This window comes from Phalaenopsis equestris, unplaced genomic scaffold (assembly GCF_001263595.1).
Source record: "Phalaenopsis equestris unplaced genomic scaffold, ASM126359v1 Scaffold000949, whole genome shotgun sequence".
Lineage (NCBI taxonomy): Eukaryota > Viridiplantae > Streptophyta > Magnoliopsida > Asparagales > Orchidaceae > Phalaenopsis > Phalaenopsis equestris.
In genome coordinates this window covers 606509-678597 of record NW_018165388.1, presented here as the reverse complement: position 1 = coordinate 678597, position 72089 = coordinate 606509, and the positions used below count along the sequence as shown (strand labels likewise).

The 72089-nt window shown below is 32.9% G+C and overlaps 1 protein-coding gene across 1 annotated transcript; it reads left to right on the top strand.

Annotated features, from left to right (window-relative positions):
• The first annotated feature begins 19913 nt into the window (after positions 1-19913).
• LOC110032471 (ras-related protein RABC1) lies at positions 19914-62942 on the top strand. Its single transcript, XM_020736116.1, has 7 exons — positions 19914-20110; positions 20192-20348; positions 33446-33514; positions 54245-54310; positions 61221-61342; positions 61597-61725; positions 62562-62942. The coding sequence occupies exons 2-7, from the start codon at positions 20210-20212 to the stop codon at positions 62667-62669; spliced, it is 633 nt and encodes a 210-aa protein (XP_020591775.1). The 5' UTR covers positions 19914-20110; positions 20192-20209; the 3' UTR covers positions 62670-62942.
• The last annotated feature ends 9147 nt before the right edge of the window (positions 62943-72089 follow it).

The window sequence follows — 72089 nt, the reverse complement described above, 5'->3', positions numbered from 1 at the left end:
TATCTTTTATATTTATTTCGTATTTCGGCCCATATCATCTCTGGGATGTGTTAAGTGTGATTTTATTCTCTTCTGAGAAGTCAAACACTCCTTTACTTAGGTCAATTGAGTTTAATTTGGGTTAAGTTGGCTTGAACAAAAATTGATTCAATTTAGTTTGGGTTACCCCAATCTAGGTCAGGTTGACCTAAGTTCATTTTAAGTTGGTTGGGTTAACCTGAGTTTGGTCGGGCTAACCCAGGGTTGCTTTAAGCTGGTTTGGGTTGACTTAGGTTTAAATTAAGTTAATTTGGGTTAGGTCAAGTTGACCCAAGTTTAGTTAAAGTTGATTTGGGTTAACCCGAGTTAAGTTAGGTTGCCCCAGGTTGAGGTTAAAGTTGGTTTAGATTAACCTTAGTTAGATTAGGTTAACATAGGTTTGGTTAAAGCTGATTTAGGTTAACCCGAGTTAAGTCAAGTTGACCAAGGTTTGATTTAGGTTAACCCAGGTTAGCTCAGGTTATCCCAAGTTTAGTTAATGTTGATTTGGGTTAACTTGAGTTAAGCGAGATTGACTGAAGATGAGTTTAAAGTTATTTTAGGTTAACTCGAGTTAGGTCAGGTTAACCCGAGTTAGGTTAGGTTAACCCAGGTTGAGTTTAAAGTTGGTTTGAGTTAACCTTAGTTAGGTTGTTTGACCCAGGTTGAGTTTAAGTTGATTTGGGTTGACCCAAGATTAGTTAAAGTTGGTTTGGGTTAACCCGAGTTAGGTCGGGTTAACCAAAGTTGAGTTTAAAGTTGGTTTAGTTTAAGTCGAGTTAGGTCTGCTTGGCCCTAGTTGAGTTTAAAGTTGGTTTGGGTTAACCCGAGTAGATCGTTTTAACCTAGGTTGAGTTTAAGTTGATTTGGGTTGACCCGAGTTTTGTCGAGTTGAACCATGTTTAGTTTAAAGTTGGTTTGAGTTAACACGAGTTTGGTCAGGTTGCCCCCAAGTTTAACTTAAGTTGATTTGAGTTGACTCGAGTTTGGTCGGGTTGGTGCAGGTTTAGTTAAAGCTGGTTTAGGTGAACCCGAGTTAGCTATGTTGACTCAGGTTCAGTTTAAGTCAATTTAGGTTGACCCGAGTTTAGTCGGGTTGACCCAGGTTTAGTTAAAGGTTATTTGTGTTAACCTAAGTTAGGTCAGGTTTACTGAGGATTTTTAAGTTGGTTTAAATCAAGGTTGGATTAGACTTGAGTTAGGGTTTAGCTAAATCAAGTTCGAGTTAGGTGACAACAACTTTATATATGCTTAAAAATGTAAGTATTCAATACTGCTGTTAAAAGATTTAATTCCTCAGCAACTACACCAAAAACTTAATAGCAGTTATAGATTTGATAAAGATGGATGTATAAAATATTCAATAATTTTAAAGTCACACTTCTCAACGCAAGTATACGTATCGTTCAAGTAATATAGGGCTCTAATGGAGTCCTAAATATTGATCTCACTTAGAACTACGAACTATAATTTTAGAAAAAGCAATACTCAATCACAACAATGGAATTCAATTTGCTTATCTGTCACTAATAGGCAATTGAAATAAATATGTATTTTTTAATAACTCTTAAATAAATAATTATATTACTGAGGTTTTTAATGTGATATTCAATATATAAGAAAATATTCAATATATAAGAAAACATCCTTCTCCTTGTCAAGAAATTATTGAATGGATAAAGTGAATCAGTTCAATTTATATTGTGTCAAATAGAAGCATACCTATTTTTTACCCTTTGGTCCAGACATAAAGAACATTGACTAATCCTATGCTTGTTTACTAAATCTACGGCTAGGCTGGAAGGATACCAGCTCTCACTTCGGAGCGCCCACGTTCCCCTCGCCTTCTAAATCTTCAATTCTACGCTCGATAATTTTATTTCCCTATTTATTTGCACAACTTCCAAGGGCTTTAACCTCCCTTAATTTTGGATGTAATCTTCACTTTATTTGTAAAACTCAACATATTTTAACAAATCAATTGGTCAAATTGAAAGTAAATTAATATTGAAGTGAAAAGATCATCACAATTTCTTAAACATTTTCATGGCTCCAGCAATTCAAATCACCATTTCACAAATCTCAAGACAAGGAGAAAGACAGAGAAAACTACTCAGATCTCACGAGGAAAACACAACAAAACTCGGAATTCATATATAAAATCAAAGTCATACAAACTACAACAATAAATAAACTTATCTCTAATTTCTCCTTATCAAAGTTCCTCTGAATCTCTTCCTTTCTTTACAACACACAGAATTCCTCTTCAAAGTGGCAAGGAGGAAGAAATCTCTCACTTTCCCTCCACTCTTACAATCTCTCGAAGAATTCCTCATAATTAGACACTCTAGTAAACTCTCTACACACTAATGGAACATTTCTAACCTCCAGGACTTCTCCAATTTTTTGCCAAAATCTTCTTTTAAAGTTGTGGATGAGCTTTCCCAAGAGTTGCCTAAGCACCCCTCCAAAATTTGTCCTCATCCAATGCCTAGTTGGGCATAACCGCCGAGCGCGCCGTCGGCAGCCTCGAGGGCCCCGTCGACATGCCTTCTAAGTGAATTAATTCTGGAGTCCCGAGAAAATCTCATCGTTGGCGCCGTTGGGCTTGCCGTCGGCGCCCTAGTTCAAATCTTCACTTTTTTGTCCTTTTCGCTCCAAATTCACTCCTTTTTGTATCTTTTTGCTCTAATGACCCTAATTCATCATTCCTACAACAAAACATCAAAAATACCTTTCCTTAAAGTGCAATATCATCAAAAACAGTATAAAATAGGTATGAAAATCTCAACATATTTTCCTTTGGTCATTAAGCTTGAGGTAGGTTGTAGTTTTAGGGTTTAACTAACTCAAGCCTAAGTTTGATTGTACTTCAGTGAAGTTTTCCTGAGGTTTAGGTTTTGAATTAGGTTAGGTTAGGTCTAAATTGGTTTAGACCTAAGCTGAACCTAAGGTTTGGCTAAGTTAGGTCTAGGTTAGGCTAGACGTGAACAAAGTTTTGGTTTAATTAGGTCTAAGTTAGATTGGGCCTAAAACATGTTTGAGTTACATTAAGTCAAGTCCAGGTTGGGTTAAAACTAACTCAAGTCTTAATTAAATTAGGTCTATGTTGTGTTAGACCTAAGATAGGCTTAAAGTTTAAATTAAATTAGGTCAAGTCAAGGTTGGGTTAGACCTAACCCAAGTGAAAAGTTAAAATTCAGATTAAGCTAGGTCCAGGGTCATGTTTAGGGTTTGAGTTGATTCGAACTACATTGAAGTTTGTTTGGACCTAGGTTGAAATTGAGATTTTAGTTAAGTTAGGTATAATTTAGGTTAGACCAAGATTGAGTTTAGGTTTGGGCTAGATCGAAGTCAGGTTTAAAAGTGGATTTTTGGTTGGGTCCAAGTTAGGTTGGACCCAAATTAAATTTCATTAGGTTAGGTTTAATTTAGGTTATAACTAAGTTGAACTTAAAGTCAGTTAGGTTGAGCTAGGTTTAAGTTGGGTCACACCTAAGTTGAATTTAAATTTGAATTAAATTAGGTTTGGTCTAATTTAGGTTAAACCTAAATTGAATTCAAAGTTAGTTCATGAAAGAGATTCCATAATGATCAACCTCTTGACGTCTTCATTAAGAAGTGATCCTAGGGTTTACAAAGTTAATTTTTATGATTAAACTAGGTTTTTGAGACAGCTTGGGCTAAAATGCAAAATTTACATTTTTACAATATTACCCCAAATGTTCTATTTTTGTTTTTAAAGTTTCAGAAGTGAATATTGTCATTTTCATAGCTAGGATTACCACCCTAAATTTCGATTTCAATTTCCATTTTTATTTATACTTTGTTGTCTTTTATTTTGTTTTTTTTATAATTGCTTTTCAAAATATATATAATTTTGATATAAAATTAGCCATCTTGATGTTAGAGAGGCCTCTAAAGTTGGAAAAATCTCAGAATACCCCTAATGATAGAGAGAATAATCCCTGAAAATTCCATAGTTTTGTGTTCTATATTTAATTTTTTTATAATTAAAATTATAGATGTAGTATTTAATTAATTAAAAATTAAATATAAAATTAATTATTTTCATTTTTATTTTTTTATTTTCTTCTCTGTTCACTAAGTTCAAAGATATTTTTATTTTATTTTTACATTTTTTATCTAGGGAGATATAATTTTTAAGGTTTTATTAAATTTTGTGGTTTTAATTAATTCAAAAATTCAACAATCTTTTACTTAAACACACGACACCACGTCATTCCTCGTACCCTCTGAACTCCCACGCGGTGCTTCGTCATTGGACATGCTTTTCATGCAAGCAGCTGAGGTTGCTTTGATATGGTGTGTTCTCCTTCATGGTTTCATCATTCGGGTTGATCTCCGCCATTCGTTCCAAATACATGGAAATGGACAACATCCATTCATCATCCTTGAGAGATAGAAGACTGAGAACTATTTGTGATCCAACCCTAAGATCTCACCCTACACTCCACAAAACTGCATGTGGTTTGTTTCTATAGCTTCATCTGGGTGAGACGAACCTATTTATATGGTTAAGTGGACATGCATTTTTTGTTTTCTTCATAAAAGACCAAACTCATACTTAATTTAGGGATTTGAATCTATACCTTGCCCCAAGAAATAAGGCCCCGATTGGGCTTGAAAGAGAGGATGTTTTGATGTCACGGAGCTCCCTCTTGCCTCAATTTGATCCAAAATTGGTCCTAGCTATGAGCTAAACCAAATGGTGGCTCGGGTTGGTGTTGGAGTGGGTTGGATGACTTGGGAAGCTTTGATTTTGATTGAGGGAGAGGTTTTGTGAGCTTGTGAAACTTATAGGAGGGTTATTTTGGAGTATTGATAATGTTGGTGTCGAGGCTGTAAAATCCCCTGGACTTTAGTGATGAAATTTGAGTTATTGGGGTGGTTGAGGGGCTTGAAATTAATATGAATGGTCCACTCTGGTTTGTGGGAGTGTCTTTGTTGTTGATAAATCAGGGTTTAGGTGGTTGGCTAGGATGTTCAATTTGTTGAGGTACTTCTCGGGTTAGGGCTATATATAGTCATGAGAGGCCATGAGAGAGGCCATGGTTGGCTTGAGGGAGCTCTGGTGGTTCTCCAGAGAATGTGCAGAGGATTTCCAGAAGCTTTTGGTAAGGAATGGAAGCTTTCTGCATTTTTGATGCTTTGACCATGGAGGCTCCAATGTCGAGGAAGGTGTTGTATCAAAGGTGTGAGGGGATTGTGGGAGCTTTTGGTGTGATGGATAGGCTCAGCAATGGTCAAGTTTGACCCACCCATGAAGTAATTTGGGTGGGATGCACCTAGGTTCCATGTGGTGGCGTTTTGGTTAAATGTACAAAGTTGTCTTTTGGTGTTTGGGATTAGGTTAAATAAATTTATTTTAATTTTTTTTTGTGTCATCCATGTGTCATGGTGCATCATTAGGTTTATGCCATGACTAACCCACGAATAATGGGACATGGGCTTCCCCATGAGGTCTTGGGCTTTTAGGCTTAAGGTTTAACCTAAATGTGTTTAGGTTTAGCCTAGAAGTTTAGGTTTGATGGACCCTCACAATTGGCCTAATTAAATAATTAGGTCAATTATGAAGGTTGCCTCCCTAATGTAAATTTGACCCCTAAGTGGTTTTAGGTCTTAATCACCTTGAACCAAATTAGGCTTTGTTGAGATGACCTCAATTGTTCAATAATTGACTTAAGTTGTTTTTGGTGGTGACCCTTGACGATTTCAATTTCTTAGGGCTAAATTGATTTTTTTTGGGTTCATGTCAATTTTAAGGTTAATTTGGTGTTGAGAAAGCTTTAGGTGAGACCAAGGATTGATTTTGGTGAATCATTCCACTACCCTTGGATTTTGGGGTGCTGGGAATTTTAAGGCCTTTTAGGTTAAGGTTGTAAGAACCTTTCATTAGCCTTGCCTTCTATCAGGCGGCCTTTCCCTAGGCCAATGAGAATCTCAAGGATATTCAATGGGTCCTTAACCTCTCACCAAATTGAGACACATGATCAACCCAATTCCATAAAACCCATTTAACAATATCATCATGGCATTTTTCAAGACCAATTTGAGCCTTCAATTGGCTTAGATCCAAGCTCAAACCTAGCCCAAATCTAATTTCAAACCCAAACCCAACTTTAATCCTAAAGCTAAAATTTGATTCAATCCTTTGGATTAATCAAAAGCTTATCTACCATAGCCTTGTCTTAAGCATTGAGATGCTAATCACATCACCTAGCCAACCTTAGTTGGTGCTATGGACCAATGGTCCCATAAAATGTGCAAACTCCTTCCTAAATTTTGCTAACTCCCTTTTCTATGTAATGAGTTGGCTTAACCTCAAAGCTAATCACCATTAAACCTCCCTTGACCTCCTTGAGCCAGCAAGCCACCACCCCTGGTCTGGCCGGCCGCCTTAGTGGCCAAAAAACATAAAATCGAGAAGACCTCCCATGGATTAAACTCAAAATTTAACCCATCCCATGTGGCAATCCCTAATTGATCAATTGTGTCATTCTCCCCTCCACCTAAGTATACTTGCACCGGTCAATTGCAACCCAGAGCCTCCCCCTTGGCCGAGCTTATAAATTGGTCCCATTCATGGCCAAAAGAGGAGATCATCAAAATCCTAGGGGAAACTTTATCCAATTGCTTCTAGAGCCTCTCCCAGCAATCCTAAACTCAATCCAACTATATTCAGCCTCTCATTCCCACCACCAGAGCCCAATTTCACCACTAAAATCCCTAGTACTTAATGGTTATACCACCAAGTCCATCAAAACTCAAAATTTACTTGCTCTTAAGCTTCATCAGAGCTTAAGAACACTTCCTCAATCAAAATTCACCCATCCCAAGCACTCTATCCTAGACCTAGACCAAACCCAAACCACACTCCAACCAAGATCATACATAGGCTTCATCTCAGCTCAAGCTGAAACTTCGAGGAGGTTCATGAGGTCAAAACGATCATCTCCAACCAACCCAATCGAAGCCTCACCTCTTGGGAAGAGCTATATCTCAAAATCCCTAATTTTGTGCTCGGTTTAGACCTTTATGAAGAAATTTTGTATTTCATGTGTATCTAACCCTAAAGATAAGTTTGTCTCACCTAAATGAATGTGTAAGAACAACCCCCATGCGATTTGGTTGAGTATTGAATGAGATATTAGGGTTAGAACACTGATGATTCTCGATTTAGGGTGATTGGGGGCGCTGAACAGATTCCGTCCATTTAGGTGTGTATCGATTGAACAGCGAAGACGGAGTTGGACAAGTGGATGATATGCAAACCATGGGCCGAGTCAGCAGTTTGCGTGGAAAGGTAACCCAATCCGAATTCGGAGATGTCGAGGATGATGCAGTGCTGATGTGGATAAGTAGAAAAATACTGTATTTTTTATTTAAAATTAATTAAAAAACTTTATAAATTCATATCTTAGTGCAGAAAAATCCTAAAAAAAATAAAAAAAATCCTTGTGCTCAATGAACAAAGGACAAAAATATGAGCCAAAAATCAAAAATTGTCTTTATATCTATTTTTAAAATTAATTATATATACCAGAGAGTAATTAAATCATAAATAAATAAATAATTATCTAGATTAAATGAAATTTTGAGGGCTGGATCTTGGTGAGCTTAGAAGAGTTCTCTGATTTTCTTAAAGTCATAAAACACCTCTATGACCAAAAGCCCTAATTTTTAAGATATTTGACATTATTTTAATTAAAAAAATTCTAAAAAATAAAATAAAGGTTTGAAAAATATAAAACTAGCTTAGATAAATATACTGTGGTCAGAGAACTTTAGAAAAAATGCAAGTCAGATTTAAAATTTCAATGCAATTTTCTTATTTAAAATTAATAAAAATTAATAAAAATTGGGAAAATATAAAATAATTCAAATAATCACCAAAACTTGCCAAATTATAGGTAATCATATTAGGAGGCCTCTATAAAAATTTGAAAGTTAGAAAAATAAATTTTAATATAAAAATCTTTTTTCTAAGTAAATAATAACTTTGTCTTAAAATAATTATAATAAATAAAAGAAAAATTAAAAAATTATGAAAATGAGTTTGGAGTGTTCCTTGGGACCAAAGGAACTTAAGAAAAATAAAATTAAATTTAAAATAAAAAGTTAAATTTTTAAGCATTTTTCTAATTCAAATAATTAAAATATCAAAAAATCACAAAAATATGAAAATACTTCAAAATGTCATGATTCTCATTTTAATTACAGAGAACCACTAAACAATGCTTGTCTGAATTTTTAAAATATAAAACGATGTTTTTTAACATTTAAATATATTTTTCTCTATTTTTGAATAAAATATTTATAAAAAATAAAATAAATTAAAAAATATATGAAAATTATTTCTCTATGAGACTTGTGAAAAAAAAACTGAACTTTTGAAATAAAAATATATTTTCTATTTATTTACCCATTAAAATCAATTAAAAATTGTAAAAATTTAAATATAATTAAAAAATTCACAAAAAGCATTTCAAATGGTCCTCTAACCTAGATAAACCTCTAACAATTTTCCTAAGGACAGAAGGTATATCTTAATTAGTTAAATTAATTATCATTGAAAATTCTTTATTTTGAACTAAAATAATAATTAAAATTAAATAAATATCAGAAAATTATAAATTCTCCTCTGATGTTTTAATTAACCCATTAGTAGGATAACAACAAAGTTTCAAAGTTATTTGAGTTAAATTGAGAGAATTATGAAGTGGAAAGTCAAAGGGCAAAATGATAATTATGAAAATTTGAAGTTTAATTAAGATTTAGGTCAAATCAGAGGGTAAACCGGTGATATTGATCATAATTAACTCTCTTACGTGATTGAAACATAAAGGGTAGAAACCAATTCATGTTATTTTATATGAAAAGGGTAAAAATGTAATTTTCTAAATTATTGTGGTTTGGAAGTGAATTAAGTTGGATGATCCTAATGTGAAGAGCTTCAACTAGGAAGATGACAACCTACTAATTTGAAGCCCCAAACCAATCATTAGGTGAAAACAATCTTGTAATAAAAATTAATGTCATTTCATTTAATCCTTTTCCAAAATTACAAATCTACCCTTAAGGTATTTAAGAGCTTAGTAGTAAACTAGGCTTGATTTACAATCATTTAATGAGGCTTATAAAAGAAAAAATAGACAATTATAAATATCTTTAAAACACTACAAGCTCAATTTCAATTGAAGAGGGTGAGAATTCCCTAATAATTTAATTTGCCCTTAAGGTTGTCCACCTGTATAATTCTCAAATGAAACATCAAATGAATGTTTAGTTACCCTACTCATGGGATAATTAAAATATTAAAGTTCGCTGGCATAAGTTAAAATACCACAACTAAATCCTAATTTAAACAGGGATGATTAATTTAATAAAATAATAAGTCCAAATTAGCTTGAAATGATGATTAAGAGGATTTAAAAGATATTAGGATCATGCCCCCGAACACTTTTGCAATCTTTTAGATATTTTGAAGGACATTTGGATCTATTATGTTTTGTTGAAGAAAACTATCCTCAAAATCTTAGGGACCCACCAAGATATAACTCGGGACCCATTAATTCACATTTCCAATAAAATACCCTACATTACTTATCCTACATTTATAACCCAATGCTCAAAGATTTGAGTCTTGGATAAGGTATTCAAATGCTTACGAGTAATTGAAAATATTTGTTAATGTCACATATGGATCATTGAACTTGTGTAAGTCAGAGGTCTAGATGGTGAGGGCAATAACGACATTGCTTATGTGCGCTAAGTGATACACCTAAAATATATAGTGTTTTTAGACGCATTTTTATACCTATTTTTGAGATATTGCACTTTAATGGAAGGTATTTGTGTGTTTTTCTTTCAGGTACAGGTAAAAAGGTTGAAAAATGCTAAAAAGAGTGAAAAATAATCAAATTTGGAGCAAAAATGTGAATTTTTCTGCAAAAGTGTTTTGGCGCCTAAGCGCCAGATCCAGCGCTTAAGCTCCGGTGAAACAGAGAAGGCCGCGTCTAAGCACCAGAGGCCCCGCGCTTAAGCACCAAATGCAGTTATTTGACGGTTTTCTTCATTTGACTGAATTTTAAAGAGACATTTGAGGCACCTATTGGCTAAAGAGGGTTGTTATGACCACTAGGTACAAAAATATTTTTAAAAGATTTGTGAAAGGAGGCATCCCTTGGAGAATACATCGAATTTGGAAGACATATTTTGAAGAATTTCCAAGGCACCTCTTGGGAAATTTATAAAAGAAGGAAGTTGAGACATTTGAAGTGGGTGTTTGAAAGTTCTGAAAAGAGTTTGAAGAGGAGTCTTGAGGAGTTTTGAGAGATAGTTTTGGAGAGATTTTCAGGCACCACACAAATTTACTTTATCCTTTTTGTTTTTAGTTTATTTTGAGAGTGTTGTGAAAGAGAAGAGATTCAAAGGAACTTCAAGAGTTTGATGGAGGATTAAAGATAAGTTTTTATCCTTTGTTTTTAAACTACTTTTGGTTTTAATTGAGACTTCTTGTTTGTTTGACAATAATTTCTACTTTTAAACTAAAGTGTGATTTTGTTTTCTACATGGATTCCGAGTAGTTTTATTTATCTTTCTCTTTAAAATGATAAGTAATTAATGTGTTGGATAGAAGTTGTGGAGAATATTAATCTTTAATGTTGGAAGAAGTTGTGATGATTTAATTTCATATCAAGTGATTTTATTTTACATAAACTTAAGTTGTCTTATTTAGTTGTTATTGTTTTGTCAAAATATCAAAAATACCAAAAAAAAGTTTTAAATTTTAATACTGTGAAAATATCTATAGTTTAAGTAACTTTCTTTTTAGAATAGAAAGTTTGTTGTTCAATAGTGCATATTGCATAATTTCTCTGTGGGTTCGATATTCAGGTCTTAATCAAAAAGTCTTATATTACTTGAAAATGATACGTATACTTGCTTAGTATCCCAATATATAAATTAAAGAGTTAAATTCTTATTTTCTTCAAGATCAAGTTTTTGGTTCTGTTACAAAGTAAGGAAATATAAGTGAAAATTATAATTAAAGTAATTGTTATACTATTGCATATAAACAACCAGGATCACTAAGCAATGGATATGAAGTGGAATTCAAAGAATAGTATCTCCTACCTCAAGGATCCTCAATAAGTTACTATTCACCAGCTTTGGCAAGAGTTGCTCCTGACACTCGCAGGCTACCCGTAGTCTTAGCTTGATTAAAGTAATTAGCATGAGGACTATGCTATTTTACAAGAAAAATATCTATAATATAAGAAAACAAAAATTCCTTTTTATCACATGATTACTTTTGCTTGACAAAGTAAATTCTACATGCATGAAAAATTAAAAAATTTTGATGAAAACTTATAAAGGTCCACGTGTTAATTACTTGGATCAAGGTTAGGAATTGCCCCTACTTAGATTGCTAAATTGGTGGATTTTATCCTAAGTTGAAATAATGAAGCACACAACTTGGCTCTCTGCCCCCACCTTTAATAAATTCTTACACTCAATCCCGGTCCTTCATATGTGACGTCAGATTTTTCCTTATCTACTACTATTTTCTATGACTAGTTTGAATTTCCTTATATTGAATTTTCTTTCAATTTAATTAAATTTCATAAAATTATACTATGTTTACGATACTAACCATGCGGGAGCAACATGAGCACCAGACACACATATATAGTTTATCTATTGCAATTTTATTACTTTATCTTACTGTCACTTTACTTTACAACACATTCTTTACTATTAATACCTGCAAAACAAAAATACACTTTCAAAACAAATTAATACACCTTTAAATCCTTTTGAACACACTTAATCTACTCCTTTAAAATTTACAAGAATCTTTCGAATGAGGTAACCTACAGTTGCTAAGGAGAATTCTCTGGTCTAAATGAGCTTTAAAGCTCATTTAGACAAAGTAAATTCAAAAGAAAGTAGTGATTTCGGGACGACTGAGCTGTGGGATCTTGACCGGTGTCTCTTAACTTAAATTAAAATCCACCAAAACACACTAATAATAAAATTTAATGTTAAGAAAATAAACCTTAAACCTTAGACCTACTGCTGCAGTAAGGAGCTTGGAGCACACTTTGTGAGCAGCACGATGAGGACACAATGTCATAAGAACAACTTTGAGAGAGCAAACTAAGTCAACTTCAGTTAAAGCTTTCCTAATTTGTTCAACAAGCTATAGGATTTCAAGGTTGTCTACCTAGTGAGACATAAGTTCTCACCTAATCTTTTGGCTTTTACACAACTATATGGTGCAATATAAGCCCTAACTCTTTTATGATTTTGAGACCGTCATTTGGTGTGAAATAAATCATTCTATCTTCCAGGCTTTGCATGCTCATGATATCATGCAAATGTAAGTCTTAAATAATAAAATATGTAGGATTGAAACATTAAAGTAACATCATCTTCAAAATTGAAGCTAAATAGTAGGATAGTTTGGGAAGGCATTAAGGTTCTCCTCGAGATTGGTGACATCCCCTACTTTTTCTTTCATTCAGATTCCTAAAATAATTGCTCCTATTTGATTCACTCCCATTTTATTTTCCTTATGTCCAATCTTGAAACTAAACTTTAAAATCCTGAAGACAAATACCTCTGATCATTATTAAGAGTTTTCTTAAGTAACTTCGGTCGCTTAGGATGTAATTAACTATAAGGATTTGCCTCTATAGGAAACTAAGGAACCCATGTAATAAAAAACCTATTTAATCCCTATATTAGATAAGGGAATTTGTCGATCAACATTTAAATGGTTCACATACCAAATAGATGTCTTTAATTCTTTAGTTTATGTAATCGAGCTCCGTCAACAAGAAATGTGTTTATTCCTCGGGAAAAGTGCATTGCTTGTGGTGTGGCGCTTGGTTATTTAAACTATTAAATATGTGAGGTCTTTTGGTCTCATTTTTCAAAAACCAAAATTTTATTTAAAAAAAAAACTATATGTGTAGTAAAATTAAATTACATTCAACCTACAGATGCCTCCACGAGCAGTGTGAGTTTCTATATCACGAGCAACAAACATGTATCAGTGTGATAAGGATCCAAGGTTTCTAACATGTGTCATATGTTTCATAAACTCGCATTGTAGATCTGTTATGTTAAAAGTATAAAAATGAATATTTTTACTATTTATGTATTATCCACCCTACTTTTAAAATTATATATGTTAGGCCATATGTCAGGCTACCTTTTTAAAATATCACTCTCTTCTATGACGTGCTTTAGTTTTCTTGGATCTTTAGCATGGGGCCGCGTGGTGACCTTGTCAAAATCATAGGGCAGTTGAAAACTTTATCCAGTGCACTTAGGTACTAAGTAATACACTAAAATAATATACTATTTTAAGTAAACATTTTATGCTTATTTTTTGTGATATTGCACTTTAAAAAAGAATATTTTCATGTTTTTGTTATAGATATATCATTTTTAGGTATTTGGACCAAAAATAACAAAAATGATGAAATTTGGAGCTAAAACAGTGAATTTTGGAATTCTGGCGCACCATGCGCCAGATTGGTCTAGCGCATGATGCGCCGTTTGACAGAGGCTTTGCACATGATGCACTAGAGATAAGTTTTTGCGGATTAAGGTGATTCGAGATAAATTTTGCGCAAATTTTCAAAGTGACACTTGTTCTACACACCTATTGGAGTAATTCAATGCATCTAGACACTTTGGAAAGTTCTTTTATGAATGGATATGTCTCATAGATCAAATGACACATCTTTTGAATTCAAAAGAGTTGAATTTTTTAGGGAATTTTGGAGGGAATTTTGAATCCTTTTGAAGAGAAGCAACCTAAAATAAAAGAGGAAGATTTTAAGGAGTTGAAGAAAGGGGGGACGAAAAGGACAAGAAAGGGGGTGGCGTGAAAGGCAAGGAGAAGAAGAGGAGATTTTCTTCTAGAGTTGTAAGAGGAGAGGGAATGTGAGAGATTTTTTCTTCATTAGACTTCTAAGAGAGAATTGAGTGTGCTTGTAAAGAGAGAAATGCTTTGAGAGAACTTATAGGGATTTGCTTGGGAAGGATTGCGAGATAAATTGTGTATTTTATTTCTTCTATTTTATAAACTTATTTTTATACATGAAATCCATGTTCTGTTGTATCTTTCTAATAAATTCTGAGTAGGCTTCTTTATCCTTCTCCTTACTTTGAGATATGGTTTTGTGAAGAATTGATTTTGTTTTCTATGGTTTTAAATGTCAATAATTTTTGATGATTTGATTGATTAATTTTTGATGATTTGAACTTCGATCTTCATTTACTTTTCGATCTGACCAATTGAAATGCTAAAACATGTTGAGAAACATATGTTCTGAAAAGAGCTATGATTTCTACAATAAGGGGAAAATCACATTTGATTACATGGGAGAGTATGTCATCCATGGAATTGAGTGCAAATAAATATGGAAATATACTTTTTTGAATGTAGAATTGGAGATTTTAATGTGACATATTAAAATCCCCAATTTGGTCCAGTTGATTGGAAACTAATGTGAGATTGTTAGCCCTTAGGGGAGGGAGTAGTGGGAGCTCTAGAGTGGTAGCCGGTATCCTCCTAGCCTAACCACGAAATTAGGAACCAAACTCTGAATTAGTCAATGTTCTACACTAAATATATATAATGTTCTAAAATATATAGAGAATTTAAAGATTAATCCTATTTGGCACAAAACAGTTTATATATATTTTTTTAAATGATTTTAATTTCTTCACAATCCATATACTCATTGTAAAGGAGAATGACGTTTTCTTAAATTTTAATCTTTCATCAACAAAAACTTTGTTTAGTTTTCGTAATTTTACTTTTGAAAGTTTAGTTTTTAGTTAGTTAACTCTGTCTTTCAATTGCATTTTATATAGCATTCACCTTAGTAGTTAATATTCAAACTTCGCACTTTACTTTTATTTTTGTATTTTTAAATTATAAAATAATGTTATGAATTTACTTATAGGTTTTTCCAACTTCCGTGTAGGATTGATATGTAGGACTCCATTAGAGCCCTTTATTACTTGAGCGATACGTATACTTGCATTATTTTTAAAGGGAATTTGATTTGATTTTAAAAAGGATTTGATAGTTTAAAAAGTGTTTTAAAGATAAACTATTTTCATAAAAAGGCATTTTTGTTGGGATTATATTGCATATTTATTGTTATATCTATCGTGTTTATTTTGTAATATTGAAAGTTATTTGCAAAATTTACACACTAAATCTACCCGCATCACTAGGTTAGGACACTTTTCGTTAGATGGGGTGTTAGGCTAGGATCTAGGGTGCTAGATAGTCTTTTTTGATACTCAACTATTATTACTTGCTGGATTAGTTGCTCTAGCCAGACAACTTTCTTGCTTTGTGATTTTAGTGTTCTTGCATGCTCAAAATGTATGATGGCGTGTTAAGGCACTTTTCTGCAGAAAGTCGTGTCTGTATATTCACACACAGGTATCGGTATGGGGGAGCATGTAATGATTTCTCACCCTTTTACTTGCAGGTTCTACTTATCTCCCCAACTTATAAGGCATGACTCGTTATACGTTGCATGTGTTGGCTTTCTCGCTAACATTTATTTTCATGCAGGTTGAGTTTTTCTCTCTTTTTTATGTACTTTTTAGAGTCTAGGAGAGTCATATAGCAAAAATAAGATATGGGCATGAGTTTTAAGGTGTTTGGAGGGGACCAGGACCTGATGCTTATGTCCCATATCTTAATTTTACATTTGATAATGATGTATAGAATTAGGACCTCACATGTATATGCGGAGTCTAACCACATTTTTCTTTCTTGAGATATGTTGTCGTCATAGTGACACTTGGTCATTTATTATTTCATCTGACTTGTTTCCTACCTTATTACATGCCTGCATGTGTGGATATTTTCTTGTTTATTTATGTGGTTTGTCTGGGAATCATGATGTAATATAGACACTTTAAGACATAAAATCCTAATATTTTTTCAAGATAAATGAATTTTTAGGACTAAAATATTCATGGCTTTAAAATTTGCACTTTTATTTTTCTACTTTGCCTTCGAGCCATATTTTAAATGAATTGCATGCATGGACATAACCCAATTCATATTAATAGGAACTCCACAATACTTAAGGATTGCTTCAAATAATTACATTCATATTTATATGTCCCGAGGAGGTGCCCCCGTGCTTCTCCAACCCTACTAGCCTAGCATACCTTTTTATTTATAGGTGGTTGTCTAGTGCGCCTAGGGTGTTAGAAGATCCCCCAAACAAGGCAGGGTGTAAGCTTTTTGTTCGGAGTTGTTTTCAGCTTTGTAGTTGAACCTCCATCTCTCTTCTTTCTTGAGACATCCTTGCGACTTCGATGGGTATAAGTCCCACCTCTTGGAGCTCCAGCTGATAGTCATAGGATAGAATTTCTTTCATTTAATTTTTGGGCTACCGAGATCCCCTTGGGTGATGAAATTCACGGATTGTTGATCAAGGATCTCAGGACGTGTTGGGTCGACTAGTTGACTACCTTCACGACCGGGTAGACTTAGGGTCCTAGTAGTTGTGTATGATAGATCCATGGTACCATAAACCAGTGAACTCTACCTTTTAATATCACTTTGCCTTCCTCTTTTTGAGTCCCTTTGAGCTCTGTCGCTCCTTGACTTCGTCGATATCATCTTGATGACCCGATGTTGAAGAGCTGCAGCCCGTTTGGGATATAATGATTTATCATTTGCACTTATGGCCCGGGCCTGCTTTGATGTGTAGAGATATCCCCGTCAAGATGATTATGGTATTCATGGGCTCCGTATGCTGATGAGCTGCTACCCACTCGGGATATGAGAGACTCACTCTCCGCCTGATGGCTTAGCGTGAGCTTTGAAGCATCGGGACTTTCCTACACCAAATAACCTTCCTTTGGTGATCTATTGCCCCAAGTCAAAGGTAATATAAGCGAAATCTCTTTTATCGAGAGTATTCTGGAGTATCCCCCAAGATGTAATTAACAGTAGCAATACGTTCCTTTGGGAGTGCTATTGACCCCATAACAAGTACATACACATGACTCTCTGATTATGGGTAGTCTGCGTAGATACTTCTTTCGCAGATATTGGTCTAAGGTACCTCCACTCAGTCATGTTTAGGAGGACATTCTTGACCTTTCCTTGTGAGGTTTATTGCACATAGACTCTCCATTTTTTGTTTTTTCTTTTATTTGTCATTTTGTCGTATGCCTCTTTTCTATTATATTCATCTGCTCTTCGAATTACTGATTTGATTTGGGAGGGAGATTTATTTGAATGGGAAAGTATATGATTATCGATAAGCTGACGACTCCTTTTAAAATAAAAAAAGAGAAAAATGAATGGAAACATGTAGTAAAAGAGATGAGACAGGCTATAGCGATGTTGGTGTGCAAATGAATTCAACATTTAGTGAAATGATGAACTCTCGATGAGTATAATATTTTTCGAGGTTATTCCAATGACAATCTTTGATCTTCAACTTGCCACTTAAAAATGTTTAAAGTTTATTTGATTTTATTAGGTGTTTACATATAAGGTTCCAAAAGAGCATACCATATAATGTTAAGAGCAATTGGAATAATTTTTAATATAATATGTTGAGTTATTTTGCTAATGTTAATTGCATAAGATGTTCATACTTAGTTTTATCCAATAACCTTTATTGTTGTTAAATAATAAAATAAAGATTAATAGATGTATTTTAAGATTTGATTGAAAAAATCAATAGATTTGGTTGATTTTTTTTTATGAGCATAGCAATATTGTTAAAGCTTTATTTTGTAGTATTTTCAAAAGTAAATCCACTTGTCACCCTGTAATAAATATCATTATAAATTTCAAACTTCATAACTATCATAAGTAATTTCACTTGCTTCAAAAACACATAAAAGTGTTGAATATTAGTGGCACATTGGCAAACTAAAGATGAATCTAACCATAGCCAGTCATTTAGAAAATGAAGTTGACATTAAGAGGAGGACTCATGCTTATTTATTTATTAAATAATTCTTTGATAGACATACTATTCCAATAGCTATAAAAACCATTTTAGCTAAGAAAATAAAAAACGCATCAGGAGAGCTCTTAAATATAGCTTAAACATTAATTATCTATCTATTAACCAATTTAATTTTAGCATTGATGTTTATTTGCATTAGAAGATTTATACTTGTAAGGAGTTTTATATTATATTCGTCTCATTCAACTAGCATTGATTGCAGCTTAGGATTTGGGTGTCAATTATGAAAACATATATTAAAAAATTTGGATGTAGAAAAGATGGTTGCCTGCTTGCACTGAATATATATATATATATATATATATATAAATTGAATTAGGGTCAAACATTCGAGTTCAAGATGAATTCATAAGCAATTTCGTGCTACGAGTAATGGTGAAGTCGTAGAGAGACTACCCAAATAGCATAAGGCTTTCAAACAACAACAACAACAACAATAACAACAAGCTTTTACCCCACTAAGTGGGGTTGGCTACACGAATCCTTTTTCTCCATTGTGTCTTATTGAGTGTCGTACTTTCATTTAATTCAAAGAAAGTAACATCATGTTTTATGCCCAAATCTATTTAGGTCTACCTTTACTCTTCTTTACTCCTATAAATTTTTAGCGAGAACATCCATAACTAAATCACAAAGATATGGGCCTAAATGCTATCCTTGATATAAATACTACGTCAATCTGGCTTGTGTTCATACATAAGAATTAGCTTTAGTATACATATCTTTAAGAATTTGAATATAAGTAATGTCAGAACCTCTCTTCTCTATAACTATCTAAAATACTTTTCTTGGAATTTTATCATTGATGATCCTTACTATCTATACTTTTCCAACAAACCTCTCAATAATTGTATAGCTTCCATAGTATACTTGCTTGACATGAATCCAAAGCTGATTTTGAGATATTTTTGTAGCATGTCATAACCTATCTTCAATTATTGTCTTTCATAATTTTAATGTATGACACATTTCTGTATAATGTGCACACTCTTGTGCATCTTCTTTATTCTTAGGAATAGGACCCAATATACTCTTTCTCCCCTTGTAAGGCCTTCAAAGAAAAAAGAAAAATTTGGTACATTGCAGGTGAAAATTGATGTGATATGAATAATTGTAACTAAGTTACTTGTAATACCAAGTGCTTGCCACCTTTATGACGTCTTGTACATTATTTTTCTTATCATAAATTTAATGAAAGAAAACTTCAACTGTAGTTTTTTTATGTTCCATTCAAACTTTTTAGGTATTGTGATCTCACAATTCATTACATTTAATGTAATTTTTGTAGAAATATAATATAATGGTTCTACTTAATATTATAATACTTGTCATCACGATTGTTTGTTGTTATATTAAACCCTATAAAATTCATATTGTTCTAGCACATATTATAATATCTTATTTCAAATCGGTTAAAATAAGTGCAAATCCTAAATAAAACCCTACTTATACAAGGTTTGAATTTAATTAAAACCTAGTTTAAATTTTTCTTGAGCCTTGCTTAAATATTTTAAGAATCTTACTTGAACTTTATTCAAACCATATTCAAATATTATTAGATTATGTAGAAATTTAGTAGAATATTGTTCAAATCTCATTTAAACCTTCATTCAAATATGATTTGAGATCAAATTTAAACAAAGTGAATTTCAATAAATATTTTATTTATACAAAATAAGTATTTTAATTGGAATAAACCTTTAAATCTCTTAAGCAAATAAATAATGTAATATTTCTCTAATTATAAATATTATATAAAGACAAATGAATTTTTTTTTTTAAACAACAAAAATACAGTAAATCTAAAAGCGGCGCAAGGTGTCGTTGAAACGTCCACCAACAGCAAAACTTTAAACGGAAAAATAAGGTCCACCGCCTCCGCCTTTTTGGGTCGTAAATCCCGACGAACCCCTTTGCTTTTACTGTTCACTTTTCGTACTCTGCAATTTTCGGTTCCCGAATCGACTTCTTTGGAGTTGTTTGCAGATTCGTTTTGAGCTACTCCGATATTCTTCTAGGTTTTTCTTGACAGAAATTGTCGACCTTACTAGTTGTAATGCTTTTGTTCTGATTCATGCTTATTTCCTTTCCTCTTCTAGTCCCGCTGGAGCAATTCGATGGATCCATCTTCTTCAAGCCAACCAGAGTTTGATTATTTGTTCAAGCTTCTCATGATTGGGGATTCTGGAGTAGGGAAGAGCAGCCTCCTTCTGAGATTCACATCAGATTCCTTTGAAGATCTCTCCCCTACTATCGGTGCGTTGTGTGACTCGTTTGTTATGAAATGTGTTCTGTTGTACGATAGCTTCTGCGTAGAATTTTTGGTAGAGTGTAAACCTAGGAGCTTTTCTGCATAGATCTTGCGTGGCACTTGTGTCTCTTTGGATAAATTACCATTTGGGCTGGGATGTTAATGATGAATTTTATCACCATTTGTTTATTACAACAATGCTGGAAAAGGAAATAGCTTTGCAATCGTGAAGTTAAGCAAATTACAGTGATAGCTGATAGATAAAAAACATATTTAGTGTTCAAGTGCTCCAAGTCTTGTGATGCAAACGAACTTGCTTCGGTTGAGCTTATAACCAGTTTAACCTGCATTTTGCTATTCAGAGGTTAGAATTTGTTGAAGAAAGCACTAATGCTTAATCAATCACAAAACCTTCTGAGTACTATGTTCATGTGTTGCTTTTGTTGATGGCCTTAAATTTTCTCTCGGGGTTCTCCAAGTTTTGTTTGCCTTTGGATTGTTTTGGTTGGTTTCAGGAATCCACAAGTTAGGAAACTTAATTTGTGCGCTTTAGTGTGAATTGCCCTTCTTTGTTCAATACCCTTGAAAGGTAAAAAAAAACTTATTTATTCTTGGCACAATTGAAATCCAAGAATTAATTAGAAAAAAATACTTATATCTATAAATCTTCCATTGTTAAATGACTATAGTTACTTTTAAATTTTTTCCCATTAATAAGTTAGCTTAGTACGACAACATCAACAACAACAATAACAACAAGCTTTATCCCAATAAATGGTCTTGGCTACATGAATTTTTTTCTCCATTGCGTCCTATTGAGTGTCATGTTTTCATTTAATTAAAATTAATTAAGTTCATTTTTTATTCAATAAGCCCAAGGTTTTTTAGGTCTACCATTGCCTTTCTCAACATAAAACTAATCTAAAACATATACTCTCCTAGATGGTTGACGATTAATGTGGCCAAACCATCTAAGATGACTCTCTCTAATCTTGTCCGCCACTTGAGCTACACCAACTCTATTATAGACATATTCATTTCACACATTATCTCTAAGTGTCAAGCCACTCATCCACCTAAGCATTCTCATCTCAACAACACTTAACTTTGTTTTATGCTTCTCTTTGAAAGGCCATATTTTGCGTCATAGACCATTGCAGGTCTAACCACCATTTGTTACGTCATAGTTTTAATGATGCAATGCTAAATCCTTTGTTAAAAGCTAACCTAGCTTATCTGACATGCCAATTTTTTCTCCGTACAATTTTCTTTTTATGCCATATCATCTCTTTTATTTTTGTCTTAAATTTTTTTCATTGATTTCTGGGAATTTTCCATCTCCATTCTTGGACTGAAAGTTTCTCTGAATCAAATTCTAGGTGTACTTTTTTACTTTATATTCCATAGGGAAGAATTTTCTTCCGTACCAAATCTACCATGGTGGCTTTGTACATTTGCATAGGCCTTTGTTACCCAATTTTAATTTTTTTTCCATACTAGTGGTTTTATCCAAAGTTTTCTGTAGCAATTCATTTTTGCATAAACTCTTCAATTGTTTATCACGTAGAAAAAGCTTCGAGTACTTAGAAGTTTCATTCAATCTCCATTGGTTATAATGATGGATATTGAATGATTCTAGGCATCATCCAACTATATCGTTCTCTTCTATATTAAAAGTTTTGCTTCAGATTGAATGCATGTTTGGAGATTTTCTATGATAATGTTTTGATGGCTTCATACAAATAGCAATTAGCAAATGAACTATACAAGCTTAACTTATGGAACAATTTAGATATTAAAAAATTTAAAAGTAAACAGTTCAATTAAAATCACACCTATGCCGTGTCCATAAGGAATTTGAATGGCTCATATATCTTTCAGTTTAAGTCTAAGCCTCTTTAAGTTTGTGGTTGTCTATCTTATGACATGGTTCTCTTTTAGGTGCTACAACATTCTCAAGTTTTGTTCTTTTTGTTTTTTTGACAAAAATCTTCCTTTAAGAAATCTGTATCAAAGTTTTTAACTCATAAAAATTTTTCTTATGAGAAAAAGAGATTGTGGAGAATATAAAGATTATAAGATCATATTAGGTGAAAATTTAAGTCTCAACATCGATTATTAAGTTTGAATTTTAAGATGAGAAGTCGGAAGATAAAATATAATGAAACATTGTTATATAGTTAGATAGGGGCACCTGAAATAAATAAAATTATTTTTATGAGTAAACTTCAAGATTTCAAGATTTGGAATGTTCAAGAAAAAGCTAATTCAATGTGGGAGAAAATAACAAGTACTATTGAATAAGGGTATGTTTGGGGCAGCTGCAGCTTATTGAATAATCTGCTGATAAACTAATTAAAAATAATCTGCTGATAAGCTAAGTGCGGTAGATATTACAAATTTTTAATTTTTTTGAAAAAGCCAGACCGCAGCCAGAAAACTGCCACCGCACCCAGACAGGTGCGGTGCGGAAACGCTGTTTTCAGCGTTTTGAAAACGCATTAGCTGCAAAAATGCAGTTTACCCAAACAGGTCAGGTGCGTTTTCAAAACGCCATCGCACGAAATAAGCTGCCCCAAATGGACCCTAAGTGACAAAAGATGTACACAGAGAATTCAAAAAGAATTTTTTTATAAATAAAAATAGTTGGTGGTGAAATAATAATATGCAAGAAAAGATAAAGTATAAGAAATTTTGTTATAAAAATTAGCTTAAATATAAAAGCTTAGAAAACTTGAAAAAATATAAGGTGAACTATAGAGAGTCTAAGAGAACAATTTGTGATACTAGCAATTCGACTTTTAGCGATCTTAATAATAGATTAGATACTAAAGAGGGTGAAAAATATATGTATAATCTAGCCAAATAAAGAGAAAAGAAAAACAAAGATTTAATTCAAGTATAGTGTATTAAAAATGAAAATTAAGATGTGTTTTTTCTTAGAGGGAATATATTCAACATAGGTGGGTAAAATATTTTGATAAACTTTTCAATGAAGTTTCTGAAAATATAATCAACCTTAGTGATCTTAATATTGTTAATAATAATAAAAGTTATTATTTTTACTTTCACATTTGTGAAAAAAGTTGTGGAGACTAAAGAAAATCATGGGTGGAAAATCAATAGAACCTGATGATATTCCAATTAAAGTGTGGAAATATTTAGGAGATATTGGAGTTTTTGGTTTACTAAACTTTTTAATATTATTTTAAAAAACTAAAAAGATGCCTGGAGAGTAGAGAAAGTGTATTTTGGTCCCCATCTTTAAGAATAAAGGGGATGCACAAGAGTGTGCAAATTATAGAGGAATTAAGTTAATGTGTCATACATTAAAAATATGAGAGAGAGTAATTGAACATAGGTTAAGGCTCTGTTTGGTGCAACTGCAGCTTTTCAGCTTTTTAGCTGCAGCTGCGCTGCCTCAGGAAGCTGCTGTGGGGGAGCTGGCTGGGTGGTTGTTGCAGGCACTGTCTGCTGTTTTCAGCTGTGTGAAAACAGCTGTGAGGCAGCTGTTTCTGAAAAAATGACAATTATGCCCCTGTTTAATTAAACTGTTTGGAATAGAACAATGACAGTCTTATATATGATACAACAAAAGCAGAAATTCATTTTACAAACTAAAAATGTAAAAAATAGACTTCTACAACTTTTAGTCAATCCCAGAAGTCATAAATTTGATATTTTTTTTAAAAAATTCAAATAAAAATAATCTAAAATTACGTACAAGTAGTTCATGTTTCACAAAAAAAAAACAAGCATATGCTGCACTAAAAAAAAGGATGATTTACATACATACAACCCAATTCTTAAGTATTTACATGTCTAACACTAACTTTACTTTTTCCGTTTATACCACCCAAATCATTCATATCACATAAAAAAAAACCATTCTTTAAACTTTTAAAAAGTGAAATACAAATTTTCATGGAAATGTAAGGCATTATATATGGTAAAATTGAAGTTTGGGTGTTAGCTCAATTCCTATGTATTTACACATGTAACACCTGTACTTCAATTTTTACATACATAAAATGACAGCATTCTTTGGGTCTTATAAATGTAAAACATAAAGTTTAGATATGTAAAAGAAAGAATATAAAAAAAAGGAAGCTTTACATAAAGAATATAAAAAAAAAAAAAGCATTCATTTACAAAGCTACACATACTATGTATTTAAATATATAACCCCTAAACTTCCAACTTTTACATAAATGCCACCTTACCTATGTATGAAAAGTTGTATCTCTTTTTAAAAGTTAAAATGGTAGTATGCTTTTATGTGATATGAAAGAATAGTTTGGTACAAATGTAGAAAGTAAAGTTTAGGTGTTAGACATATAAATATTTTGGAATTGAGCGGCATTTATAAAAATGCCCTTATCATTACCAAGTCATTTAAAAAGCTAGTTTTTATCAATTAGTAACAATAATTCAGTTACTCGTATAAGTGACATTTGTATGCAAAGCTTTTTGGCTCATGGCTATTTTGCATCATGTATGTTAAGCATTTGATGGCATCTTTACTCTTAAAATGAAGAGCCTGAAACAATGATAAGCACCTCCAATGATGGAAACACATAAACCTTGTCATTCCCAAGTAATTTTATGTATTAAATAGTGTTGTAATAAATACAAATTAAAGAAATATTCTAAAATTATATTTTAGTCTATAAAATGGATATCTTAAAAACACGGAACCGAACATAAATACAAATTATATGTAATAACTTTTCACAAATCAAGATGAATGCTTCACAAATCCAGCTTAATAGCATACATCTCTGAAGCACCATCAAAAGGAATCCTGCTCAACATTGCAATGAATTTCATCCATGATGGATTTCATTGGCATTGCCCAGAGATTAAAATTAAGGAATCGTGCTCAACATTGCATCTGATTTCATTCACAAATCCAGCTTAATTTACAGTTCTAAGGTTAAAATTAAGGTTAAAGTTTTTCGGAAGTAATTAGAATGACGATGTATGTAAATCACGTAAAGGAATCAAGATTCATTTATCACCACAAATTGTTATTGGAATAAATCCAAAAAAATCACACCTTAAGAAATTATAAGTTAATCATCACAATCAGATAGTTAGTTGTCATATTAACACAACACTAGGGAGTTAATATACAAATATGCATAAAAATAGAACAAAAGGCAAAATACTAATATAAGAAATCCAAACATAAAAAGAAAATCACATATCTAACTCATAAAATTGTTTATTCAATCAAAATTCATAATGTACACTCCTCAAAACATCTAATTATAATCTCCTCGTTCCTAAATCAAGTTATGTTTGGCATAAGAACTAATCAATCTGATACCAAACAAATAACCATCAAAACTAGACTAAAATGCGTAGAAACTAACCTGCATACTCGTTAAAACAGATTACACACAGCTGCAAATTGTTGAGAAATGCTTCCCTTCTTTTCTCATCGTTGTAGCCAATCATGGAAGCAATGACATGGTTAATTAAAAACGTGGGCACAAAAAAAATGGCAAGTAAGGTTCACAGCAAAAGCTTTTCGCCGGACCTTTACATTAGCAGTCATCTACTTCAAGAGCAGAATAAACATTTCCGACGAGGCTTTCATGCATGGAGCTCTCAGTGGAAATTCAATAGTAGGAAACAATATACAGAGGGAATAGAGAAGCAAGATGACTTCCGCATGAAGAAGATCCGACATTTTCTCTAAAATGGGCAACTAAAATAGAAAGGATCAGCAAACAGCTCATCATAATCATCAACAAAAGTATAATAAAGAAAGCTAGAGAAGGCTCAAAGGTTTGGTTCTAGTGGATATTTCCTGTCCTTGCCTTGTCATAGGGACTTAATCTCCATTCCACTATGTGCTCATCATAATCATCAAAACTTTCAATGTACATGCAGGAAATAGAGGTATTTTTGGAAAATGGTGAAAAAGTACATGCAGGAAACATCTCTTCCAATTTACAGTATAAACAGAAGCACAATGAAATGCACTGCACACCTAGGCAAAGTGCTGCAACAAAACATTGCTCTTTTTCCCAATGAGAAATTCTTCCTTGATATAATGCTTTTGAAGAAAGACATGGGGTTCAAGCAAGATAGTCTGTTTTTTTTTTTTTTAATCCTGGAAAACTGGTTTGACTCAACGTATTAATTTACTGAAATAATTCTCAATTTTTTTCCTAAAGTGATATTACACCTTTTAGTTGTTGTTAGAGCTGCAAATGAATCAAACACCGGACATGCTACTTGTATCCAGCTCAATTAACAATGTCTGGTTTGATTATGATAGACTAAAAAATAGCTTGATCATGGTTATGCACACATATTTCAGTAGATTTTATGTTCATGAACACCTCGTATTCAACTCCATAACCTAAAAACACACTAGAAATTTTTTGCTTGTTTGAACTCCACACTAAGAATGAGAACATTACCTTGTCCTCCTGCCGCTGATCGCTGAAGCTTATGTCCTCCCTCGAAATCTATGGCTCTTTGCCTTTGATTCTGAGTTGTTCCAACCTCCTCAGAGCAGCTTCAATTGCATTATCTCTTGATTTCACGCTTCTCTCAGTATATGCCTAAACTTCAATTTTTTCAAAGTATATGCCACCATACTACTTAATTATAGGAAGATTTACATACATACCATCTTGCCCATCAGCATAAAGTAAAGCCAACTGCATACATAACACTTAAACATTGCTACTTACAAGACTAGCACTGCAATGAATAGATTTAACCATAGGAAATATCGTAGGAAATATCATTAGCTCTATAAAATGGATATCTTAAAATGGATATCATAAAAATCATAGGAAATATCATTAGCTCTACAAGAGTATATGCCTAAACTTCAATTTTTTCAAAGTAAATGCCACCATACTACTTAATTATAGGAAGATTTACATACATACCATCTTGCCCATCAGCATAAAGTAAAGCCAACTGCATACATAACACTTAAACATTGCTACTTACAAGGCAGAGGTAAAATTCAATTTAACTAAAATAAAAGAATAGGGAAATTTAAATACAAACCACACAACTAAAATAAAAGAATAGGCTAATTTACATATCTAATCCTTTCAGAAGACATTTTTCATTGCTGCAATTGCTGAACAACCGCTGAAGGAGCCGCAGAGATTCCTATATCATGCAGTCTTCAACTTAATCAACACCAAGAAAATAAAAAAGGGAATTTACATACATAGCACCCAATTCTTATGTATTTACATGTTTACACATATAACACTAAAATCTTTATCAACAACCATAACACATAAGAATTACTTTTCATTTTAACCAGACAAGTTAAGTAAAAAGTAAGCGCAACACCAACAATAAAAATCGATTTAAATGTGTAATTTCCATATCAGGCTTTTATTTTGAAAAAAAAAAGAATAGACTCTTCATCAATAGTATTTTTAATAATTTTCAACTAATAAATTCTCAAATTCTTTATTCATAGGCATACTATCTCATCAGTAATTCGTTCTCTCAGCTCTGCCATCTCGCTTGCACCTTCCCCATCAACGGTGAAGGCAATGGAAGCCTCGGTCTCTTCTTCTGTGAAAGACTGACCTAGCCGGTATTCAAATGCTTCCGAATGCACATTTTCTTCATCCTCTTCCGCCAAATGAAAGTCGATATCACTACGGGAATGATGTCTTCTTATGTAATTATGAAGTGTCATTGTAGCACAGACAATCTGTACTTGCTTCGAAAAATTGTAGGGAGGCATATCACGGAGTATCACCCATTTCTTTTCCAGACACCAAAAGTCCTCTCAATTACTCCTCTCAATTACACCAACACCACGAAGCGATGAATGTCGTTTATTAAACATTTCCTTTCTTCCTCGTGTGACGTTACTTGCACGTGCGAAGTCTGATATGTGATATCTCGTATCAGAGAATGACTTTAAATACTCTCGTTGCAATGGGTAACCAACATCAACCAAGTAATACTTGCATAATAAATGGAATAATTAGTACGGAAATTCAAGTTATTTTAGGGATCCTAAGTAATAATTGCATAATAAATTGAACAATTTGTACGAGTTCGATCCCGAGCATACCTGCAGGTGGATGTGGAAAGTTGCTATTAGGATCCCGTGTCGCAGATTTAAAAACTCGACTGTCATGTGCGCTGCCCTCCCAACCAGCCATAACCATAACAAAAGTGAAGCACATGTTAAAGTCGCAGACGTCCATGATATTTTGGGTAGGGCTACCACAACGGCCGATAAATGTCACATTATCACTATTTGGGATACGTGCGTCAACATGTGTTCCATCAATCGCGCCAATACAGTCCTGATGAGTAAATGTTATGTTTGACATATCATTGCTTGCCCTTACAGAGTTAACTATAATGAATTCGAGAGAATACCTTGAAAAAGGGCATATATCGTGCATCACGTGCTATCTCAACCGGTATCTGCTCAAACTTATAATCTGAGGGTCTGATGGCATGAGAGGACAAGCTAACAAGGGCGCTCAATCCGATTGAGAAATACCTGCTTATTGTTTCTGATGAGTGTTGAAATCGCTCCATCGCTCCTCGTATAGACTCATACCACTTGAAAAAAAATACTTTCATGCACAGATTGCATTGGTGCTAGAAAAATACAACAAGATATCGTAGTATCAAAAAAATAATTCCCAGGAATCAAACTAAACGAAAGAAAACAACTTAATAGATAAATATGAAGTTGAAAAAAAATCAGAGTAAGCAATATTTCTAATAATATTCAGCTAATAAGTTCTAAAATTTTTCATTCATAGACATATTATCTCATCAGTTATTCGTTTCTTCAGCTCTGTCATCTTGCTTGCACCTTCCCCATCTACTGTGAAGGCGATGGAAGCCTCAGTCTCTTCTTCTGTGAAAGACTGACCTGACAGTATTCAAATGCTTCCGAAGGCATATTTTTTTCATCTGTCTTCTTCTATTTGCATTCATAGTGATGGGTATCCCTAAATGTTTCCCCTAAATAATTATCATTTACATAAGAGTTTGTGACAATAAAAAAAAATAAATGTTTGCAAGTAATTAGGAAGATACAACAGAGTTCACAAACACAACTCTAGAAAGAAAAAAATAAATAATGCAGTGTAAATGTTCTAGTGATGAAAAATATAAAAAATATCAATTGTTCAAACGATTATGAATATATGCCTCTGCGGGCGGCAGACATCTGCACAAAAAAATCCCTACGGACCGGGTCTTTTAGCAATTCTGCTGCGAACAGATACAGCTCTTCATCTGCATAAATTTCGGCTGTAGTACTTAGGATTTCAAGTGTCTCCGCGATTGTGCTTGAATGAGAAGACTGACATTCTGCTTTGAAACAAGAAATCGCCTCGGATAACTCATTTCTGAGAGAAGAAGCACGAGATTTTCTTTTATCAACAACCCTCTGACGTTTGGAAGTGGAAATGGTTTCATATTCGTTCTGATCTGGGCTGGGGACGTCAACGAAATCAACTGAAGAAATCAACTGAACCTCCAGGGGTTCCCTCCATGGGTTCCCAAATTCACGGCATTGCCAGCGAACCCTGTCTCGCTTGGGCTACATGTATAGTTCCTCGTTGCAACCACTCCCCCAAACATGCAGTCTAGTTTCTCCTCCAATTCAGACTCAATTCCAGAAAGCTTAAACTTTTTTGCAGCAGGCACCACCTACACAAAAATTGATAGACACTCAATTATAACAAAATAGAAAGTTACAAAATAAAAAAGTTTATAAACAAAGCTCACCGCAAGTCTTTCAGCCCACCATTCCTCGGGTGCATCAATTGCTCGCTTTACTGGATCCCAACCAAGACCGGTAGAATCCCTTTTCAATTCCTTCCATATTTTTCATTCCTTCTTCGTTTGGTCCCACTTGTTTTTCATTTGCAACCTGTCATATTCCCTGCCTGTACATTCCTTGAAATTTTTTATAATGTTTTGCCACCTTTATTGAAATGGGTCGTTGGTCGATTTCCCCGTTCAATCTTTTTAATACAAAGATCACAAAATATTATTTTCGTATCTTTTTCCCACAATGCAGGTATAGCAACCTCTTTAGCCTTACTATCCATGTTATTACTATAACAAAACACAGTCATGAAACACAACATTAAAATCAATTAGAAAGTAGAATAAAGTAAAGTTTAGGTGTTAGAGATTTAGGGAATACACAGTTAAATAAATATTTAGGGAATACGCAGTTATAAAATATTGGAGGTTTAGTTAGCTATATGGATGAAACTAGAGTACCTATAGCAGAGTAAGCTGTGCTGAGAGGGTAGTTGCCTCCGTCTGAAGTGTTTGCACCTTGCGCTTAAGCTCACTAGTAAACATATAAGAATGGAGTTGTATGTAAATCTGCCTAAAAATTATAGCTAAAGACTATTATAATGATAGCGAACAATCACTTCGCAATTAGAGATGCAAATTCATGAATGCACAAAAAATCTTTTTTTACAAATTTGAAAATCAAATCTAATTAGGTATTTACAGCCTGAATCAAATTTCTGACAGCAGAATTGAAATCCAAAGATTTACCACATGAGTTTGGTTGAATAATGTATTATCATACACAATAAAACCATATATATATGATAAGGCTGAGCTTTAAAACCTATAAGCAGAAAACAAGAAATGATTCTAAAGAATGCTGAGAAATAGAAGAGGCACAACAGCTAGTTCAGAAATAGTTTGAAGAATTTCGTCAATCATATGTGAAGACGAAGCTCCCATTGGCTGTGGTGCTGGTGGAGGAAGACGAGTGTGGAAGAAGAACGCGGAAGAAGAGCGGGGGGGAAGAAGAAGGCCGAAGAAGAAGAGCGGGGGGAAGAAAGATGCGGTCCTTGTCGAGGAAGAAGAGAGGGGAAGAAGATCGCGGGGAAGAAGAAGAACCTGGTCGCCCACGGGAGGGCGATCCGCAGGAGTCGGAGGAAGAAATCGACCCACTCCGGCGATCCGCGGTATTCGGAGAAGAAGATGGCGGGCTAAAGTGGCGATTCACGGGATTCAGAGGAAGAAATTGATCCACTCCGGCGATCCGCGGGATTCGGAGGAAGAGTGGCGATCCGCGGGCGAGATTGGTAGGAAGAGATCGCGGGCGTGCGGGCGTGCGGGTGTGCGGGAGGGCGGGACGAGGCGAGAAGAAGATCGCGGGCTTTTTCGTGAGGGGCAAAACAAGCCTTTTTCACGCTGCAAAGCTGCGCCGTGTGAAGGATATGGCTTTCCGCTTTTCTTCCGCGTTAGCTTTCAATTGCCGCGAAGCTCCGAGCCAAACATCAAATTATCGCGATTTAGGGCCGCGAAGTCGCAAAAAAGCGGTCCCAAACGGAGCCTAAGATCTGATATAAAGATTTCTCATAATCAGTTGAATTTATGCCGGGCAAGTCTACTATGGAAGCTCTTCATTTATTGAGAGGTTTAATGGAGAAGTGTAGAGAAAATAAGTAGGATCTACATTTGATTGATTTAGAAAAGCCTACAATAAGATTCCAAGAGAAGTTCTTTGGAGAGTTCTAAAAAACAAATGTATTGATATGACTTATATTCAAGTCATTAAAGATATGCATTCTAGAGTTGTTACTTGTGTTTGAACTGTGTTTGAACAGAAGGAGGAAGAAGGAGGATTAACTAAGTAATTTCCTATTTCAGTTGGATTACAAAAGAGATCGACTTTAAACCCATATCTTTTTGCTTTAGTTATGGATGCTCCTACTGGACATTTACAAGAGGATGTATTTTGATGTATTCTTTTCATAAATGAAATCCTTCTTTTGGATAAGACTAGAGAAAGAGTCCAGGAGAAACTTGAATTATGAAGGTCTACACTAGAGTTTAAAGGCTTTTGCTTGAGTAGAATTAAAATTGAATATATGAATTGTAATTTTAGTAGTAGTAGATCTACTGGTAAAGTTGAAATTATTTGTGATCAAATCATTAAAAGGTGTTAACATTTTAGATATCTCGGGTCTATTGTTCAAAGTGATGGTGATATTGATGGGGACGTTAGTAGTAGAATTCAAGTTGGTTGATTGAAGTAGAGGAATGCATTGGGCCTATTGTGTGATAGAAAAATACCGCTTATACTTAAAAGGAAAATTTTGTAAGATGGTGGTAAGACTTGCAATGCTTTATTGCGTTGAATGTTGGCCTTTAAAAGAGAAGCATAAAACTAAGTTAAGTGTTGCTGAGATGAGAATGCTTAGGTGGATGACTGGCTTGGCACGTAGAGGCAAAATGCAAAACAAATGTATTTGTGAAGGGTTGGTGTAGCTCCAAGGGCAGGCAAGATTAGATAGAATCGTCTTAGATGGTGGTTTGGTCACATTAAACATCGACCATCTGATGATTTTATTAGGAGAGTGGATGTTTAAGATTTGACTTATGTTAATAAAGATAAAGGTAGATCTAAAAAGACTTGGGCATATTGTATAAAAAATGATATTAGAATTAAATGAAAATATGATGCTCAATAGGACGCAATGGAGAAAAAGGATTCATGTAGCCGACTCCATTTAGTAGTAGGATAAAGGCTTGTTGTTGTTGTAAGCTTTTTGGTAGTTGATTTCAATGGAATTTTTTACTTGAGGAAGTATGTGAGATCCACCACTGTAAAGCTTGTTGTCAATTAATCTTGTAAACCAATGTAACATTTCACGACCTAAACAATATAATTCTATCCGTCATATGCAAGATTCTAATTTTCCTTGAATTGGCAAGTCATATTGGCTGTCTGGCTTTTACCGATCACATGAATCTGTGCAGTTGGAAGATCGAGTTCATTTATACTCCAGCATATCAAAAGTTACTAAATATTTGTGCTTTACAAAATTTTTTATTTATTTATTTTCTTGACATTGTGCATAAACAGTACCGTCTATGAAAAAAATTTGGTGGAAATGCGGATAGATTGTCAAATGATGTTTTGGCAGGTCTTTTGACCTACCTTTAGTTAAGGTCTTGCAGTTTTAGATATAAATGCAATTACTCTTTTCTGATACCTAATATAATTTTGGCAATCTCTATGGTGTGGCATATTTTATTCATGTTTTCCTTATCTATATTTTTGTAACATATTTCTGTATAGGTGTGGATTTCAAGGTAAAGATGGTAACAATAGGTGGCAAAAAGTTGAAATTAGCTATATGGGACACAGGTATTTAACTACTCATTGCTTTGCGTTGTTTTAATCCACTGAATTTCTGTATGTCCACATAAAATTTAATGTTTTAGAAGCTATGAATTCTGTATTTTTGATTACTACGTTTCCTTCACATTGGTTGGAATTCATTAAGGATTTTGGTGGAGGTGACGTATTTATTATTAAATTAGAAAATGATCTGAAAATATAATTTTGTGTAAATTGTGTAATATTACGCAAATTTTGGCCGCCTATGGGGTAGAATTGGTAGAACCAACAGCTGATGACCTGATTTTATTGGCGTGCAAATTTTGAATAGAACCAATGAGCGAATTTTATTTCTCTTACAAAAAGGAAAGGTTGGCTTCAATTTGTCTCGGTATGTTATTTTGATATACTAACTAAAATTTATGGTCCTGTGTACATTATATATATCGCTTCATGGTCCTATTAAAAATAACAATAGTGCTTTTAGTTTGTATAATATGGCAATTGAAATAAATGGTGGATTATATTTCTTAATGTCCACTTCAATTCAAAACTCAAATGTACACTAACAATTTTCTTTGAGGATGAGTTTTATGAGAGATACCATTGGTGAACACCTCTTTCTTCATTGGCATTCCCACATTTCCTGATATTTTTTCAGTCAGTTTTAGAATATGAGGGATTGATGAAAGGTTAACATCTTAGAGACTTGCAATGAAGTTCATATATGCAAAATCTAACAATGAATTTGCTTTATGTATTGTTAATTTTTGTATTAATAATGATGGAACATATCAGGGGAGTTTTAATAAACCTAATCAAAATTACTAAGGGGGCATATATGACTAGGGAATCAGGACATTCCAAGGGGATGCATAGAAGATTGGTCGAGATATTTTCCAAGTGGATTAGGTTGCCACTGAGAGGATTCTATGGAGTTGAGAAGATTTGGTATAGTATGAAAGAAATTAATATTCTTGAGAAAGCTCCTCTTCTAAGAGCTACAAATTTAACCTATTGAGTGATTTGTTTCTGAGCAATTCAAGTGCTGGCCTAATCGCCAATTGCCTTAGTTGAAATTGCTTTTATTGTTTGTAACTTCGGATTGAATCCCTGATTTCCTGTAAAGATTTTCCTGCTTTTTAAAATTTTTTTTTGCAATTGATGCTCACCTCTTTGTAAAGGGGATGTGATCAGTACGCGAAGTAAAAATTAAGAGGGAATTCTCAAAATTCTTATTATTCAATCTTCAACCTTAAGGTTACATGCATTGGTAAACCGGTCCCTCCTAATTTACAATCTTACAAAATATACCTAGCCTAAACATGGAAAGGAAATAATTCATAAAATGAACTTAAATAGGAAAAGAATAAAATTAATCAAGCAGTTTCCCAAACTGTCTCCAATTAATAGAGAGGTTGATCCTTCTACATTTTCACACCCTCCCTCAAACTGGGTCGTAGATGTTGTAGAAGCCAGACTTGGTATTAAACTTTGAGAAGTTGCTTAACAGGAGAGCTTTGGTGAAGGCATTAATAACTTTTTGGTGTGTCGGGATGTAACTTAGCTGTATAGTTCCACAATTAAGTTTTTTAAAGATAAAGTGTATATTAATTTCAATATGTTTGGTCATGTCATGATGCACAGGGTTCTTGACAATACTAATAACTACTTGAATATTGCAAAACATTTGTATAGGCCTATCATAGGTACACCCCACTTTCCTCAACAATTTTTGAATCGAAATCCCTTCACAACTTTCTAAAGCAAGTGCTCGATACTCTGATTTTGCACTGCTTCTAAAGACAACATCTTGTTTCTTACTTTTTAATGTGGCCAATTTTCCTCACGCATAGGAGTAATAACCTGTGGTTGACCTTCTATCAGTGAGTTCTCCGATTCAACTTGCATCAGTGTAGACTTCTATCTCTCTGTTTCTGATTCTCTCAAATAATAAACCATAATCAGTAGTCTTCTTGAGAAATCTTAGAATCTACTGCACCATCTCTAAATGCTCTTCATTTGGATTATTCATATGTTGGCTCACAATACTGTCAGTGAGTTCTCTAATCCAACTATCATCAATGTAGATTTCTACCATTCTATTTCTGATTCTCTCAAGCAATAATCCATAATCAGGTAGTATTTTTGAGAAACCTTAGGATCTTCTACGCCATCTCTAAATATTATTTATTTGGATTATTCATATATTGTCTCACAATACTAACAAACTATGCAATGTCTAGCTTAGTATGTAAGAAGTAGATGAGTTTTCCTACCAATTTTTGATATTTTCTTTTATCCACAGATATACTTGCTTCACTGCTATTAGAATTCTTGTTGAGATCCATGAGAGTATCGACAGGTTTGCATCCAATCATCCATGTCTTAGTAAATGTATGATGTATTTCTTCTGTGATAAAAGAATGCCCTTCTTGGACCTTTACTATCTCCATAACTAGGATATATCCCATGGTTCCTAGTCCTTGATTTCAATCTCAGTGGAAAACACTTCTTTGGTTTTAAGAATTTCTCTTTCATCATTACAAGTACGGATCATATCATCCATATATACTGTAAATGCAGTAACCTTACCTCCTTGAGTGTGTTTGATGCACCGTGTATGATTGGCTTGACCTTGGGAGTATCCATTAGATCTCATAGTTTTAACAAACTTTTCAAACCATGCTCTTAATGACTTTGCTTAAAACCCTAGAGTAACTTTCCGAGTTTGCATACTAGGTATTTTGTTGGAATTATTATCAAGCCCTAGTGATATCTCCATGTACACCTTACCAAGATCTCCATTTAAGAAGACATTTTTTATGTCAAGTTTAGACAATCCTTATTTCTTGTTAGAGTTTAGTTTGACATCTGATATAAAGGTCTCCCGATAGTCAATCCCATAGGCTTGAGAGAAACCTTTCGCAACCAGTCTTGTTTAAAATCTCTCAATACTACCATCAACTCTATACTTGGTGTTGAATACCTATTTGCATCCAACTGGCTTCTTATCCCTTAGAAGCTTAATATGAGTCCATATGTCATGTTGCTTTAGTGCTTGAATCTCCTCTTCAGCTTCTTTCCTCCATTCTTGAATTTTAAGAGTTTTCATGATGGATTTAAGGATCTATGCATTATCATGGCTAGATACAAAAAATTTATAGTGAGGATAGCTTCTCATAAGCTATATACCCCTGAATTGGATATTTTGTACAACATTCATTGTCATCAACACCATATGAGTAAGGAGATAACTTCTGAGTTAAAGATTTCTCCTCACCCAAAATTTTAGGTGAATGTAGACTCAATTTATGTCTTGAGTAGTTTTATTTTTGCAAGTTGTTTTCCACCTACTCGAAGTTTTTCTTCCTCCTTGTGTACACATGAAGTTCTTTATTATGAACTTCAGGTTGGGTTGGTTGGGCATGCTCAAGTGAAATATTTTCATGAAGTTTTTGGGAGATAGAACGATCAGGTGAAAGAGGGATAGGTTGGAGACAATGTAGGTGTCATTAAGTGCATCCCAAAATTGGTGTTTATTTGCACTCTCCTCCTAAATATCAAATTTGAGATAATATGATTCACTTTTAAAAAAATATGACATCCATGAAGTTTTAGTATTTTTTGGTAACAGACGAGTAGCACTTATAACACTTTTGGTTGGAAGCATACTGAAAAAATACACTTGATGGATTTTGGGTTAAGTTTTGTACGGTTTGGGGAATAGATGTCAAGAAAAGATACACACCGAAAAATTTGAAGTCGTGCTGTAGAAGAGAAAGTTCTGATGTGGGGATAGATATCCATTAAAATATGAAGTTGTGTTTTGAAATTGAGTACCCGGTTAAACATTTAATTGATTTGGTATGTTGGAGTAAGGACTGTTTTCCCTCAAAAATATTTTGAAACTTAATGGAAAATCATAATTGAGTGCTATACCTCAGGAAAATGTTTGTTTTTTATCTTAGCTATCTCATTTTATTATGACATTTCAATACATGAAATCACATGGATCATTTCGTTTTTTGAAAGTCAGGATCCAATGATTGAGTTGAAATAGTTCTTGCATTATTAGTTTTGAGAATTTGAATTTTGCATTGGAATTGAGTTTGAGTTATGTCATGGAAGATTTTGGAAGATTTTAGTTGTTTCAAATTTGTTATTTATTAAGAATACCCTCGTGGTTTGATTATGATCGTCAATGAATGAAACAAACCATTTAGCTCCACTTAGGGTTGTTACCTTTGAAGTTCCTCAAATATTTGGAATCCTATGCAATTTTTCATATTTTATTATTATTTATTGTAAATAATTTAAACAAAAATACACTCCATATATCTCTTTGGATATTTTTACCCCTTGTTAATATGATTATAATAAATGCGTCCTCATGATCATTATAAATGCATATTTTTTACCTCTTGTTAATTGGAAAGCGGAGATGCAGAAGGGGTAAACCACGGGATTAAAAAATTGGGACGACGGGATACACTTGAAGAGCCGTGTTTGCATTTTAATTAAAAACCGAAACATGGTTTAAAACGTGAGTGGCGAATTGTTTGATACAAACACTCAAATTCCGATTCTGAATTGATCGTGGGCCAAAGAGCTGAAACAACTGATGTTTCTCTTTTACTTTTCTACAAATATACATAAATATATATTGGGGCTATTGAAGGAAATTATGACCATTAAGTTCATGGTTTTGATAAAGGTATAGAGTTTAGGGGTAGTTTGGATAAAATTCCTATTCTTTGATTTAGAACTAATCTTCGGATTAGAATTAGACGTCTTCATTCCATTTTTGGTCATAATCTCTATGCACCTTTAGGGTTGGCAGAATTTCTGGCTGCTGTTAACTGTAGGTTTCTGGTCTACTTTTTATGCAGGATAGAAGTCCAACAACATTGTAGTTGTCGCTTGCTCGGGAAGTAGAAGATGGGTTGTTGGTGGGAAGGTTAGACAACAGAGAGAGGAAGCCGACAAGAAGTCGGCTGAGGAGAACCTGTAGCTGCAAGGATTTTCTGCAATGAGGAGCAGAGGAAGGCTCCGTATGGAGAATTTTGGCTGAGGAGGGCTTGCAGCAGGGAGGATTCCGATTGCAGGGAAGATTCTAACTAAAGGGAGGGCCTGCAGGTTGTTGAAGGGATTTTGACGAGTGTTGGAGAGAGCTATGGTTTATTTCTAATCTCTAATTCCATGATGAAAAACTTGAGAGGGAATTCTAGGAATTCTTATTATTTAATCTTCAACCCGAATGTGACAATTTTTTTTTAAAAGCCTAAGGGCTAGTATATTAAAAAGGAAAAGATACAGATAAGTTGTATGAGTGGACCCAAAAGAAGACACCCTACCCACACGGTACAACACACAAAAATTCCAAAAAAAGAAAAGATACTTGTAAGGCCAAAAAACCAAAACAACCAAAATGCGCAAAAAGTTAGGGACGACCCAATTTAGTCCTGCCTCTGCCTCTAGTTCTAGGAAGGGAGCCAGGTAACAAATTGGTGAGGTGCATACCATTACTCGAATTAACCAATGTATCATCCATTAGATTCTTGAGCTCAAGTAGGTCTCCATTCTTCTTCTTCCTCTTGTATGTATAAACCTGTCATTCCTCATTTGAAGACTGACTCATCTGATCAGTGTGTTGGTCAACAGATTGTCGGGCATGTATAAACTGATGAGTCCCTTGCGCCTGACTAACAGTAACAACGTGCTCATTCGGATGAGGTGGTAGAACTGTAGTAGAAAGATTGACAATAGTTATAACCACAAGAGGTTTTAGTATATGTGAAGTATGAGTTGTTGCCTCTGCACCGGATTCTTCCTGAAGATAAGGAGTTGCAATGCTCTTCTAATTATCGGTCCGATCACTATTCTTTGTAGGTAAGGATTTTTCAGTAATGTTTTCAATAAGGTTTGAAGGTGTTGGTTGCTCAACAGAGCCATCCGACATCAAACCAATCGCAAAAACTAAAATAGTATTGTCAGGGGGGTCTTTAGGGGCAATTAAATCAGACACCAATTTCTGTCTGGTGGTAATTTCCTCCACAAGTGGAGCAGATGTGTCTAGAGCAGCGAGGTTGGATTTATCCTTATTCACTTGAGCTTTAGATTTCAAATTACGATGGTGTATGTGACATTTGTCAAAGGTATGCCCAAACATCTTACAGTGGATACAATAAAAATGTATATGTTCCATGATAATTTGTTGTCAATATCCATTATGTGTTGTGCCCAACTAGATTTCAGTAATATCAGGTAAAGTGATATTCACAAGTATTCTGACCACAGAATGTCTGGTTAGATTGAAGGTATGTAGATCTAGCTTCAGAGGATCCCCAAGTATGACCTCAATAGAGTAGAGAACCTGATGATTAAAAAATGGCAGCTTGAGACCAGGTAAACTAAACCATACTAGTACAGTGGGCGATTCATGGTTTGAGTCGAAATCAGGAGATCACTTTCTGCAATGTTAAGATATTTTTTGGAGAAAATCCGAGCGTAATTTTCAACAATGATAAACTGAATCAACACATGTCTCCCATCAAAGAGTCTCACTTTCTACTTGCCTACTAATTTGAGATCATCAAAACTCTTCCTGATAACTTCCATAGAAGGGTGCCGCACTGAAATTTTCTAATAAGAGCGAACTTGCATTTCTCAGTCAATGTTGAAATTTCTAACAATGTTGAAATTTCTATCAGTCAATGTTGAAATTTCTAAATCAGAGAAAAAGAGTGTTGTTTTTCCACCTTTTCTACTTGTCTTCTTAACAAAAAGACAGTCACCTGTGGCATCACGACATTTCTTATAGCTTGAGGGGAAGACAACATCCGACTCCACCAGATGATTACCCACCACGTGGGCGAAGGAGGCTTTGCCAGGTTCAACAGAAGGAGGGAGCGCTATCAAAGCAGGGAGATAGTCCACCTGGTACGACACTCTGATATAAGGCGGTAGGCAAACGCGGCATCGAAGCAGACGATGCTACGAAGATGGAAGCAGGGAGGCGCGAAGACGCGAGCCGTCAGAAGGTTGGCGTCAAAACAAACGAAGCTGAAGTGGAGAGTCGATGAAATGCAGTAAGCAGGGAGACGCGAAGACGCGAGCCAACAATTACATATATAGATAAACTTGTTCCTCTTAACTTACAATTTTACCAAATATGTCTAGCCTAAATATGGAAAGGAAATAATTCTAAAATAAACATAACTAATCAAGGAGCATTCTAAATTGTCTCCAATTAATAGGGAAGCCGATCCTCCGATATTTCGAGTATCCATAGTGGAGAGAGGACTAGGTGGGTTGAGTTGGATGAAAAATAATCTTAAAGAGTTTTAAGGTGGACTCTAGAGAGAGGGAGCTAAATGAAAATTAAGGTACTTATTCCTCTTTTTTTAATCTTCTGATTTTTTCCCTTTAATGAAACAATATTTCTTGCATTCAAACAATATGCAAATTAACACTCATTCAATATGATTTTGAATTGTTTGCTTTACATGCTTGACTGATTGGCTTTTGATATTTCTCTATGGGTTTCAAATTATTTGTTGAGCATATGCAATAAATTCATGTTAATATTAGATATTTTATTTTCAAGCATAATAATAAGTACAAAATAATTGCAATCACCAATGCTTCTTTCACTTTAAAAAAATTATTATTAGTGGAATTTTTATGTGATGTTAAAAATTTAGGTGATATATAAATAAATATTCAAGTTTAGATGATAGATATGCAGACATAAGAATTGAATTGTATTAAAATAAAAATTTCTTTATTGTTTTCATCAATCTAGCGCACACCATAGGTACAATTTGCTATGTGCCTTGCCCCTGCATGGCAAAATGGGTTGGCCACCCTAGCAGAGAAAAATATAGCAATGGAAGCCCTAGTAGAGAGAAAGAAGGGATAGAGATGAGGAAGGATAGCTGAGGAAAAACGTGGGAGGAAATAATTGTCTTATTTTTTATTATTGAAACATAAGGTCACATATATAGAAAAACTGGTTCCTCCTAATTTATAATCTTACCAAATATATCTACCCTATATGAAATGGAAATAATTCTGAAATAAACATAAATAACAAAAGTATAAAAACTAATCAAGGAGTTTCCAATAATAAAAATTAATTAAGTCCTTAGGTGGTCGACCGATCCACCATGAAAAAGAGGCTGATCCTCATGGATTTTCATACTCTACGTCAAGTTGTGTTGTAGAGGTTGTAGAGACTAAGCTTGGTATTAAACTCTGAGAAGTTTCTGAAAGAAAGAGTTTTGGTGAAGACAACGACAACTTGATGTCAGGATATGGCATACCTGTATAATTCCATAATTAACTTTTTCTTAGATGAAGTGCTTATCATTTTCAATATATTTGATCCTATCCTGATAAATAGGGTTCTTAGCAATTCTAATAGCTTCTTGATTGCCACAAAATATTTGTATAGGACTATTGGAGGCACACTCCAATTCCCTCAATAGTTTTTGAATTCATATCCATTTACAAATTCCTAAGGCAAGTGCCCTATACTTTGATCCTGCACTACTTCTAGAAATAACCTGTTTCTTACTTCTCAATGTAACCAAATTTTCCCGAGCATTGGAGCTATAACTTGTGTGGTATCTTCTGTTAGATAGTTCTCTAGTTCAAATTGCATTAGCGTAAACTTCTACCTCTTTATTTCTAGTTCCCTAAAAAATTATTCCATAACTAAGAGTCTTTTTGAGAAACTTCATGATTCTGTACATTTCCAAATGGTCTTTATTTGAGCTATTCATTTTATCTCATAATACTGACGAAGTATGCAATATCTGGCCTAGTATGTGACAAGTGGATGAGTTCTTCTATCAATCTTTGATATTCTACCTTATTCACATATACTTTTATTTCCCCTATTAGATTTATTGTTGGGAACCATTGGAGTTTCAATAGGTTTCCATCCAATCATCACTGTCTTCTTTAGCAACTTTAGGACGTATTTCTTCTGTGATATAATAATGTTCTTCTTGGATCTTGCTACCTTTATACCTAGAAAATATCTCATGTTTTCTAGGTCCTTGATTTCAAACTTAGTGGCAAGCACTTCTTTGATTTTAAAAATTCTCTTTCATCATCACCAATAAGAATCATATCTTTCATTGATACTATTAGAGTATCAATCTTACCTCCCTGAGTATGTTTCATGAATAACATATGATCAGATTAACCTTAATAATATCCATAGATTTTATAGTTTTAGAAAGTCTTTCAAACCATGCCCTTGGTGATTGTTTAAGATCATAGAGAGACTTCTTGAGTTTGCGTACTGGGTGTTTGTTGGAATTATTCTCAAGTCCCGAAGGTATTTCTTTCTACACTTCTTCTTCAAGATCTCCTTGTACGTTTCTTCAAGATCTCCATTCAGGAAGACCTTTTTTATGCCAAGTTCATGTTACTCTCACTTCTTGTCAACTTCTATTGAGAGGAGAAATTTGATAATGTTCAGTTTGACAACTGGTGCAAATATCTCCTAATAGCCAATTCTCATAAACTTAAGTGAAACATTTTCCAACTAGTCTAGCTTTGAATCTCTAATACCACAATCAGCTTTGTACTTGATGTTGAATATCTATTTGTATCCAACTGACCGCTTATCCTGAGGAAGTTTGTAAGAATCCATGTGTTATTATACTTTAGTGCTTGAATTTCTTCTTCAATCACTTTTATCCATTTTGAATTTATAAGAGCTTCATGAATGAATTAAGGAATCTGCACATTATCAAGATCAAATATAAATTCTTTATAGGGCGAGGATAGTTTCTTATAAGCTATATACTTTTGAATTGGATATTTAGTACAACTTTCTTTGTCATCAACACCAAAGGAGGAAGGAGATAACTCTTGAGTTTTAGAATCCTCACTCGAAATTTCAAGTCGTGGTGGACCTGATTTTTGGCTTGAGCAGTTTTGTCTTTGTAAGTGTCTTTCCCCTGCTCAAGGTTTTTCTTCCTCGTGTACACACGAAGTTCTTTGTTATGAACTTCAAGTTGGGTTGGTTGTGCATCCTCAAGTAGGATATTTTCATGCAGTGGTGTTTGGGAGACTTAAGGGCTAGGTGAAAGGGGTAGGTTTTGAGGCTGTGTAGGTATCATTGATAGTATCCAAAAATTGATAGTATGATTGATTTTCAAATCCTAGAGAATCCGAGATTTGAGTTCAAGATAATTTGTTTTGGCTTGAAATGAAATGAGATTGAGGAATTAGACCTCAGACGATTCAGAAGAGAAAAAATTCAATCATTTCGATTTGTTTGAGGGAAGAAGGTCAGATCTATCCTGAAATAGGAATCTGAATTATCTGTGAATCTCAATAATCAGAAATTGGTAATTGACGCGGGAAGGAACCATAGAATACCTGAAATGATGTGGCATCCGTAGAGTTGTAGTATTTTCTAGTAATATGTGATAGTCCTTATAGCCCTTTTTATTGAGGCATGCCAAAAAAAAAAACACTTGATTAATTTAGGATCAAGCTTGTACTGTTTGGGGAATATATACAGACAAAAGACAACAAAAAATTTTGTGTTTTAGTTGAGAAATCCCTGATGTGGGAATAGGCATCCATCATGATGTGAAATAGTGTTTTGAAATTAGAAATTCGATTGATAAATTATTTTGCAGTAAGAAGTACTCCCCCTCAAAAATATTTTGGAGTTTGATGAGAAATCCGAATCGGCTAAACAGCTCAAGATGTCTATTCTTTTCTTTAGCCATCTCATTTTGCTGTGGAGTATCAATTCATAAATTCCTATTGATTATTTTTTTTATTGAAAGATAGGATCCAAGGATGTAGTTGAAATGTTCATTTGTCTTATCAGTTTTGAGAATCTAAATTTGCATTGAAATTGAGTTTGATTTATTTCATGAAATGTTTAAAAGATTTGTGCTGTATCAGATTTCTCCTTCATTTAGAATACTCAAGTGGTTCTAGTGTGATTGTCAATGAATGAGACAAATCATCTCGCTCCACTTAGGTTTGTAACCTTTCAAAGTCTTCAATTAACATAGTGGATAATAGAAAAAGGATTTAGGAGTTTGTATCGGGTCATGGATAAATATTTTTAGTTTGTTTGACAAGTTGATAAATCTCACATTGATAAGTGCTAAGTATTTTTTTAATAAATAAATGAGGTTATAATTTTACAACATAATTGAAATTAAGATTACTCGAACGACAATGTCATAACATGACTTGTTTTTAAACTGACAAACTCAAAAGACTCATATATTAGAGGAAAAAAATGAAGGTGGGACCACTTGTGTTTTTAGAGAGATTTTTCTTGAGCAGGTATAAAGCCTTGATGAATTTCAATACTATCAATCACCTTTCCCGAATCGCAACTTGAAATTCACAAGAGTTCCTAGGAATTTAATAATATATTTCATATTATGAGTAAGCTTACTTATTCAAGTGAAATTATAGTCTAAATGTGAAACATGCAAAAAACAAAAAAGTAACATCCTCAGAGAGCTATATATTTCTTTTTCCAATAATTTTTTAGTGTGATCCATTTGCAAGTTTGACAGATTTAGATGTAGTAGTCTCTTGACAGATTTAGATTGATTGTTGATGAAGTCGATCAGAATCGCTGATAAAGCAATCATACGCCTCATGATGCAGTCACTGATTGTCACAGATGAATCTGATGAGGCGCCTCATGATGCAATTGTCGATTGTCGCAGATGAATTTGACAAGGCCACGCGAAGCAGAAGTCCCCATCACGGTGCTATTGACCAAATTTTTGGTGAGGTTTTTTACTTTTCTCCTAGAGTCTAGGATCTAGTCTTAGGACATTCTTATTGACTATCCTAGATGACTAGTGATTGGACCCACCCTTTTAGAAACTCAAACCAGCTACTGGTTTTTTTTTTCTCTTTTTGCAGAAGCTGCCCCAAACACACCCTAAATCTCCCATTGCTAGCAATATGAGAGAATGATATATTATATTGGCGTGTCATGAGGCTGGTGTACAGTTTAGAATTGACACCAATGAGTTTTTTTTAATGCTTCAAGTTGTTCCTTGGTGAATGGGTCAGTCGAACCATCAAATATGGTATCTGCAATAGCCTTACTCTCTTGATCTTTCTTTCCTTATTTGGGTTTCCAATTTATCGGTTTCACATGGAGTCCTTGGTTAGTCCAACTAAGAATTTGATGGTTCTTTTCTTCTCAATGATGGATTTATACATCACGACATCATGTGGACATTTCCACACGTGTTGAACATATCCAATTGAAATCAATACTTTATCAGGGTGTTGAAATATTAGGTGACACTTAACTCTCCTTGGTAAAGATCATGTAATTTGGTTTTGATCTCGAACAACTCTGTGTATTCTCAGTGTTAGATTCAGTTTTTCTTGGAGCCTCCCATATTTCTTTGGTTGTTTTGCAGAGCAAGAAATTTTCTTCTACTTTAGTAGTCATTAAATTGACTATCCAAGACATAACCATAGGGTCTTGAATCTTTCATGTGCGATGGTTAGGATCAGTGAGCTCAGGAATTGTGCACTTTTCTGTGAGATGTTCCTGTTTTTCTTTTCCACATATGTGCTTAAACATGGATTAGGACCATTGAAGGAAGTAATGGATATTAAGTTTATGGGCTGTGAGAAAGGTAGAGATTTCATAAATAGTTTGGATAGAATTTCTAGTCTCTACTTCAGAACTGACCTCCGAAGTAGAACATTCTATACTGAGATAAGGAAGTTGTCTGTTGCTTGCTGCAGGAACAGTTCAATGGCTATGATAAGGTGAAAAGGTGGGCTTGAAGGCTGGCTAGAGGGATTCCGGCTGTTCTAGGGAGGATTTTGCTTGCTGGAAGGCTGTTGGAGATGCTTGCGTGGTTGTGGGAGCGAGGAGATGAAGCATATTGTTTGTTAATGAAGATGATAAAGCTGATTGATTGTTGATGAAATCGATCAGAATCGCTGATAAAGCAATCATACGCCTCATGTTGCAGTCACTGATTGTCACAGATGAATCTGATGAGGCGCCTCATGATGCAATTGTCGATTGTCGCAAATGAATTTGACAAGGCCACACGAAGCAGAAGTCCCCATCACGGTGATGTTGACCTCATTTTTGGTGAGGTCTTTTACTTATCTCCTAAAGCCTAGGATCTAATCTTAGGAGTTTCTTATTGACTATCCTAGATGACTAGTGATTGGACCCACCCTTTTAGAAACTCAAACCAGCTACTGCTCTTTTTGCGTTTTTTTTTTGCGAAGCCTCATATGAGTGGTCCCAATAACTCAACTTCTAGTTGCAAGGGCTAAGGACCAATATATGGAGACGCAAAGAGAGTTTCTATTGAGTTTAAAAACTTTTGGACACCCATTATGACTTTCACACATTCACGCACACAAATGTCACAATTCACATATTTACGTACACAATATCATAATTCGTGTCACTTACACCTGTAAAAGCTTCACAATTAATTAAAAAGTAAGTTAATATTTTAAACGATCGATCACGAACTAAAATTTGATGAAAAATCGAATTTGACACATTTTTGATCGATTATCGATGAACTTGTTTAAACAATCCTGAATGACGAAGTGGACAGCTCCGGCGTGTCTGAAAAGCTAATTTTACTTAGGAAAGACGTCTATTTTATTATGATTTCATGCAAGAGCGAAAAGTGCGCGAATCAGGAGATTTTAGTATTAAATATTATAAAATTAATAATAAAAAAGAGTATTTTTATTTCTTCCTAAATCCCAAACCTAACTCACGCACGCGACATTCTCAGCTTCGCCCCTCTTTTCCGATCGCGATCCAGGTCCCTCTCTCTCGCTCGACATTTCGCCTGGGCCGACTCTCTCTCCTTCAACCCGTGCCCTAGCTCGTGCGCTTCCCCCTCTTCGCGAATCATCTGTTTTGAGCAGAGCCCCTAACCGAACCCGACCCCTCTTCTTCGCAGGCCGCCTGACCGAACAATACCTGGCTCATCTTCCCGAGACTGCATTATCTCCCTCTCTAAATGCGCCTCTTCCTCTCTCGTTACCTCATTCGACCACTTCATGACGGTAGCTATGACCCTTCCTTTCTTCTTTGCCTATAAAAAACTCTACCTATGGCAAAGTTGGTTGTTGTTGAAACTTGGGAGAGGGGGGGTGCTGCCAAAATCAGTTCTGGGTGCCATAGCTGGTTCTCTCTTGGTGCTTACTATTTTTGGGTTTATATTACTATTCTTGTTCTTTTTTTCGAATACATTAAGCAAGCTATGGGTGGCTTTCTTTCTGTCTGAGCTGCGGTTTTCTCCCTTCTTTCTTAATTTCAACTTTCTTGCCCTCTTGGTTACTCACTATTATTGTTCTATTTACTGCTATCATGTTTGGTTATAGATTATGTCCTTAACGTTAAAAAAAAGGAAGGGGTTGGATGGTGAAATTTCATATTTGTGCCCTTAAAAAAATCTTTCAAAGTTCTTGTGACTACCTACTTGCTCTCTACTTTGCTATTTTTTAATTAAAACATGTTGGATATGCTTGAAATTTTGGTGGAGCATGCTTAGAGTTGTGGTTTTGGAGAAGAATAAATATTCTTTTAGCTTGCTGTTTGGAACTATTTGGCATTGAGGCTGGTTCTTCCTCCTTCTAGTCGTGTAAAACTTGAAGTCAATGTGTTAAAAAATTTTATTAAGATATTTGTCTCGCTTGGAAGGATGTCCTTTTTGTTTACTTGTTAGTTTGTGACGAGGAAGGTTGAGTAAGCTTTGTTAAACTCCGACTTTACTTGCTTATTTCATTATTTAAAATTTTTTTTGTGTCTGATTGGATAAGCTACATATTTCAATTACTTTGTTATCAGATTTTTTGGCATCCACTCTTCATGGGTAATGTAGTTCGTATTTATGAAGGCTGGCTTTTCTAACCTCAATGCTTTAAAGTATTATTATCCTTAAAGAGAAGAGAAATCAAAGTGGACTTTATACTTGAAATTTTGAAAGTTTTGGATGTGTTATTTGTAAAAATCTGAAAGTTCTAAGTGTGTTATTTGCGAAAATCTGAAAGTTTTAGGTGTGTTATTTGCAAAAATCTAAAAATTTTGGGAGTATTATTTGCAAAAATTTGAAAGTTTTAGGTGACTTATTTGCAAAAGTCTGAAGGTTTTGAGTGGCCCATTTGCAAAAGTCTTATATGCTTATATATATATATATATATATTGCATCAAAGTTTATATTTAATTGAAAGATATTTTAAGGTCCACATGTCGCCATAGAATCTCCTTTAATTCCATTTTAATAATATTCATGCAACTTGCGAATAGATTAAGCAATTCTCATTATCACCAACTTAAGATATATAATTCAATGTTTGACTGAATCAGTTTAGTCTCGCCTCTTCCTTTAGTTTTAGGAGTGACACCAGATAACAAACTTTGAAGAGTCGTGTTGCTAGAAGTAACTAAAGTATCATCTATTAAGTTTCCAAGTTGGAGTGTGTCCCCAGTCTTCTTCTTCTGCCGAGAAGTGCAAACCTATCATTCTTCATCTGCTGGCTCATGTGATCCTTAGTCTAATTTGATGTTAGAAATGCAGTAGAAGGAAATACAGTCATTGTCACCGTGATAGGTTCTAATGTATGTGAAGTGTGAATTGTTACCTCTACACCTGATGCTTCCTGAATAGGAGCTACGAGACTATCTTGATTTTTGATTCGAACATTATCCGTTGTAGTATGATCAAGAGAAGAGATTTTAGGGGTAGACACCAACTCCTGTCTTGTGGTGAGTACCTCCTCAGGTTGGCTGTCATCGGGTTAGTTGGGAGCGCGTTCAGACACATGGGGTGCACTAACAGTGTGTTCCTGTTTTTGACTGTTGGTTCTCAACTATGGGTGCAATTTGAAATATTTTTTCTGCGGGTGTCCAAACATCTTGCAGTGCTTGCAGTAGTAAGGTTTTTGTTCCATAATAATTTTTTGCCAATAACCATTGTGAGCAAATCCAAACCAAACTTCTTCAATCCAAATCCAAACCAAACTTCTTCTACATCTGGTAGTGTAGTATCTCTTTCAATCAAAATTCTTACAATAGAGGGCCTTGAGAAATGAACTGTAGGTAAGTTTATCTGCAAAGGTTTTCCAGGGATAGTCCCAATTGCATATAAGATAGATAAGTCAAAGAATTGAAGCTTTAGTTCAAGTAATAAGTACCAGATAGGTGCAATTAGAGGTTCTTGACTGAGATCAAAATTAGGGGTCCATTTGAGCAATTTCATATATTTGATCTCGATTGTGATGAATTTCTTTGAGAAAATTCTCTTGTAATCTTATTCTATGCTCAACTGTATCATAATATACCTTCTGTCGAAATAATCCACCTGCCAATCCCCAACCAGTTTGAAATCTTCAAAAATCTTTCTGATGATCTCCATCTTAGGGCAACCCAATTTGTACTTTCTAACTAGTGTAAATTTGTATTTTCTTGCACTAGTTAAAATCTCAACGTCAGAGAAGAATATTGTTGGTTTACCCGCCTTTTTCTCTATTTTTTTGATGAGATTTTTTTTTGATGAGATTGCAATTGCAATCGTCATTTCCTGCAACAGAATCGGGATACATCTGCGGGAATACTGGACTATCTGCGATGTGGAAAGGGGAGCTGCGTTTGTGGACCATTGTAGCATAGGAGGGTTTGGCGGGTCTTCTTCTTGGCTCTGCTTTTTTGGTGGCTTGTTTTGCTAAAGTTTTTGGCGGGTCTTCTTCTTTGGTGGCTTGTTTTGCAAAAGTTTTTGGCACTGGTTTGCCCACTATTTGGGCTGCGATTTTGGGGGTTCGTTGGATGGTTTTATTGTATATAGTGCTGCAGTTTTTGGCACTGTTTTGCCCATTGTCTGGGCTGCGATTTTGGGCAATTTTAAGACTACTTTGTGGTTTGTAAGGATACATTTTTTTGAGGCCCTTTCATGCCCTTTTGGGCTGCTGTTTTGGGTGTTTTGGTGGTCTGCCTTGTTATTGTTTTGGGTGTGTTTAGAGACCTGTTTGGTTGAAACTTTTGAAACATTTTGAGGCATGTTTGGTTGCAACTTTTGGAACCTTTTTAAGTTAGTTTGACTATTGTTTTAAATGCTAAGTCGTAGGTTACTATTATAGAGAATGAGAGGGAGGGGAGAAATTACTCATCAGCTTTTACATGAAAAGTATGGGTACTTTTTATTTACCTCGGGAAGAGGCTTAGGTGTTGAATTTCTTATGTCGGAATATCAGAGTTTCCGAATATATCCTTTTAAATTCATATTGTAGGATGTTGAAAATGATTTTAAATGCAATTTTGAGGGTCGATTCACCCTTCACTTCTTTGCTTTTTCAGATGGATTAGTCCGTCCTCTCTCTCACCCAATTTTTCTTCTTTTCTTTCCTTGCTTCTTGGTTTGATTTAGGTGCTTATATCTGAAACATAAGTGTGCATATATAGCTTAGACTATTTATGAACCATCAAGCAAAACTATAAGTTGGATGGTTCTTTTTTGGGTTTAAGTGTCGTGATGACAAAGACATTTGTTGATAGAGCTGATTAATATTGCATCCTACGACATCGGGACCCGACCTAGGGATCTGGTGAGAATGTAGAATGACAATATTATTCACCGACACTAGACTAGCAAGAACACTTGCCTTTTTAGGCTGCTAGCGGTCTTATAGTCTGACAGAGTAATCGACTCGTGGATGATTTATCTTTTCAAAATACACAAATATAACGTCAGAATAAATATTTTCTTTACAACGCAAATACTTTTGATTACTAAACAAATAAAAACTATTTTTGTTTATATGCATGAAAAACCACAAACTTTAAATAATATAATATTGTCATCCACTTGTCAATTATCTGTGTTGGGTTGAGGATTGCCCTCCTAAGATTATCTAATTAGAATTTTCTAGTTGAATGTAGGGCTTTATGCACATGGATGACCGATGGTTGTCTACGGAGTCTTTCGGGAATATTAAAATCCTAGCCCACTCCAAACCTGAATTCTTATAGTTCACTTCAGTCTTTTATAGTTCACTTGCTATTTTCTTCGGGTCACACGTGTTTTTTTTCGAGTTTTCCATATGATGCTCTGTCATTTATTCTTTTATATATAAATGCATGTTTGCCCCACTTGCTAAATTCTCTACTATACTCGTTTACTTTTACCCGCGACACTAATTCTATTTGCAGGAGCAGCAAACACCCCTAGGTGCGCATGTTTATTTTATTTATTGCACTGTATACTGCCTTTTCCTTTACAATATATTTTATTGTTTATTTTCTTTACTGCACTTCCTACTGCATTTTTTTACTGTGTTTTTATAGTTCTTTTATTCCTGCACTTGCTTATAGAATTCGTAAATCGTTTAGGTTATAACCTGGTTTAGGAGATAAATTGCAACAAGCCACCGACTTAACAATATTGCACGCTCACATATAAAACATTAAACTTGAAACTGTTGTTACATGAAGCATGGATAAAACCTTTGTGGATAGTACGACGAAGATGTGGACGGAGGATGACGATCTACAACAGTAAAATATGGTCTACTTCAGCTAAACTTCTCCTTAGTTTAAATAACAAGCCATATGATTGCGAGGTAGTCCTTATAGTGCAGCATAAATCCTCACAATATCTTTAACTTTTTGCACAACTATGTTGTGCATCGTAAGTTCTAACTTTTTAAGATTCCAAGGTTTTCTTTCGGTGCGGCGTAATTCTTCACATCTTTCTATGCTATTTGTACGATCAGATATCGTGCAAGTGTAAGTCATAAATAATAAAATCGGCAAGATTAAACATTAAATAAATTCACTTCAAAGACATAAAGTCAAACACTATGATAGATGTGAAGTCACCAAGATTCTCCTCGTATCCGTGATTTCTCCTACCTTTCACTTTTTTGGCCTCTTGAAAATAAATGTTCATATTTTAAGTTATTCCCTTTTGACTTTCCTATGTTCTACCTTGGAAACTAAACTTCGAAATCTTGAAGACAGAACCACTGATCCTAATCAAAAGTTTTCTTAAGTGAATTTGTTCATTTAAGACGTAATTAACCATAGAGGCTTGCCTCTATAAAGAACTAAGAACCCACTTAAAATAAACTCTATATAATACTTATATAGATAGGGGAACTTGTCGGTCACACAAAAAGTTTCACAGATCAAATGAATGTCACAAACTCTTTTGTTCAGGTGGTTAAACCTACTACTAGTGATATGCTTATCCTTTAGTACAATGTATTACTTGCGGTATCACGCTCAACCATCTAAGCTATCAAATATATGGGATCGATTTGACCTCATTTGTTTCAAAATTAAAATATTATTTTTAAAATCAAAATCACCTATATATATTAAAACGATTTTTCAAATCTAAAATATTTTCAAATTTCCGGTCGACAGGTGAGTAGAAATGATGCTAAATGTTGTGGTTAAGCCAAACGATGAAGAATGCCCTAATTTTGCCGTAGAATTAACCTGACTCTAAGACCATGATTAAAAACTTGGGAGGGAAGAATCACCTTATTTTTTATTATTCAAACATAATGTTACATACATACATAAGGAAACCAGTCTCTCCTAATTTACAATCTTGCTAATTATATATAGCCTATATATACAATAACAACAACAACAACAACAACAAAGCCTTAATCCCACTACGTGGGGTCGGCTACATGAATCCTTTTTCTCCATTGCGTCCTATTTAGTGTCATATTTTCATTTAGTTCTAGTAAATTAAGATTATTTTTAATACAATAAGCCCAAGTCTAGGTCTATCTCTGCCTTTCTTAAAACAAGTCGAATCTAAAACATCTACTCTCCTAATTGGATCATCAGATGGTCGACGTTTAATGTGACCATACATCTAGCATATGTATGGAGAGGAAAAATTTCTGAAATAAACGTAAATAGAAAGAGAATAAAAACTATTCCAGGAGTTTCTAAAGTTGTCTCCAATTAAGCCCTCCATCAATCCTTAGGTTTTCGGCCGACCCACCGTGAAAATGAGGCTGGTACTCTTAGATTTCACTGCATGCATTGGAGTTTTCCATTGTAGTCTCCAGGTAGTTAAGAGGATGATCATTCAATTTCAACTTTATCATGAACCTAAGCCATTTGACATGCTAGTCTTTTGAAGCTTAAAGAATTTTTTCGTTAAACTATTGACATACGCTATAATTTAGTTATTTTTGTTGGTTGTCACGAGATTCATTTGAATTCAAAAAGCTTGATTGACTTTTTGTTCATTCAAGAAATGTACACAAGTGCTACTCCTGTAAGAGTCTCGATGGGGTAGATCCATCTCTATAATGTTGTTTAATTAATCCATTAAACCTGAGAATATTTATAATTTTAAATTATAAATGGCATATTTTTTAAACTTCAATTGCATTATTCTTCAGCATTAGAGAAAACATGTGACAAACTCTCCAATGAAATCTCAAATTAGTACGATGGAAAGCCCTTTTGTGACCTTTTGTTTGTGACGTATAAATCGTACGTTTGGCTTGTTTTGTTTTAATTGTATAAATAAACCAGTGGCCTGAGAGAATGATAGCTTGGTTATCATTGCTATGTTGAATTATAGTTTCTTATTCTGTGAAGAAGTATTAATTTTTTTTTGAATACAAGAATGTTTCATGATGTCAAAATCATTTTTATTGTAATTTTTTATTGAATTTTTAATATTTAAAATTTTTATTTCTATCTTGCAGCTGGGCAAGAGAGATTTAGAACTTTAACGAGCTCATACTACAGAGGAGCTCAAGGGATTATAATGGGTATGTGATGATATTCCGCTTAAATTTTATTTTCAGCGATGGGATATTTCTTGCATTTATGGTTGAGCATGCTACTCTGAGAATATATTTCTTTGATTGAACCGGAATATAAAATATGATTATTTTCTTGCATCATATGTAGTTTAGCTGATCTCTTCAGTGATATTCATCCATTTCCGCAAGCTAGGCATTCAAATGTTTTTTTTTTTTTAAATTATTTAAATTTTATAAATTTGTGTATTAAGATTTAATCTGTTTTTATGTAAGCGGATTTAATAGGAATGGTGATCACTAATGCTCTTATTGTTGTTTTGTTCGCAGGGAGGCTTACAACTTGATAAACATGGGTAATATATAGCTCTAAACATAACAATGATTAATATAGAAAGGAATAATTCTTGATACAGAATTTATGACGGCACCTTGTTGACAGAGTTTAGGCACAAAAAAAAAAAAAAAAAAAATAAAAAATAAAAAAACTGAATTTTCTGTGCAAGAATTTCTTTCGAACTCTTCCCAATTCATATCCAAATATCAATCACACAAATTATAATTAACTAAACTAGGCACGCTACCACATATACAAGTGCAAGATGTATGAGACGTGCTAGGCTAATATGTGATTGATAAAATATTAAGCATAATGTAGATTATATACTCAAACTGGCAAAAATTCTTTTAAGTTAAACAACCTACAAGTGCAAGAAGACAAGTGTCTTATGGTGTTGAATAAAAAATAAGCAATATTGTCCTAGTAATAATACTTTTGAGTACAGATAATTGATTTGCTCAATCTTACAAGCTTTGGAGTCTGTTAAATCACAAACACCCAAGTACTCAGCAACCATACAAGTGGGATAAACACTTAGTTTATTTCTTCAAATCTTTCTAAAAATGGACACCATAAGCCCTTTCTCTTTATGTTTTCATTGATAGTTTTTATCTCTTATAATGCACCATTTATAGACTAGAGGATGGCAAGGGAAAGGTTCAAGATCGCCCTAAGAAATCTTCTTAGAAAATTCTTTATTGGCTACCAAATCAGCCCCCACCAATGTCTAGTTTTTCAAGTCCTTCATGGATAAGTGATCAAGCTATTGGGTTCAATCTCTTAACTTTTTGTTTTCCTTTTTTTATTTACTATTTTTTCTTTTAAATGATTTTCTTATTAATTTTTTAATTCATTTTTTATATTTTCTTTTCTGTGCTTCATGAAAGGATTGAGGTTACTCGAGTCAAAGTACTAGAAAGTTTTAGTGAAAGTTTTCTGTTGAAAAATATAAATTTTGTATGATTTTGTGTTTTATGATTATATATTTAAATTAATTTGTTGATATTTATAGATCCTTTTTATTGTGTTTAATTTCTAAGTTTATTTTTTCTTTTCAATTTGTAGATTATGCTTCACCTTTACAACGCCGAACACCAATTTTTCTAGTTTTATCTTTTAATATTGGTAAATTTTAATAAAATTAAATCAATTTTACTATGTTCATTATCTTGAGTTCTTCATCACATCATACTCTATCAAATTATATTAAATTGCATCTTTACTTGCATATTAAGCTAAATTTTCTTAGATATTCACTTCTTCATCTTGAGCTTGTTTTCAAGTTGCAAGTGCTTGAGTTAGCCTGGTGGACAATAATATCTTGATTATGATTTGAATTTTAATTGTATTTATATAAATCACATAACATGTCCTTAGATGACTCTGCACAAGTTTTATCATCCTCAAATCAGTACTAAACAGATCATAACATTTATGATGATCATGGAGGCTAATCGCTTGAAAAGTTGATTTCCAAAGCTTTGATTTCCAAAGCTTTGATTTCTTCCTTTCTTCCTACTTGAATTTGACTTTGATTATAGTTTCTCTTCTTAAATTCTTTCTTTTGGTTTGAGAGAATTGAATGGACATTTTGTTTTTTTTTCCCTTTTATTTTTTTTTTGGTGTGTTGGTGGTTTGTTGGGGTTGGGGGGGGGGGGGGGGGGGGGATGTTTTTAAAACTATTAAGTTGAATATATAAGAGGGAGGTTTTCCTTGCTTGAAAGGAAGCGCTACTATTTAGTTTTCTAAAAGAATGACGTTGGTTCTCATGTTTGATGCAACTCTCTTATCTTTGATCATGATTTGTGTACATGTTGAGACTATGCTGCATCAACATTACTAAATCATGAATAATTCTATTCCATAAAGTTAAAATTAAGCCAATTATCTGCTCGGTATTGTTTAAATATTTCTAAATTTACCCTAGTCATCCAAGTATCCTTAGAGGGAGGTTGATTATTCCATTTAAATATAAATTCATGAGAAGAATCTATAGATATGGAAGTTTCATATGAGGTATGAACTTCAAAATTTTGGAAATTTGAATGGATAGGCTCCGGTAATGAATGACCTTGGTTTGCCATAGAAGGGTTAGTTTGCGATTTACAAGGCCGTAGATTCCGTCCATATGTTAAACTATCATTTACATTGAAACATGACTAAAACACATTACCAAAGGAAATTTAAGGAAATAAGCATTTGGTTCTAAATATGAAGCTAAATTTGAAATTTTAGAAGATAAATTTGGAGTAATGGTTAAGATAAAATTTTTGACAAAATGGAAAAACTAAGCCTTTGGAGAGAGAGAAAGAGAGATTGAGAGAGAGAGAGAGAGGGGGGGTCAAATAATGTAAGGAAGCTTAAACTTTCATTTAATTAATTCATATGTTGAATATATGAGGAGGTTTTCCTTACTAAAAAGGAAGCACTACTCTTTAATTTTGTAAAACAATGATAATGGCCCATATTTTTTATGCAAAGCACTTTTCTTTGATCATGGTCTGTGTACATTTTGAGGCTATGCTGCATCAACTAGATCATGAATAACCCTGTTTCATAAAGTTAAAATTAAGCCAGTTATCTTCTAGGTATTGTTTAAATATTTCTAAATTTACCCTAGTCATCCAACTATCCTCAGAGGTTGATTATTCCATTTAACTATAAATTCATGAGAATAATCTATGGATATGGAAGCTTCATAAGAAATAAGACCTTCAAATTTTTGGAAATTTTGATGGAAAGGCTCCTGTAATGGCTTTGGTTTGCTATAGAAGGGGTTAGTTTGCAATTTACAAGACTGTAGATTTCTTGCATATGGTAAACTATCTTTCACATTGAAACATGACTAAGAAGCATTACCAGAGGAAATATAAAGAAATAAGCATTTGGCTCTAAATATAAAATTAAATTTGAAATTTAAGTAGATAAATTTGATTTGCGAAGTAAAAATAGGGCTATCATATTGATGTGGAACTTACTGAACATAAGATATAAATTTGAATGATGCAGTGAAATAAAAATTGAAATTTTAGAAGATAAATTTGATGGAGTAATGGTTAAGTAAGAAAAAATATTTGACCAATCAGAAGAACTAAGATTTCGGACAAACTAAGTTAAAGATCTTGGTGTAGAAATCTCCCATATTATTTCTTTTTTTCTTAATGATCTCATACAAAATCCATCTTATGGTAAGCTTTTAGTTCTGGAATGTTAAATGATTTAGTAGAAAAAATGTTTGTGATATGTATTTTGCGGATACCAAATTGAAATTTTAGAAGATAAATTTGATGGAGTAATGGTTAAGTAAGATAAAATATTCGACCAAATAGAAGAACTAAGATTTCGGACAAACTAAGTTAAAGATCTTGGTGAAGAAATCTCCCATATTTTTCTTTTTTTCTTAATGATCTCATACAAAATCCATCTTATGGTAAGCTTTCGGTTCTGGAATGTTAAATGATTTAGTAGAAAAAATGTTTGTGATATGTATTTTGCGGATACCAAATTGAAATTTTAGAAGATAAATTTGATGGAGTAATGGTTAAGTAAGATAAAATATTCGACCAAATAGAAGAACTAAGATTTCGGACAAACTAAGTTAAAGATCTTGGTGTAGAAATCTCCCATATTATTTCTTTTTTTCTTAATGATCTCATACAAAATCCATCTTATGGTAAGCTTTTAGTTCTGGAATGTTAAATGATTTAGTAGAAAAAATGTTTGTGATATGTATTTTGCGGATACCAAATTGAAATTTTAGAAGATAAATTTGATGGAGTAATGGTTAAGTAAGAAAAAATATTTGACCAATCAGAAGAACTAAGATTTCGGACAAACTAAGTTAAAGATCTTGGTGAAGAAATCTCCCATATTTTTCTTTTTTTCTTAATGATCTCATACAAAATCCATCTTATGGTAAGCTTTCGGTTCTGGAATGTTAAATGATTTAGTAGAAAAAATGTTTGTGATATGTATTTTGCGGATACCATTGTAGGAATCATGATACCCCATCCCTAAATCTAAGGTTTTCAATAGATCTAGGTTTGTGGATTTGGATAGATCAGGAATTCTAGAGACCATATGAATGTGGATATGAAGGATCATTTGAATGTTAGAGATTTAAGAATCTAAAACCCTCAAAATCTTTCTAAAGAATATTTTTCTTGTGATGACCATGATGAGTGATTGGTAATCATAAAAGTGATCATAAGTTTGTTGTAATCGACATCATGGTGAATATGAAAAAAATAAAAGTAAAAAGACTAAAGGTTAATGCCTCAATTTATATTGTTAGATATGGTTCAAAGTGTTTTTTCTTAATTGAATATCTAATGTTAAGGATCTCTTTGATTGGTATTCGATGACTAGTGCATTAGATATGAGAAGATTAAATTGGTAGGAGCTACTAAAAGATTTTAGCTAGGAATCTAGTTTGGTATTAGAAAATTTGGTCGAGTATTTTTTTATAACCCCGGCTAGTATGAAATCTAGAATCGATTAAGAGAGATACGTACCTACTTATTCTTATTCTAGAATAGTTAACTTCTTAAGTTGAGGCAAGAATATCAAGCTAATATGAATATTTCAATCAAGATTTGCTAGAAGAGACATGGGCAGTAACATCCATTGCTGCTAATGGTCTCAACTTAAAATTAAAACAAAAAATGTCTTTTTTTATCACAGGACAATAGCTAAATCTCACCTTCAAAGTGGATAAGAGATTGCATGTTTCCTTTAGAAAGAATGACAACTAGTTTGTCACTACTAGGATACTTCCAATTGGATCTATTAAGTTAGTCGTTGATTGCTTTATAGTTTGACTTACATCTATGCTCTAGAAATTTATTAGCAATGATTAATCCATTGCTTTGTATACTATTGAGCATGTTTCCTATGGGTTTCGAGTAAAAGGTCATATAGGACTCTTGATACACTTTTAAATGTCACACCTCTTACACAAGAATGAACTTCCAATTTGCAAAGGTGAAAATATTAAAGGATTTGAAGATAACAAGTCCTTTTTTGGTGTCAATTTATACACATTGATAAAAAATAAATTGACATCTTACACAGTCTTTAATATTTTTGTATGAATTAACCTAAATCTAAAACAAAATCTGAATGTGATTGTACAATTGAAATTTAATCTTACAACTTAAAGAATCGCATCGAATTTTATTCCAATCCAATAGATTTCTTGATTCATCTCCTATTCAATATTTAACCATTGCATAGCTTATAGTTTCTTCATTCCTCGGGTAGTGATTTTATTGTATTGTTTGTTAGGCATTTGATTGAATTTTATACTAGTTCTAAATGATTTTTTACGAAACTAAAATCATATGATTGTCATGCAAGGGTATTATAGTGTTTGTGATACTTTCACGAACAACTTTAATTTAGTTTGTTTATTTTTGTGCATGATTGATATGCTAGCTATTTGTCTTTCCTTTAAAGCTTTATTACTTTTTATTGAGCAAGGATCGAATATATTTGTTCATGTTTTATCCTTTTAACATTAACGTTGATTGTCCTTCTGATAATGCATCTTTGTTATGGAGTTGTTGAACCTTCAAGTCATAGTTCTTGTTGTTACTATTTCCATAGTTGGGCTTCTTGTAGGCCATGATGCATTTTTTGTTTCTTTTTCACGAGGGCTCGATATGACAAGATGAACATATCATCTATTTGCAAAAACTTCCGAATTTTTGACCGAGTGTCTTCCCATTCCTTCTATTGGAGGGATTCCACTACTTTCAATTTCTTCCTACTTGACGGCATTGATGGAAGTGACTATCAATCGGCAAATTGAAGATGATGATTATTTATATATATATTGTGTAGTGTCGCGTATCTCTGCCTGTTGGTTGGCATCCTCGGTGTAAGACCCCTCAGGTCGGGGTTTCAAATCCCCTCTGGCATAGTTGGCCTTAAGGAGACGGTACTCGAATTGTTAGGCACATTTGAAGTGGTTAGAGGCTCGTAAAATAGCCTCTGGCCTTTCCTCTTAAGATATATATAGTAGTCTATATACATACATATGCATGCATATACATATATACATAAATTTCAAAATTCATTAATGCATACATATGTTTTGATCTGATTTGTGTTTACATGGCTCTATTCATATCTGAATGAACAAATTTGATTTGAGATGTTCCTAGTTTACTAGCCAACTCATTATTTGAGCTCGACCCCAGCTAGAAGCACGCACAAAATTTTTTTTGACCTTCAATCTTGGAATCAAATTCATACTCAGTCAGAAAACAAACTTTCTTTGTCATCCTCTCTCCTTCTCTCTTCTCAGCCTCCTCTTTTCTCGGCTTCGCCTTATTCCTCTCTCTCTCTCTCTCTCTCTCTCTCTTAACCCCCTTACCCGTTTTTCAGTCTGACTCTCACTCTCACTCTCTGTGGATCCCACATGCATTTTCATGTTATTATTTAGCAAAACAACTAAGCATAAAAACTATCCTTAATGTGGTGCTTATTTATCTTATGATCCAATGTATTTTTTGGAAAAAATTGTTACCAATCAGACGAACTATTGATTTACTTTTGTTGGTGCGAGCATTGCAGTTTATGATGTGACACGAAGGGACACATTCACTAATCTCTCAGATGTATGGGCAAAGGAAATCGATCTCTATTCAACTAATCAAGATTGCATCAAGATGCTTGTTGGTAACAAAGTTGATAAGGTGCTTCTATATATCTTAATACACAATTCTATTGTTTCTAGACTTGGTGGATACTAAAAGCATTTTGCTTGTCAACCTTATTCCATCTTTAGGGGCTTAGCTTCATTTACCTCTTAACAATAATCGATTTCGTAGAAGCTTAGCCCTCAATAGATCAGATAAGGCTGGTGTTCTGATGAATCCATTTCTACTATATATTTATTCACTGTTACTTAATGTGCGTTCTGCAATGTCATCTTTTATGCATATTTTAGGAAAGTGAGAGAACTGTCTCGAAGAAAGAGGGCATTGACTTTGCTAGAGAATATGGATGCCTTTTCCTGGAATGCAGTGCAAAAACCCGTGTTAATGTCGAGCAGTGTTTTGAGGAGCTTGTCTTGAAGGTTTGTGGCTATCATGTACTGAATATATTATGCATTTCTCTTCTTTTTTAGCATATGAACTTGAATCAAACAAAGCCTCATTATTTTTCTCCATGTTTTTTTATCATTGAGTTTGTAGTTGTTAACATGTTTGTATATTTTGTTTTAATTTTCCCACAAATATTATGCTCATATCATATAAAATTCAATTTGCATCTTTGTTTGCTCATCATTTTTTTCACGCTGCCATAAATCATCATTCATAACTAGGGGTGTAAACGAGCCGAGCTTGAGTAAGCCTAGTGTTAGTTCATGTTTGGCTCGTTTGAATTTATTTTTGCTCAAAATCGACTCGTGTTGGAAATGGCTCATGAATTCCATTCGTGTTCGACGCGATTTCATTTGTTCTTTCCAACTCGTGTTCAACTCGAAATTAACTCGAATGATATAAAAAATAATAAAATTTAATATTATTGTAAAAACATCACAAAAAATCAGAATAAAAATTTAATAATATTATTATTTATAATTTAAGCCAAAATAACCGAATACGGTCAAACAGTCTTCTTCTGTTTGGCTCGTTTATAAATCAAACTCAAAAAAATTATTTGTATTTGACTTGCTTGCTTGCTTGCCAAAAAAAATAAGCATGAATTGTTCGTGAACGACGAGCCTTTTTGACAACACTATTCATAACTTGTTACATGGTGATGTAATGTAATTATTCTTAAAGATACCAGCCTTATAAAAAGGAGCATTATTGGAATCATGTTTTATTCTGTCTCTGAGGTAGAAGAACAAACGAAAAGCTGTTCTTAAAATCTGTGCTCGTTTGAACTCTGTTCTGAACATGACAGATTTTGGAGACTCCAAGCCTTCTTGCTGAGGGTTCCGTGGGCTTGAAGAAGAACATATTTAAGCAAAAGCCACCTCCAGCTGATGCTTCTACCAGTGGCTGCTGCTGAATTTAAAAACAACAGATATACTAAATGAGGTTCCAGACGACTTTCTCTTCTCTGAATTTATAAGGTGCAACTCTCCAGTGAATGCTCCGTTGTTCAGGCCTGTAATGGTGATATTAAGGGTATATTTCTTCACTTTATATATATTTTTCGAATGCTTTGTTAATGCCTCTGAATTGTTTCCGCTATTTTTCCATGGTTTTCAACTTGTATCTCCTAAAGTCTTATCTGGAATAAATACCAAGGATTTTGTGCACTTCAATGTTGGATTTTGTTTTTGTAATTGTTAGGATATCTACGTTGATTTTAATGATAAAAATCTGCGTTTGTTTTGGTATGTGTTGTGTTGCGCACAGCCCATGATCAAAGTATTTTGCATTGATGTAGTTTTGAGTGTATATTTTCATTCTGTTTAACTTATTCTCTGAAGGCCTTTTTTTAGGAAAATATATTACGTCCGGAGGTCAAATGTAAGCTGCGTCCGGATAACAGTTGTGATCCACCGGATGCAGCGGAAAAAAATGACCTTCGACGTATCATTACCGTTCAGACGTAATATTTTTTCCTTTGTTTTTTACGGTATGTTCAAGTGTGAAACTGAAGAATCAACTCTAACAGCAAAAGATACACGTGTATAATTCGTGAATAAGCAAGAGATGCTTTTCAAATTGATTTCTGGTAACATTAAAAAGTTATATAATAATTTACGTTTTTATTTATGATTTGTTTATTGCGTCGCAATAAATCATAAAATTGGAAAATAAGAATCAGGAGCGTAAAAAATTGGCCTGATAACTCAATTCAGGTCCGACTCGAGAAGTATGAGTTCGTGTTGACTTAGAATAATCGTTGGGTTGGGTTCGTGTTAAATATCATAAGCTTAATTTTTTAAATCGTGTTTTAGTTGATCAGCCACCTGGAAAATGATCCGATTTATACACGAATAGCTGTTTAAAAGCCTTGTATGGTTTGGGTTCAGGTTGGCGGGTTGACGGGGGGTCATGTTCGGGCTGAGACTTTTGATCCATAAATATTTGAGTCCGATTATTCGGACTCAAACTTGACTGGCACAGTTGAATTGAGACCCCTGAATCAGTACAGATATAATGGAGTATAATTTCGTTAATGGAGGGAAGATATCAATTTCAGAGTTTTGTTGGATAAGTCTTGATCACATGCCCTAAGTTTTCTCGCCTTTACCTTCATCGCTTGCTTTAAGTTATTATACTCGAGAATCTCTTAGGTTTGAAGGAATTGGAAGAGTAAATAAAGGGAAAAGGACAAGGAAATGAATATAACAAGAGGACTTGAGTTGAAATTAGGTTTTACCCATTTATTTATTTGTGAAATCGACTGGTTTTTTTTTTAAATTTCTTAGTGGGCTGTGGAAATTTTAAATTTTCATGTATTATGAGGTGATATTTGATTCATAATGATGCCCTAAAACCCAATAATGATAAATTATATGGTTAGAAGCATCAATATTTCATCTTTTCTATGGTGAGAGGATTTAGGGATTGCTTTGGAGTGTTGAAATATTTTTGGATGAGAAACTTCAAAAGATGACAAGGGGGTGGAAGCAATGGATTGGGATTTGGATGAGTGGAAGTAAGAGAAACCTTAAGCTATGGGTTAGCTTCATAGGGTGCTGCCAAAAGAGAGAGAACTATAAATATGACTCTAAGCCTTTAAGTGTGAAGAATATAGGTAACCTTGGGGCTAGGAACAACTTAGATGTTTCCTTTAGAATGCCTATATATGTTTTGAAAATGTTTATGAATTTTCATGACATTTTCAATATTGTTTTTAATTTTCTTTAGAGATTAGATTATGTGAAAACCCAATATGACAATTAGCTTTGTGGTGGATGTTTGGCTTTTGTGGAGGGGATTAGGGCCTAACAAAAATTGAAAATTCCCTGTTAATAAAAGAAAATTTTGTCTGTTAGATTTGGACCTTTGCATAAATTTTTAGAAGTAGGGTGATTAAAAATCCAAGAGATCGAGATTGATCAAATCTATCCTAACCTTTGCTAATTGCTTGATGTTGAGATTTGGTTAGGGCATTATGAGGAATTAGTGTAAGAAAACTTATGGTGAGAATACAAGAAAGAGATACAAGAATATCACAAAAAGAGCTTGATTTGTTATTATAAGAAGATAATAAGCAAGATAAATAAACCCATTAGTCTAAAAAATAGCAATATAGTGAAAGATCACCAAACTCCCACCTCCTTGGGTCTTAAGTATAGGACAATTTTTTTTCAATAAAAAATCATTTCATTCAAAAAATAATAAACAAATTGTCCCATATATTAATCTTGATTAGAAAAATAAGAAAATAGGGGAAAAGGGGGTGGGCACCTTAAGTAACCATAAAAAAATTCATGATTAAATAATTTCATATGCATTCCATTAATTATTTATTTTATTATTTTACATTTTTTTTTCATATATTGAATTTTTAATTAATATAAATTTGATTTTTTTTTTCTTTCATATAAGTTTATACTAAGAAGATACTAACAAAGTCTTACATACTAAACATCTAATATAAGAAAGCTAAATAATTAATTCTAAGTAGGAGTCATCGTCCTGCCTTTGCTCTTTGTTATTGTTCAGATTATGCTTTTGCTCTGACTCCTTCTGAGGAGTTCATTTGCTTGTCTAGTGTCATTCTACAACATTAAGTTACAAAAAAAATATTCCTCTTCTTTTTTTCTCAATAATCTTTTCACCTATACAATATATATTCCATATATATAGATTTATATTAATATATACATCAATATTTATGTTTTCTACATTTTAAATATCGACCAACAACTAGGGATAAAATTTATTTATTTATTCCATGGATTAAGAGAGTTTTTTTTTTTTTTTGTTATCTTATTATTTTGGATATTTTTAACTTAAAACTTTGTGTCTTAATAAGATACTGATAAAATGACCATAAAATTTTATTATTTTCAAATTTGAAGGAAGAATTCATGTATTGAAAATAAGTTTTATTTTAAAATGGAATCTTTTTTGAATTTTTATAAAACAATTAAATAAATATGTTTGTAAGTTGTGAAAAATAGGAAGAAAATTTATTGTGAAAGGATTGTGTATGCTAATATTAAATTAAGTTTGAGTAAGTCAATCCTAACTAAAAATTAGTTTTTCTCATAGTATAAGTAAATTTCATGATAATCATCTTTATTTTCTTAAAATATATTTAAGAAAATAATAGCCATCAAAGAATCCATTTGCATGCTTAATAATAATAATAATAATATAACTTTTATGAGAAACACATGCCATTTTGTCATTAGTCCTAAGGCTGGTCACTCAAGAGTTTTGTTATCATCCAAAAAGTTGTGTGTTCAAGGATTAATGTATTTGTGTGTGGCTTGTGCTTTTCATTTCTTAAATCAAACTTTCTCAACCACATTGTTCACCACTAAATCCAAGCTTAATGGATAGTCACTTCTTCGAGTTATGTAGTATTTTGGCGCACTGAATAAAATAAGTCACAAAAAAATATTATGGGGTTATTAGATATTAGTTATGTGACCCTATGAGCCTAAGTATTTTCTTGTTGCTCAATAGTAATTTGATGATTATAAAAAATGTGTCATGCCATCTAATAATTTGTTGATCTATAAGTTAATCATAAATTAACAAAAATGTTGATATCGCTGTGTTTGCTAGACTAAATTAGAGTTTTTTATTACTTTGTAATAAAGTGAAGAATTCAATGAATATTTAATGATTAAAATAAGATCCATAATTTCATAGTTTAGAGAAAGCATTTACAATTCAGTTTAAGTTACTCAAATTGGATTTTATCCAAGTATTCATAGTTGATAAATAAAACTTAAATTTTGAAAATTTTATATTATATGTAAAATTTTTTTATTAAAGTAATTATATGTATTAAAAATATTTTGTAAAATATAGCCATATCACTTTTTGCACAACCACAATATGCCCCATTTTCAATATATAATTTGTGATGGATGCTTACATAATATATGGCATAAAATCTTATAGTACATCATATAGTGTCCCAACTTTATTACAAATTCAAGATAAAATTTTGGCTCATAAGGTTTTATTTAACTTATAAAATCACCTAAGTCTTATACACATCATTGATTTGCAATGAATTTTGCAATGCATTTCAATGCATTCCCAAATTAGAAAGGCATTGCAAAATTGGGTACAAAAATAAAATAAGGTGGGACATTTTGTGAATGATTTGGCAAACCCAAAAAGCGAATGCATAGGAGATAAATTTTCTTTTAACATTTTTTTTTTCTTGGGACATAACTGCAATTATATTTTTTGTCATTAAAAAAAAAATTCAAAGCAAGTTACTAGAGATAAAAGTTTATCCTCCTAAGTTTTTATATATCTATTTAAGATTATTTTTAGTTGCACGTATATGAATCACAAGCTTATTTCATCACACAATTTTGTTAAATAAAAAGATTGATCTCTTAAATATCTCAAAAGACTTCTATAACATGAAAGTTTAAATTTTATCAATAACTTATAAGGAAAATAACGTCCATGTAACAATTTCATAAATAAGAAAATCAAGATGATAAAGGATATATAAAATAAAATTAAAGTAAAAATATGAAAAAATGGAGAAAAAAATGTGAAATCAACTATGTTGTTGTTCAATATTAATGGTATATGTACATGAATCAAGTGCTTTTTTTGTAGATTTTCACTAAAATCTTAATGATCTTAGATCTCTTTTAAGTACGAAAGCTAAACCTCATAAATAGCAAACAATCCAATTTTAGAAGTTCAAAAGATATAAGAAAACCATAAATATAACTATTACTAAGCTCTCACAGAACAAAACTACCATTAAAGTTTTATCACTTTAGGCACCAAAATATTTTTATGAGACAAATATTTTGTTTATCTTCTCTGTTGCGCATAAAATATCTTTCATTTTTAAGATATTAAAAAAATCATGTTCATATTAAGTGCATATGCTAATAACTTTTATGTTGTATTTAAAATTTAGATTTTGATCACATAAAAAGATCTACATCATGGATTATGATCACTATTATATAATATAATCTACTTAATTTAGTACAATCTATTTGAATTAATTCACATCAAATCATCTTGTTAAGTCAAGTTCTTAATTGAGTTAATTAAGTAGCCTATCATATGGTACAATTGACATTATATAAAATAATGTATTCAAAGTTTAAATTAATCTAATGAAGATTATTTGGACTATTGATTATATAGAGATAATGATATTGATGTATAGTACGATAAACATTATATTATATGCTAAGTTCAAATTTTGATCTATCTTATGTTTGCAAATTGATAATATATATAATCATAAAAAATAAAGCATATCATTCAATATGATATGTATCATATAATTTGATCTATAAATCAATTTTAGTGATTATGATATCTATTTTTGAATAAATTGTACCAAGATTAATTGAGTATAATCATATAATAGGATCTTCTTTATACTATATATTTTGTTTAATTTATCTATATTTTATTTTAATTTTTTTTCATTTATATGTGTGTGTATTAGTTATCTTAAAAACATCTATATTTTGAGCACATACAAGTATATGACTCAAAGAAAAAAATAAATATATTATCTTATGATGAAGCTCTGATCTTAAATTCTTTTTTGCTAGTTATGAATTTAATTAACTTGTGCTCTAACATAGGTTACGTTTATCATATGCTAGCTTATCTGACTTGAATTGTTAGCCTTATTTTAGTATTTTTTTGTTATTTTTTAGTGTCCCTGACACTTAAATTCTCTATTCCAAATTTAATCCTAAAATATTAGAACACACGCGCGCGCGCGCACACACACACACACACACACACACACACACCTAAAATAAATAATTTTAAATTCGACCTTATTGTATTTATGATCATAAAACATTTTAATACTAATTTAAGGCTCACTAGATGAACAATTTGCTATGTCCATTATAAAGCATCATTATTTCTTATACCATTGTCTCATTTCCTCTTCCACTCTTAGTTCCTTGTCCCTCCATCATCCTTTGATGCCATTTCCTTCTCTTATTCTTTTAAGTTAAATATTTATGCTTGCCATCTTTCCTTATATACTCTTATGAGTGAAAGAAAAATAAAATTTATCAATGCATCAATCAAGTCATGTCATTAAGTGAAAAAGTGAGTTTTATTTTATGTCTACTTACACCACCCATCATACTTTATGATTTACATAGATTTATAAAAGTATTAACAAAATACCAAAATAAAGATCATTTAGTGGCTTGAAAATACAAAAATAATAATAATAAGGGTCGCTTTTCATGCATACCGCACAACTCTTATATATTTGCAAATCTAACACCTAAGCTTTTATATTTATATCTATGCCACTCATCTTTGACATCACTTCAAGAATATAACTATTGATAGCTTTTTAGAAGTGATACAACTTTTCAAGAAGAATTTTTTGACCATGTATTATGAATGTAAATATTGAACTTTAGGTGATAGATATGTGAATAGAAAAGAATTATGTGGTATGTATGCAATTTTTTTAAAAAAGAAAAAAAATTGATGTTATATTTTTTGCTTGTTTTGTGAATGAAAATAATCATGATATCTAAGAGATTTTGAACATGCTTATAGATTATTAAACTATATAATTTACTAACAACTAAAATTAAATAATAATATCTATTACATTCATAATTTTTAAAATGTGATTTAAAACTTTAACCAATTGAATAGTGGTTATAAAAATTTACAGATGGAAATTCATTGATTAGGACTTAAGAGGTCTGAAAGTAACAATCATATGATTAAGTGCACTGATAATCATAATAAAGAAATAAACAATATTGTGATAGGGTGTTTAAGAGAGGGGATATATATAACTTCAATGTGCAAATAATTACTCTTTTAAATAATTTAAATTTTCATACTTTATCTTCACCACATCGACCACTTTATATAATAAGTAAAATATGGGTCAAGTATCAAATATTTTTAGGAACATTTTGATGTCTGCTTATTCAGAACATTAACCATACAATAGCTAAAATATAGCTTTTTTTTAATCAAACATGGCATTGATAATAAGACGTACTTTCAAAAGATGAAAATACTATACATTGATAGATTAATCCTGAAATAAGAATCTTAAGACTTAGGGTCTACTTCTTTAGAGATTTTTTCCTTGCCCTATTAGGAGAGAGTCCTTTTCATTTTATGATAAAATTTCCTTATAAAGCAAACCCATGTAGTTAATTATCTCCTAGAATATGATAACATAATCATAGTATTTATTAAATTAGTGGATTGTGTCTTTATGAATTTAAAATTTTATATTTTTATGATTCCTATAAGGAAATCAATTGAGATAATTCAAGCCAGAATAATTCCTTTCAAAATCTAAAGGATAAAAAGTAAGAAGTGCTTAGATACAAAATAATTTAATAGTACTCCAATTATCCTATACTGAGTTTTCTATTTTTGAAATTGAAGTTCATTCTTTTTTTCAAATTGTTCCATTTATTAGAAATTTAAGGCTTACATTTTGATGAATAAATATCATGAAAATATTTATGAGGTGAGGACTTATTATATAATAAGAAGGAATGCAAAGCCTTAGAATCTAAACTAAACTTAGTGCTAATGATAAAAATAAGAAACTCGAACCTAATCTAAAATAATACAATGGAACTTAAATGTTAGTTCCATGGAGGATAGAAACCAAGCTCAAATTTTTTGGACTTATGATTCTACCTAAAAAGGGTAGCATGCTTGAACCACATAATATGATAAAATGCAAGACATGTTAGGTTATTATTTAGATTTGGGAGATTAGTGGGATTTACAATATGGCTCTATAGATCAACAACCCGACTACAATTAATGTGTAATACAATTAGCTAATGCACCAATTTCTAATTTTATACTTTATTAATTATTTCAAATTTTTAGAGGTGTGTAACTAATATATGTATAATTAGTTAATAGGTATAAGCCAATCAATGTCACATCGGTCTTTCTCATGAAGAGCAGTTATTTCTAATAGCTAGATACTCCCTTATGTGCAATGGGTGAAGTGTTGAAACTTTAAAAATGATGATGTATATGCGGATGTTTCAATTGTCCCTAAGAGTTTCTAATAAAGTTTATTGATTAACCTCTAAGGTATTTGAATTTAATTTATTGAATTATTAATTTTAGATTTAAGTTATTAATTTTAGTAAAAAAATTAATTTTGCTTGCCTAATGAATAAATTAGGCTTCAATTACAAGCTCACACAATCATATAAAATATAAAATAAAAAATGGATATTTTTAAATTCACCAAAAAGTAAACACAAAAGACAATAAAACAAATAATCAAATTTATAGTAAAACATGTTGATTTGGTTTTGTATTGCTATACACATCAAGAGAATGATAAATATAGGCAATTGGGTCATGCCCTTATATAACCTAGCCTAAAACTAAAAAGCTTGACCTATGTTAATCTCCTCATTCTTCATTCCTCGATTCAATTCCATTACCCTGGTATGAGTCCTCCAAGCATAAAAAAATATGAACATAGCATGCATCTCATTTATACTCATTATAATCTCCTAAGTCCTAAAACTAGATCAAATTCAAATTATATTTTAAATTCAAAAAAATAAAACCTTAATTAAACCTAAAATATATGCTTTACTATTTACACAGACAATCAAAGCAGGTAATACATATGAACTAAGCACTAGATGGTGTTAAGCCCCTTTGTTGTACAAAATCATACTTGATGAAATAGACATGAGTAATAAATACTCGCAAGAAAATTTGTTAGCTTTAATTTATGTATGTATGTGCCTTATTTTTTATGCACAATCTTATGCATAAAGTATTATTAGGACTAATAAGTATTAGTTTGGCATCCACTCTAATGCATAATTAACAACCATCCAGTCTATGCACAAACATCACATTAATCATGCTATATAATATACAACCATCACATAGAGATGAAATAACCTAAATCTTGGCTAGTAACCTAACAAACAGATCTAGTGTGTAAAGCTAGTGTGGTGTGTCTAAACTAGGTCCTTCAGGTTTAAATTATATTTCGAGTTTAGGATTTAAAGTTTAATATTAGATTATTTAAATTTAAGCTGATAATATTTTTTATTTTCACTTTAGCTTTTTCAGATTTTTTTATTATTTAATTTTAACTTTAAGTTTATAGAGTATTAGGACAACGGGGCCCACAATAACCTGTTACGCCATTCCTAGCTCCATGATCATAATATAAGACGAACACATCACTTACAAAACAAGTAGTCATCCTAAATTTCTAATTAAAGTGATTTATGGATCTTTTAATTTAATTAATTTTAATTTTTCTTACTTCATGGTATAC

What these genes read in the sequence shown, in the direction of transcription:
- LOC110032471 (XM_020736116.1), top strand. Translation starts at nt 20,210, where the DNA reads ATGGATCCATCTTCTTCAAGCCAACCAGAGTTTGATTATTTGTTCAAG. An exon ending in AGATCTCTCCCCTACTATCG is followed by an intron (nt 20,349 to 33,445) that starts GTGCGTTGTGTG and finishes ATTTCTGTATAG; the next exon opens with GTGTGGATTTCAAGGTAAAG. An exon ending in TTGGTAACAAAGTTGATAAG is followed by an intron (nt 61,343 to 61,596) that starts GTGCTTCTATAT and finishes TGCATATTTTAG; the next exon opens with GAAAGTGAGAGAACTGTCTC.